At 41.3% G+C, this 72,089-nt stretch overlaps 1 long non-coding RNA gene and 1 pseudogene across 1 annotated transcript; both read left to right on the top strand.

The window, feature by feature from the left end:
• The first annotated feature begins 24,919 nt into the window (after positions 1-24,919).
• On the top strand, positions 24,920-25,968 carry LOC133780533 (uncharacterized). The gene is made up of 3 exons (XR_009869395.1): positions 24,920-25,405; positions 25,549-25,687; positions 25,882-25,968. It is a non-coding gene; the product is annotated as an uncharacterized LOC133780533 (long non-coding RNA).
• Positions 25,969-27,148: 1,180 nt separating this feature from the next.
• On the top strand, positions 27,149-48,987 carry LOC133779353 (protein LONG AFTER FAR-RED 3-like; annotated as a pseudogene).
• The last annotated feature ends 23,102 nt before the right edge of the window (positions 48,988-72,089 follow it).

Genomic DNA, 72,089 nt, shown 5'->3' with positions numbered 1-72,089 from the left:
TTTGCCCTTACTTGCACCATAGAGCACCCGTGATCCAAAGCCCAGAAAGAAAACTCAACAAAAAATAAATAACATATGCATATATATATCAATAGCATAAAAAAAAAAAAACAGGCTAAAAACATAGTGGCCATGCCGTCCCAGGTGCTTTACCAGGCCCCAGGTTCGCGGTCTTCACCGAGAGGGTGACTCTAGCATCCTAGGAGGGTCTCGGCCTAACGGTCTACACTCCGCGTGCTCAACATCATTCCTGGCCCCTTGTTGTACTCGGCTTTGCACTCCGCGTGCTAAATACCGTTCCCGTCCCCTTGCCGTACTTGGCTTCCTGCCGTTATTAGCCTTCACCATTTCCGGCCTTCACCGTTCTCGCCCCTTCACCATTCATTCACAAATATGCACTACATAGCATATTATAAACAAATATTCACACATATACTAAACATAAACAATAGGGCTACGTCCTGCAATTCAATCACATAGGGCCATGCCTTACAATACAAACAATAGGGCCATGTCCTGCTCTATGGGTACAATAATTTTCTTACTTGTGTCCCAAGCTATTTGAGCACTGCGATCACAAGCACAGTCCTCTAACACGAGCCTTGATGAAATCCTAGTCACAACGCATGAATAATAATCAACCATCATGTTCTAATCAGTTAACTAACCTCGGAATATAAATCTAGCCTCTGGGACCATGGATTCTACGAAACTGGGTAGAGGAAACCTTCCCGAGCTTTAGCATTTGAGTTCCTGAGCAAAATCCCTCAAAAAGCCAAAATTCAGCATTTGCGCCCCAAGTCAGAGGCAAAGTACCTCTCACATGACAGACACGGGCCGCGATGCCTAAACTTGCACCGCGACGCCTGGGTAATTTTCCCGAAGTCCCCCGGCCTATGAACAAGGCCGCGGTGCGAGCCCAAAACCTAGAAATCCTATGCAATTCTACGAGCCAAATACTTTGAAGATCACCAATTTTGAGCCCAAATCCTAGAATTCTGCCTAGGATTGACATCCAAACTACATAACCAACTTAAACATCCAGAAATCAAGCAGAATGTCTCATAGACATCTAGATTCCAACTCCCAAAAATTCTAACAAAAGAGAGAAAGTTTAAACAACAACAGACAAATATGCTTAATCCCTTACCTCTGATTTAGCTTCGACCTAAGCTAAATTCCAATTGCCACAACCTTCAATTCTTCCCAAGCTCAGCAAAACTCTAGCCTTGAGTTCCTAGGCTTGATTTCCTCTAAAATCTTCCAAAACCATGAGAGAGAGAGAGAATCGGTGGAGAGAGAGGGAACTGAAACTGATTATTCCTTCTGTTTGTTTTTCCCTTCTAACCCCTTCTAACCTTTTCTAGTGCCTTAGTAGTCAAATAAATCAAAGCATATCCCTTTCCAAAAGTCTAAAATACCCTTCTTAAGCCTATCTACATCCTTAAGTGACTCAAGGGCAATTCTGTCATTTGCCTTATCCCGCTAATTCCTCTCGTGTACCTAAAAATCTATGTTTAATCCCGACATATCCAAATCATAACTAAACTAGCATCCGTTACTCAATAATTCCTGAACACATATTACGTTCCTAAAATACCCCTAGGCTCCTCCCGAGCCGGGTATTTGACCCTGTTGTGACTTTCTAGCTAAACTGCTTCCTAGGACCAACTCGGATCGTTCATCACAAATATATCACCACTCACACATGGTATCAATCACAATATACACAAATATTGCATTTATTCCCTCAACTGGCAAAAATTACAAATATTCCCCTAATAGCCAAATGGGGCCCACATGCATATTTAATTCACCTAAACATGCATTTCTAATAACATAGTCATCAAATTCACATAGTTACATACTTAATTCAATTATTTCCCTCATGGCACTCTAATCAAGGCCCTAAGCCATATTAGCAAATTTGGGACGCTACAAGAGTGGCTGCACATCTTCCCATGTCAAGCGGTGCATTGGGACATGCTATTTGTCTCGAGTACGGAAATAAAACCACTACACACGAGGCATGTCACGTGTCAAGAAGTTGTTGGTGGTTCCAAGATGTTGTGCTTGATAGCTGGTATCGTTCTCCGAGGGAGGAGAACCATCATATTATAACTCTTTGGCTAAGAGGCTAACTTGCAAGGTTGGGGCATGCTAAATAACCTCCAGAGGGCCATGAACACTCAACGAGTGCCACGTGTCGACTTGATGAAAACACAGACAACATTTGCCCCCAAGTCTCTACTCATCCTCGGACGGTGGAGACTTAATCAGATGAGTGTCTCGAGGGAGTGCTCGAGGGGAAATGCTTGGGCTGGACCTTTCTCTCTTTACCAATAAGAGAACGTACGCCATAAATTCCCCATTTCTTGGCACATATATCAAAACAAATTAACGAAGGGTCTTGTCCATGCGCAAAATGTCTATTCCATACCTAGCATGTCCATCCACACTATACCCGAAGCTTCCTTTCCCTCTGTACCCGAAGCGTCCTTTCACACTGTACCCGAAGTGCCTTTTCTCCTACCTTTTTGATCGTTATCCATGCCTCAATAAACTACAATTGTAGGGTTACTCTCGACTACCTACTTCGTAGGTAATCATTGGCTAGGGATTGACTACTTCCCTTGCACGTTTTGTGAGTATAAAATTTGAATTTTGGGCTCCTCAAAATCATTTGCATTCATTTGGAACACAATGAGCCCAAGCTTCCTTGTGCCTAAATGCTTTTCTTCCAAGAATTCCTCTCTGTAACTTTTCTCTTCAAGGGTTCATGGTCATAGATGGTTGGATAGAAGAACTGTACTTTTGGGCATACGATACAAAGCATCTCCACATTCGCACAAGATACAACCCTTACTGAAGCTACATTTCGGTTAAGTCTCTTCTTATTTTTCTCGTTTCGTTTATGTGAGTGTTTGAGTTTGGGCATGACACTTGAAATGGGCATGATTTATTCATATAGGAACATTTAGGCTATTCTGGCCACTCTGGGCCTGTTACTGCCAAAAAGTCACTTTCAAACATCCCATTGGATTCTGGGAATTTCCAGAATCTGATGAGTTTCACGAACTCCGGCGACGCTTTGCACGAACCAACGTCAGCCCCCGAGAACCCCCCTCCCCCCCCCCCCCCCCATTTTCCGTAGAGATTCTCTTCATTTCTTCTCCCAAAGTAGTTGTCTTAGGGTTTTTCATGTTTTGGCCTTCTTTTCTTTGGTCAAAATACTAACTACTTGCTTTTTGTATCTCAGATGTGCAAGAAACTACATGAACTTCACGAGCAAGGGTTTTACAACTTTGATCAAGAAATACTCGAGATGCCCAAGAATAGAGAAGGCAGCAAGGAGGCGCGAGAGCGGGGGACTGAGAACCAACTAGGAAATTGATAGTTTGCATGGATGGCTGGGTAGCAGAAAGGCCAGCGCTTCTAGCCAAAAGGCAGATGACCGTGGAGGACGTAAACAGGGCCCCCATTCCCCACCCCAGTTAGTAGTACGAGGCTGACATATTTGAGGCAGAGGAGTATCGCACTTTACTCCGACACCCCGAGGCCTTGGAGGATGTCATGAGGCACTATGAGATTGGAGAACAGTGCTTGGTGTGCCTATGTCGAGATTTCGAGAGGGCACACAATAGTGTCAATGGTCTTGGCGCCTGGAGAGTGCAACCTCGCCCCTACACCAATTATTCGTAGACTTTTTAAATTTTGTGGGGATATCCCCCTTCCAACTCTCCCCCAATGGGTATCGGGTGCTAGTGGGGGTGTGTATCCTGTACTGGTGGAGGAATTGACCTACACCTTCTCTGGTAGAAATATTGTACTTTTATGGTTTTCGCAACACCGCGAGAAAGAAAAGCAACCTCGACCAGTACTATGCGTTGATAAAGTACACCAGCCCATCACTCAACTACAAGGTCTGCCACCACAACGAGAATCATTCTCGAGATTTTAAGGACCACTTCTTCTTTACAGGCAGATTCTCAACTCGTGATAACTCGACCCTCATCCTCGACTTCTCCAGGGTTGGTGAGTATCCTTCCGACAACAGTTTTCTTTCCCTTTTTATCCTGCTTTATATACTTAGTCTTTTTATTGAATAGGTCCATTTTGTCGGACTCCATATGTCCAACTTTTTGAGGACCATCTTCAAGAGTTAATGACTCTTCCTGAGCAAGACTTGGATCTCAGCTTCCTGGTGACGGAGGAGAACCTTGTTGGGGCTGGACTCCTCCATCAAGGACAAAGGATCAGCAACCTCGAACTGACAAGGTATCGCCCCTCCATAAAATCTTGGGAGCTAGACTCTCAACACAAGAACTACATTGGCAATCGCATCATCTAGTTACTTAATCAAAGGTTGCAAGAAGAGCGACTGGAGACTCCACGAATGGTCGAGATGGCACAAGAGGTCAAAGAAGATCGGGAGCTTAAGGCTGAACTCTAAGTAGGCCTAGAGAGTTCTCAACTAGTTCCAGGTAAATCCCCCTTAACCTTACATCATGCTAACAACGTAGGGGATAGGGCAAGTCCAAGCACGTCTGGGCTTCTTCCTCACTTCTTCGGTGTGGCCTAACCATGAATCAACACTGGACTAGGGAAGAGTTCAAGGATTACCAGGAACTCATAGATGTCTGTCTCCATCATTCGAGGAGGAAATCACCTCCTTGGGGCTTTGTATCCCTTTACCGTGTGACATACTTTACCTCTAGCTGGTTTAGTCAATATGGTACCAACCTAAACAAGGAGATGGGGATACAAAGTAGACACCTCAACTGCTTGCACCAAGAGATAATTGATGGTGGGGTTTCCAAGAAGCCTTTATTGCTATTTTATTTGGCTGCTCAAGAATTGTGCTAACTGTTTCCTTGTCCTAGCAGAACACATGGGGCATGCTGATATCTCCTGTTCAGCTCTTCGCCTAGGAACTCCTTCAAGTTCCTTCATCATTGGAGAGCAGCCCTGACCTTAGGAGGATCTCGACATGTCCCCACTAGTGAAGAGGAAAAGAGCCTCCACACCTCCCACGGGAGTTTCAAGGGAAGAGTTGGTTCCAACCCTGAAGGTCTCATCTTCCCCCATAGTTGGGGAGGAGATCCTGGACTCGGACCTACAGGAGTTTGCGTCTCGCCCCCAACTCTTGGTGTACCCCGAGAAGAACGAAGGGGACCTATTGGATTGCTATCAGGCCATGCTCCAACATTTCGATGTCTGCATGAAGGAGGGCAACAGAATCCTCCATGACACTACATATGCCTTGTGTAAGTTGAAGCCTCCGAGAGAGCAACCTATCATGCCCCCAATAGGTTGGGCTGAGCTGGAGACCCTTTTTTATGCCAAGCTTTGGGAAGTCATAGCCCCGCTTGTAGCTGAACTTCTCCAAGGGGTCAGGTCCACCATATGTGAGCTGACTTCTCATAGCTTTATCCAGCTGGGTGATAGTAACCACGGTTATCTCATCGCCTCTTGTCGTTATGTTACTGTCTGGGTACATCATCACCTTCTCTAGTCTTTACTCGAATTTAAATATAATGGGTATTTTCTAACTTTCTTCTTTGTACATGTTGTCTTAGCCAGCCAGTGCTTCGAAGATATGATGACAGAGAAGTCCTTCGAACTCAAGTGGGCCCAGGACTGGATCGTGGTCCTTAAGGAAAGGGTACACGTTTGTTTGGAAGAGCTTACTCGCCTGGAGGCTGCCTTGGAGACTGCGCAAAAACGTACTCGTGAGCTCGAGGAAACATCCTAAAAGACTACTGAGGAGCTCAGAGTAGTTAATAAGATGGATTGTAAGGCCAAGGAGGATGCTACCAAGGCTTCATCGGAGGTTGCTCGAGTAGACTAGAAGATCATCTAGGTGTAGGAGAAGCTGAAGGGGGTGTAGGAGCAGCTAAAGGAAGCCAATGACCGAGCTGAATATGCTAAGTCCAGGCTATGGAGATGAACAGGTCCTTTCAGTACCAGGTGACAAGCTATAGAATGAAGTCCAGACCATTGTTGATGATGCCTTTTTTGTGGCCTAGTTCCATAACCAGGAAATGATTTTGGACTTCACGGGGGAAGCCGCCAAGTGCAAGCTTCTTTTTAAAGAGCGCTTGCTAGCGATGCAAGTTGCGGAGGCTGCAAATATCGCGGCTTGTGATGCAGGGAAAGTTTCAGAGATGGACCCTATCATTGATCTTGTGGAGTAGGTCCTGAGAGGCGGCCAAGAGTAATACGTTAATTGTTTATTTCCTGGCTTGCGTGCCCTATCTTTGGTTCTTGTTTTGGGGGAAAAAATAGATTTAAGCTCGAGCCCCCAGCACCTTTATGTGTAGATTTCCACATCGTACTACTTTTATGAATGTGTTTTTCTCTTTCTAAACTTGTTTATCCTATTGCTGCATATTGTTATTTTGAAAATTTCCCTTACTGTAATTGAACGTGATCAGAGACCACAAAATTTTGTGGGCCCTTGCTCTTTCAACGAGATCGCCCTAAAACAAACAATTCAACACTTTAGTATTGGGTGTAGGACACCATGTCCCTGACAATAGCTTAAGCATGGTGCCAAGTTAGTGATCATAGCATTTCCATGAGTTCTCTCTTTTGGAACTCGTGAGGTCGATCAGCCTTAGGGTCCTTTACCCTTAGAATTACCCACTGGGTCCACTAGGTTGTTCTCCTTTGTCACGGACACCCTTGCCCCTGAGTAACCACTACTCGGGGCTTGCGTCACAGACTTGGGGAAGCACTACTTTTCCTTGGGCTCTAAGTCCTCAAGATGCAATTTGGAAGTTTGAGTGCAAACTCAGAAATCCCTAGCCCATTCATTATTTAAACTATGCTATGCTCATCAAGAATGAGCCTTTACTCCTTGAGCTCTTGTCCTCGGGAGATATTAGGGTTTTTCAATCTTAAGAGTTTTATTCTCTAAGATTTTTATTTAGTACCTCTAACACTAGTCTTGCTTTGTTTTCGATAAGCCTATCTTCCTAGGTTATGTTCCCAATTTACAATGCTATGTGAGGTTGCCCTACGATGCTCCCCAAGTCATCGAAGACACAGTCTGCATTCACTTGTCCAAGCTATCAGGAACATACTCTTCGAGCATTGGTATAAAAATAATAAATAAATAATTAAATACGAGAAATTTTTTTCTAAAATTCCTCTACAGTGTTTTGAATACACGGTTTTCATTAGTTATGCTCAAAGGCAATAGAATGATTACCAAATTTAGACTACTACATTTCTTATATTATTAGAAGTACCATCAAAGATGCTCGGCATTCAAAGCATGGGGCACTAACTCCCCACATAGTCTGGCTAACTTGTATATTCCTAGACATATGACGCTCTCGACTTGATATGGACCTTCCAAGCCCAATACCGCAGGACCAGGATCTCGCATTTCTAAGAAGACCTTCACAACACCAAGTCTCCGACACCAAACTTCCTATCTTTTACTTTGGAATTAAAGTATCTAGCCACATTTTGTTGGAAGGATGCTACACGAAGCTACGAAGGTTCCTGAAGCTCCTCTACAAGGTATAGGGACTCTCGTAGTAGTTCATGATTGGTGGTTGGGTCGTAGGTATCTCGTCAATGCATGGAGATAGAAGCTTCCACTGACAGCATGGCCTCATAACCATAGGCCATGGAGAAAGGAGAATGGCCGGTAGAAGTTCTGGTAGTGGTGCGATAACTCCACAATGCCTTAGGGAGTTCTTCAGGACAAGTGCCCTTCGCCTGTTCTAACCTCTTCTTTAAAGTGGACTTAAGCGTCTTGTTGACCGCTTCCACTTGTCTGTTTGTATGTGGATAGGCCATGGACGAGAAGCTCTTTATTACCCCCATTCCTTTGATAGAAATCGATAAACGGATCGGTGTCCAACTAAAGGTCGTTGTCGGACTCTATCTTTCTCGGGAGTCCGTAACGGCAAACTATGGTTTTATGACAAAGTCAAGCGCCTTCTTGGAAGTTATGGTAGCAAGTGGCTTGGCCTCGACCCACTTCATAAAGTAGTCGACCGCGATGATAGCATACTTTAGTCCTCCCTTTCTGGTGGGCTAGGACTCGATAAGGTCATTCCCGTTTGCCTCAGTCGAAATCCACTCATCCCCAGCATCACTCCCTGCCTCCAACCCACGACCCAGTCTGTCCAACTCACCCAGCAGCCTACCTCTTCCTCCACGCAGGCCCAGCCGAAACAACAGAGCTGTCCCAGCCACCCTAAGCTGCCATTTTCCCTTCTTGAGCCCAACATAGCTCATTTGTCCCTTTGTCCCCTTTGTCTAAAAATGCCACATTTTTACCCCACTTTCTACACATTTTACCCAAAAATTATCATTACACCCTACAATTTACCCCTATTAGCCATATTATAATTAATTTAATCAATTTAATAAATTTAATTAATTTAAATTGATTATTTTAATACCTTTTTTTTTTGCTATAAATAAGGGAGTTTAATGCTTAATTTTTGGTTACCATCTTCTTTTCTCCCATTTTCTCTCTACCATTCTCTCTTCCATTTTGGGGTTTTTCAAGAGCATTTTCAAGTAAGTATTTTATTTATTTTTTAATTTATACTCTAGTTATGTGCTTCTAATCTTTTTCATAAGATTATTAAGATCATGATGAAGCAACTTGTAACTAGATAATATCTATGTTGTATGTTGATTTCCCTTGTATTGCAACAAAGTTTATGGATTTTTCTTCTTCATATATGTCTTTCATCTTTAATGTCTCATATTTTGGATTGTTAGATAATGTCTCAAAAATATTATGTTTTGCCTTATAAATAATGTTATTTTATTTTTTGTTGTTTCATTAGGTTGATTCACATTAAATACTTTGAAATTATACTTTTTGAAAAGTGAAGAAAAATCCTATCTTTTTAGAAGTAATTTGTGCTTAAAATTATAATTCTATTTGGAAAAATGATAGTTTAATTTATTTTAACTATCACTAAAACTTGGGAATCATTATACTAATAAGTATTATTAAACTTACATTTTGTGGATTCTAGTATCTTAATAATCTTTCTTTTAACACTTATTTTCAAATCATTATTGGTTTATTTTTATTCTCTTAAATAGCTTTATTTTCAATCTTTTATTTTATGTTCATAACATTAACACTCATCAATCTTTGGGGCTAGGTTATAATTTATTAATTTTGGTTTAAAATAGTTTTCGATTTTATTTTAGACAACTCCTTTGGGTTCGATCTCGTGCTTACACGAACACTATATTCCATATATGATTCGTGCGCTTTCGAGTAAATTTTTTTAAAACATACCCGTTTTGGGTCCATCAAGCATTTTCGCATTCCTCCATCCATTCAAAACTTTGACCTCCCTGTAGGGTATTAATGAAAGGAATGCACTTATCGGTCACCTTGGAAACGAATTGACTCAGAGCGGCTATTTGACCAATCAAGCGTTGTACATCATTGTGTTTACTTGGAGAAGGCATTTCCCCAAGCGCCTTTATCTTCTTGGGATTGGCCTCAATTCCTCGAACGCTAACGATAAATGCCACGAACTTACCCGAGGCCACACCAAATGTACACTTCTGGGGATTCAACTTCATCCCAAATTGGCGAAGGACCGAAAAAACCACCGCTAAATCTTTCACATGGTCGAGAGCGGTTCTTGACTTTACTAACATTTCGCGTACACAGACCTCCATGTTTCGCCTGAGCTGATTCTTAAAAATGTGGTTCACCAATTGTTGGTAGGTGGCACCAGCATTTTTTAACCTAAAGAGCATAACCTTGTAATAATACACCGCTTTATCGGTGCAAAAACTGGTATGTTCTTGGTCCGCAACATGCATGAAGATCTTATTATACCCAGAGTAAGCATCCATAAAGGACAAGAGCTCATATCTAGATGTAGCATCAACCATTTCGTTAATACTTGGTAAAGGGAAAAAATCTTTCAAACATGCTTTGTTCAAGTCTGAGAAGTCTATGTAGGTTCTCCAGGTTTCGTTAGGTTTGGGCATTAAGATTGGATTCAAAAACCACTTTGAATATTGGGCTTCCTTAATGAAACCATTGGAAAGAAGTTTGTCTACTTCTACTTTCAGTGCCTCTGCTCGGGTCGTTCCTATCATTCTCCGCTTTTATTGAACTGGAGCGACACTCACGTTAAAATCATGACACATACTGTTTTGATCAATGCCAGTCATGTCGGAATTTTTCCAAGCAAAGACGTCCAAATTTTCTCAAAGAAATATTACCAGGGCTTCTCAGACTTCAGTTGCAAAATTATTTCCCACCTTTGTCTTTTAGTCGGGGTTTGAGTTTTCAAGAATAACCTCTTCAACTCCTTCCAAAGGCTCAATGACTGTATCCTCCTGAACCCGTGGATCCAACTCCTTAGACCTTGACTGCTCTAGGACCGCTTAGATTTTGATGTCCCCAGATGTCGCCTCTTCTACCACCATGACGGGGTGTTTGAGTGACACGTTGTGCTACTGGTGAGCTTCTTTCTGGTCTCCTCGAACGGTCCTTATCTCTGCCTCAATGGGAAACTTCATGCATAAATGGTTTATTGGGGTGACGGCTCCAAACTCCACTAATTTTGGGCACCCAAGGATGGCGTTGTAGATGGAAGAGCAATCTACCACCACAAAAGTGCAGTATTTGAAAGCTTGGTGAGGGACTTCCCCGACGGTCACATGTAACTTAATCTGCCCCAATTGGAATGAGTCCTTCCCTTGAGAACCCATATAATGTGGAGGTACACAAGGATAGTTCTCCAATAGCCAACCAAATCTACTTGAAGGCTGACTTGAATAAGATATTCACTAAACTTTCGTTGTCCACCAAGAACCGACCAACCATCTTCTTAAAAATCTAGCTCTCTATGTCGAAGGGATCGTGGTTGGGGAAGTGCACTCTCCGAGCATCATCCTCTGAGAAGGAGATGACTTGGTCTATCATTCGCGGCATTTGCCAGGCAATTAGGACCTTGGTAATACTTCTTCATCATTGGAGGAGGGGCGCCCTGATTCACTTGGACTCCGGCTTGATTCATTGGAGTTTCAGGAGCTGACGGAGGATTTTGTCCAGCAGGCTGACTAGGGACCACTCGGTTTCGGGCGTATTGGGCCAAAGGTCCTGCCCTGATTAGGGTCTCGATCTCATCCTTCAGCTGTCTACAATCATCAGTGTTGTGGCCGATATCATTTTGAAACCGGTAGAACTTCAAAGGATCTCTCTTCGCTCTTTGGTTTTACAATCGTTTTGGCTTCTTCCATGGAAGGCGAGTAGAATTGGCTAGGAAGATGTGCTCCCTAGTATCCGTGAGGTCGGTATAGGTTGCATAAATAGACTTAACTTTCTCCTTGGACTTATTTTGCTTTGTCCCGTTCTGGTCGCCCTCACCATTTCCCTTCCTCTTACTATTTCCCCCTTGGTTATTCTAGGTAACAATTTGAGCCGTAGCTGCAACATGCGTTACCGCTCCAACGGGCTGGGCAGGGGTCTAGCTGATTCCCTCAACAAAAGCTCGGGCTTCTTCTAGGTTAACAAATCTTTGAGCTCGTGACAAGAACTCATCCACACTATTAACTCATTTTCTCTGTAATTCTTGCCATAAGCTGCCTCCAATAAGAATTCTTGTCCTCATCGCCATGAGCTTGGAGCTATCGTCAGCATCTTTAGCTCGAGCAGCGACATTGGCAAACCTACTTAGATATGCCTTCAACAGTTCAACAGGTTATTGCTTTATATCATCCAATGAATCAGCCTTAATCCGAGCTGTCTGGGAAGCCTTGAATGCTCTCTTGAAATTAGCAAAAAACTTCTTCCACGAGCTAATTGAATGCCCCTTGTATTGTTTAAACCACTGCCTGGCTGGCCCAATTAGAGTTGAGGGGAATAAAATACATCTTAAATTGGGTCCGACGTTGTGGGCCATCATCATGGTGTTAAACATCCTGAGGTGATCTGATGGATCCCCATCTCCATCAAACTTTGACAAGCGAAGCATTCTGAAACCCACCGGATATGTGGCTACCGCAATATTTGGAGCGAAAAGCTAGAGCTAATCCTCTGAGTCACAATTATCTTTGTATTTTTTAGATAGAAGCTTCTTCATTTGTTCCTCCATCTGAGCTAGCCTCTCAAGGGTTGGGTCCCTAGTCCCTAGGTTATTTTGGGGTTGTTCAACAGCTCCCATCCTATTGTACACGTTTGATGGGTTGTTGTCTCTCCAAGCTTGAGCTTGGTTTTGTGGGTCATTCTCTTTATCACGTACTTCAGAAGGACCTCCCTCATGACGAATGTGACTATTACCTTCATCTCAGGCTGAATTTCTTCTCTGTGAATTCAGGCGATCTCGCAGATCAGGTTGTGGATCGTATCGAGGACTTTGTGCCGAACTTAGATGATTTCTTAGATCACCCTCAGACCTACCACTTTGATGACTTTCAGTCCAATAACTTCCATTTGCGAAGCTTACAGCTTGTGATTGAGGCCGAGGATCTGGATTTTCAACGCGTGTCCGCGGGACATAGGTATGGGCAGATGGAGGAGGGTTTCTCCAACTATCTCCATAAGCAGGAATGTCCCGCGTAGGCCGAGGTGGTGTTGGGTGCCTAATAGGTGATGGGGGATGCCTTACTGGCAATGCAATCCTTGTCTTGTCAGGGTGAACTAAATTAGCCTGCCTATGTTCTGTCCCATTTCTAGCTCTCTACACCTGGCAATCTGATCATGACGCAGGAGGGTTAGATGGAAAATTCTGTCTCTGTGAGCCTATCCCAGTCCCTCCTCGTGGGTTTCCATGGGTATTCCCAGGCGCAGGTGATGGAGGCACCAAACTTGGGGTCGCAGTTCTAACCGATCGACTGATGTGCTGATTACCCCTAGGAGGGCCACCAGGTTGAGCATTTTGGCAATCTCGCACTGTAGGCACAGAACTTGGAGTAGCCGTTCTGACTGACTGACTTGGTTTGGATCTGTTATTCCTGTGGGACTTATGAGACCCATTTTTCCTCTTTCCCACATTAATTTCGGTTGCAAGAGGGGGTAATCGAGCCAAAACTTCCTCAATCTACCTATTTGCCTTAGAAATATGGCTTCTTAACTGCATGTTTTCCAACTCTATTGCAGTCAAGTAGTCTGGGTTTGGATTCGGTGGTAATGATGTCGAACTTCTAGTATCGTCATGGTCCGCCAGTTGCTTTCCCGGACGTTGCTGAACTTCAGGGCCATGCTCGTTTAAAACAACGGTATGATGGGCCTCCTGCCTACCAGGCTGTTCTATCTCATTGTCGTGCATTGAGCGAGTGACCACCATGATAAGATTTGACTGGTATTTTAATGAAAGCACTAATATCAACTCTCAATGAAAGCACCAAACTGTTGATACTGTTTTTTGCCAAAAGTGTATTGAAGATATAATAAGGTTGTAACGCCCTACCTCCTTAGAGTCGTTACTAAGTAAATGTAAAATGTGCAATTAACTCGCTAATTGAGGTTTTAGGTTAAAAGTGTAGCTAAACTGAAATAAAAATCCCATAATTTGAAAATGTAATCATTCACTGAAATTTTAAGGCGTTATACATTTGTAATCCCAAAATATTGTTTAGAAATATTTACAACTCAAAATATGATTAACGTCAACTAAACAACAAAATTGGGTTTAATACAAAACATCTCCCAAAAATACCCCTGGTCGTGGTAGCCAGGCAGGTCGAACATGTACACTTTGCTTCACGCTCTCCGTACTCATGGTTGATCGACCTTTCCCTTGCTCTTACCTGCACCATAGAGCACCCGTGAGCCGAAGCCTAGCAAGAAAACTCCACACAAGCAATCAACATATGCACAGATATCAATCAACATATAACAAAGCCGCCAACAGGCTAAACATATAACGGCCATGCCATCCTAGGCGCTTTACCAGTCCCTGGGTTCGCGGTCTACGCCATGAGGATATCCCAGGTATCCAATAGGGGTCTCACCGTGGCAACTTGCACTCCGCATGCTTAACGTTGCTCCCGGCCCCTTGCCATACTCGTCCTTGCCATTCTTGGCCTTCGCTGTTCCCGGCCCTTGCCATACATTTACGGATATGCAACGCATAACATAAACTTAACAAATAATTAAGCAAATACAAACATAATTAATAGGGCTACGCCCTGCAACACAATCACATAGGGTCGTGCCCTGCAATACAAACTATAGGGCCACGCCCTGCTCTACGGGTACAACAGTTTTCTTACCTGTGTTCCAAGCTTCCTGAGCACCGATATCCCGAGCACAGTCCTAGTCACAACGTATCAACAACATATATCCATGAAGTTCTAATCCATTAAATAAATTTGGGTTACAATCTCCGAGATCTTAAATTCTATCAATCTGGGTGATAAAATCCATCCCGAGCCTTAACTTTTGGATTCCCGAGCCCACAACCTTCTCGGGGTCCAAAACCCACTAAGCGTCGTGGCCCCAAGGCCTTGTGTCACGACCCGCTTCAACCAGAAACCCAACCTCCCTTTTTAGCCTAACCGCGCCGCGGCCCAACCTATAGGGCACCGCGTCCCGCCCCTCTTCCTGGCCTCCCAAATGTTCTAGAGAGCCGCTGCTCACCAAGAACAATGTTGCGGCCCTACCCTTCGAACCCAGAAAATCCCCCATTTTTACAACTAAAACCAATCCATTTCACCCCGAAATCAATCCAACAATTCTACAAATCATTACAATAATTCTTGAATGGTCCCAGCTGCAAAACCTAACAAAACTAATCCCAAAACACACCCAAACATCAAAGAGTAATTCACAACTTAGCTCACATGCATAAACTTATATTTCTAACCAAAACTCAGCAGAATTATATTAATCACCAAGTTTTAGAGCTTACCTTTTATCCCAATTAAGTCTCCGAGTTAATCCCCTGAATTCCAAGCAACAAGCCTCCCAAGCTCCAGCCTTGAATTCTGAGTTCCTAGCTTAATTTCCTCAAAGTTTCCTTCGGCCTTCAAGAACTCAAAGGGAGAGAAACCAAGTGATAGGGAGAGGGTCGGTTTATGCCAAGCTTCTGAATGTTTCTTATGTTTTGTCTTACTTATCTTAGGTCACTTAAGTGACCTCCAAGGCTCGGAGTACCAAAAATGTCCCCAAGGGCAAAATGGTAAATCTTCCTGATATTCCCTCCTAAACGTCCTAACTTCAAATATATCTCCAATTATTTATTTTCATAACTCAATAACCTAGTAAAATGTCTAATGCTTGAAATACCCCTTGACTCACCCAGAGTCAGGTATTCGACCCCGTGTGACTTTCTAGCTAAACTGCTCCCTAGGATTGTCTCGGATCGTGAATAAAAATATATCACCACTTACACGTGGTAAAGATCACAAGTATTGCATTTATGCCCTCAACGGGCTATAATTACAAACATGGCCCAAATAACCAAATGGGGCCCACATGCATATTTAATTCACCTTGTCGACGCAGTTCTTCGCCAACAGATAATTATACGAATAAACGGGATGGATTAGTGCTAAATAATGAACCGTAATATGAAAATATTTATATTCCACGCTGGCGAAATTAGTATTGTGGGAAGGTTATCACTCCTTTCCTTTTGGGTGGTTCGAAGGTTAAAATCCCTCTAGTCCACCAGTCAATAGTATTGATATCTCTTGAGTATTCCTTACAGAGTGTTTCTTTACAATCAAAACACCCACCCCTTGCAACGCCCAGAGTATCGGTATTTACGGGGGAGAGGATATCTGGGTGTTGGTAAAGGGGGTCATCCCATGACCTTCTTACCCATCATGTCATATCTGTGACACTTATGATTAATTCCTAAAACCTGGCAATGAGGTGTTGTCTAATCAATAGGTAAGGGGAGATAATGGGTCGCATGGCCCAAACCAGTCGTGGGGTGCCTGAACACGCACATTTATGCTGCGTTTCTGAGAATTCAGGAATGGAATAGACACGTGATGTCTGATATGCGCACATTTACATTGCGTGGTTGACTTCACAAATAGTCAGGTATGCCAGATCTACGTCGCACCTCGAGCTTATTGTAGCGCCAGCTCGTGATATCCATACTGCTGACCCGTTGCCTTCGAGTATACTGTCAACTCTTTGATTAGCTCGGGCTAAAGAGGTGGAGACTCGTAATAGCAGCTCCGGATGGACGGTTTACACGTGGCGGACTGAATTAGGCCCTTTTCCAGCTCGCTAATAACTCGTGGATATTTAGGGCGTACACACCTAAACATGCATCTCTAATCACATACTCATCAAATTTACATATTATAATGAATCACTTATTGCCCTCCAGGCACGCTTATCAAGGCCCTAAGCCTTATTAGAAAATTTAGGATGCTACAGAGGTTGAATTAGTGCCTAGTAATAAACCGATAATATGAACTGAATTCACGAGAACACAAATCTTTTTACATGGTTCAGTGGTTAAAAATCCACCTAGTCCACGAGTCTATATTATCATTGTTTCTCTCTCTCTTTTGGCAGAGTTTCAGTATTACAGAATAATCATCCCTTTCCCTGTCCATTATTCTCAGTATTTATAGAGAAAATTCCATGGATAGGTTTGGGTAACCGCGTGAGTCAATCACGGATTTACATATTTATTACATTTAATACAAAAAATTCCCATTTATATTGGGATATGATTTTATCATAAAATAAATGGTCTCCTAATATCTAGGACATTAAATATGACATACTGGTCATAAATAATCGTATAAAAGTACCCCGAGTCTTTGGGGATCCGCAAGTACGCAGTATATTTGAATTATTCCAAGTTGGATATCTCTTCAAGCTCGTACTTCGGCAACCGTTTGAATATCATGAGCTCATGCTTCATAACCTTCATTTCTATTGGTCAGGTTAAACCCATGACGCTTAACACCGAAGTTGCTTACGTCGATAATAAACATATCATTTTCTAGGTTATTTCTCCATGTATTTATTTGACAGCTGTACCCGAGCTGAATGAAGGACTCGTGCTGAAATCAGGGTACAACAGATGGTATATTTCTTATTCAACTTGATGTAATCAACACATGAGATCAAGAGAATAGGCCTAAGATTGGTTCTGTATCCTTTTAGGGAGAGATGGAAAGTATCGTTCTTTTCTTAAAACGAATAATTGAGTATTGAGTATATTTGTTATTTTCTGATAAGTCTAACTTATATAGAAAATATTTAAATTTAAAAAAAAAAATATGTAACCAATTACGATTTATCTTTTAATTAATTAATTATCTTACTAATGAAAATATCAAAACCATCCTTTGAATTTTTTGTTAATTAATTAATTAAATAAATAAAAGTGAAAAATTCATTCCCTGATTTCTATAGCTGCATGCCACACACAGTCCAAGGACTGTGTGTGTCGTGCAGTACCCTATAAAATAGGGGAATGTGATTTTTCCACAATTATTTAATTATTTATTCACACTACCTTATCAGATAAAATCCAACAACTTGATAATTAATTCAAATTTGAATCTATTATTTTTTAACTAATTATCACATATAATTAATTATTTGAATAAAAATTAATCTTTTTAAATTCAAATCCAATTTGAACTTGTGAGATTATTATCTCCCACTCAAATAAAGATATTTAATTAATTCTACTAAATAATTAAAACCAATTTTAATTAAATATTAATTTCAAAAATTTAACATTCATTTTAATATAATTTTGAAAATTATAATAAATTAATTATTTATATAATTTCAAAAATTATAAAATAATTAATTTGATAATTACAACTAATTTGTAATTAATTAATTAATCACTATTATCACGTAATTTCATATTTGGCTCGAAGAACAAAATTATTCTTAAATATGTCTTTTTACCATTTTACCCTTTATATCAACTCTTGCCTTGAATAGTGTTGATAGAGCCATTGTGGGGACCTGTGGACCTATAATTCCAAGCTCCAATAAATTTGTGATTATTAAACTCTTTAATGAAATAATCTTAACTTATTAATCTCATGATTACTCCACTATAAATATGAGACTCTACTCTTGTAAATGTAAACATTTCATTTACTGAGTACTTTATAACAATAAAGCATCCATTGATATAATCATTACATACAAATTAATCCTCTAATAATGGTTCATAATTAACCGGGAATAAAATTATCTTTTTACCCTTTTAATTATATCTTGTTTCCTTAAGTTCCATCGACTTTACTAGTGAAGGTTAATTAATAACCAAATTATGAATTTCAGCTCAATAATCTTTCAGTCCCAAAAGTCAACCCTTAAGAAAACCATTATTCAATCTCTTACGAGAAGGTATAGATTCCTTATCTATATACTATGTCCCCAACCATTTACATTAATGAGTTCCCAAAACAAAATTTTCTAGCCTGATCATTCTGACAAACCCTAACAAGTGAATCAAAGAACTCGTATAACATAAACATGAGATCATAGTAACTTCAAGATTAAGATCTATTTGTATATGATCATCAGTTGATATATTTAATTAATACTTCAAAACGGTATTTAACTAAGTATTAATAAACATATCTGGTCGAGTTCTATATATTTTCTAATATATAATGCACCTCCACTAAAGTGACCTATTACACTAGTAATTCGGATCTAGATCAAATTTATTCATAATACTAGTAGATTGTACATGCAGTAATTAATCTAAAGATTCCATAACTTTCTTTTATTGGGAACTCTTCAAGTTCATTTATCTCAATCACAATCCTCTTGTACCAATATGTGGTTGAGATCACATATATGAACTTCGGAATTTTTCTGATATTTACTCAATATTATCACAGAATAATATAGTCCATAAAATATATTCATACCAAATTCAATTTATTTATTTATTTCTTAAAAACAATGTCTACTACATATGATTTCAGGGCTCAATTCCCAACACCAATTGGAATGAACATGGAGGTTTACATCGATGGTATACTATTAAAGTCCACAAATGTCAGGGGGCACGTAGCTGATCTAGAAGAGGCTTTTTCCATTCGACGTGCAACATGAAGTTGAACCCGTAGAATATTCACTTGGGGTCGATTTTGGGAATAACTTTGGGTACATCGTAAATTCTAGAGGAATTGAAGAAACCACTAACAAGATTAAGGCCCTCATAAATATGGAGTCTCTGAAGCGAATGAAGGACGTACAAAGCCTGACCGACAGGGTCGCTGCCCTCAGTCACTTCATTTCAAAGTCCACCGATAAGTCCATTCTTTTTTTCAACCTCCTTAGGGGAATTAAGAAATTCGAATGGATAGACGAGTGTGAGCATGCATTTCCGTCCTGTCCAAACACATCAATGGTGAGGACTTATATTTGTATCTAGTCGTCTTTGACCACACATTCATTGTAGTGTTAGTCCAAGAGGAGGGAAATGTACAACAACCCATCTATTATGTTAGCAAGCGACTGATGGACGCTGAGACACGATACCCCCAAATAGAGAAGCTTGCTTACTATTTGGTGTTGGCGTCTAGAAATCTGCGACCATATTTCCAAGCTCATCCGATTAAGGTGTTGATAAACCAACCCCTCTCACACGTCTTGTAGCGACCTGACACCTCAGGTCACCTGTTGAAAAGAACCATTGAGTTGGGATAATTGGAGATCGCTTACTAGCCAAGAACGGAGATAAAGGGACAGGCCCTCGTTGACTTCATTGTTGAATGCAATCAATGACCAAAGGCGATGGATGACAACCAGCGGCCGAGGGAAAACTATTGGCAAGTCTATGTGGAAGGCGCCTCAAACGAAGACAACGATGGGGCAGGCCTATTCTTAGTAACCCCGGAAGACCACCGTATCCATTCCGATCTAAGGTTTGGTTTTTCCACAATAAACAATGAAGCTGAGATTGTGCGTGGCAAAGTAATTGAAAGCTAAGTGCCTAACAATCAAAAGTGACTCACAACTGGTGGTCAACCAAATCTTTAGCGAGTACTAGGCCTGCAAACTATGCATGACCACCTACCTCACCAAAGCCAAGGACATGCTTTTCCAGTTCAATCGCTACACAATTGAACAAGTGTTTGGAGAGCAAAATTCCAATGTCGATGTGTTAGCAAAGTTAGCTAAGTGAAGGTATCCTCCCGTGGCAAATGTGGATGACCTCATCGTCAAGTAACTTAGTGAAGGTATCCTTTCGTCGGATCACAACTTGGCAAGAAAGATATTTTACCAAGTACCTGGTTACGTCATATAGGATGGCCGCCTATACTGAAGAGGACATTCGATGTTGCGATTGAGATGTGTCACCAAGGAGGAGGCCCGAACCTTGTTGCAAGAAGTCCACAAAGGATTTTGTGGTGATCACACTAAGAGTCGAAGCCTAACTAAGAAGATACTTCGACAAGGTTATTTTTGGCCACCCATGAATGAGGACTCTAAGGAGTACGTGAGGAAGTGTGACAAATGCCAAAGTTTTGCCAAAATCCTGAGAGCACCTTCGAACGAATTGAAGCAGAAGCAGAACCCGTGGAATTTCGCAGTTTGGGGGATTGACCAAATAGGCCAACTTCCTACAGGACAGGGCATAGTCAAGTATTTAGTGGCCGTCGTTGAATATTTTACTAAGTGTTGTGAAGCAGAGCCATTGGCGACCATCACTTCCAAGAAAGTGCTGGAGTTTATAGTGAAGAATATCACTTGCCGCTATGGCTTTCCATACAAGATTTTGTCCAGTAATGGAACTCAATTCGACAGCGAACACTTCACAAGCTTTTGTGTTCGCCATGGAATTATGGAGAGCTTTTCAAGGGTGACACACCCACTGGAAAATGGACTAGTAGAGGTCTTAAACAAGACCATCAAAGACACTTTGAAATAGCACCTAGAAGAAGTTAAATGAGTGTGCCCCAATGAACTCCCATAGGTACTACGGTCTTACAAGACCACAGCCAGAACTTCCACCGGCCACATACCCTTTGTACTCACCTATGGCTGCGAGGATATGTTACCCATCAAGGTAGATGTCCTTTCACACAGAAGAATGAACTATGATCAAGAGCAGAATGAGGCAATACTTGCCGAGTCCCTAGATCTTGTTGAAGAAAGGGAAGATCAAGCTAACTTTCGGGTGGCAGCCTACTAGCAGAAGGTGGCTCGCTACTTCGATGCTCGGGTCAAGGATAGAAAGTTCTCCATTGGTGACCTCGTTCTTCACTGTGTGTTCCAAAATACACGAGACCCGTATGCTGGGATCCTAGGTCTGAACTATGAGGGGCCCTACTTTGTAGAAGGAGTCATGCAACTAGGAACGTACAAGCTAGCGAGTTTCAATACTTGGAAGAACTATTGACATGCTAGACCTGTGGATAGGGCTTGGCTAAGTTTAGAGACCGATGTGCACCCAAAAAGTTTCATGTAATGTGCAGTCTTGTACTTAGGCTCAACTCATTTCTGTAGGAATTCCAGGCACGCATGGCAGTGTGGCATTGCCAAACTCCTTATGATCAGAGAGGAGGTAATGTGCGGTCTTGTACTTAGGCTCGACTCAGTTTTGTAGAAACTCCAAGCACTCCTGATAGATAGGCCACATCATCGGACGAGTAAGGGCACTTGTCAAAAACAACACACACCTCAGAAAAAACCAAGCAGGAACTAGTCAGGTGATCCTCACCTCCCACGTGGAGGAGCTTGCCAGTAAGTAGTGGTGAGGGCTCCCGTGCCAGTTGGCAAGAATAGTGCACTAATGCTCAAAAACAACATCTCATAAAGGAAGGGAGTGAGTAACTTACCAACTTTCTTGAAGGTCCTATGAGTAGAGTTGATGCTCTTCGTGAAGAAGTACTTATAGGAATATTCTCCAGTGTTGGATTTCCCACTAACTAACAGGTCGGATTTCCGAGTCTTTGCATGAAGTTGATAATATTCATATGTCCTTCCCTCTGGGTTGAACTGGAGGTGATACAGATAGTGAATTTTGTGAGGTCAAGGAGGTTCCCAGCCTATGATATGCAACAATATGTGGAGCCCGACAATGACACGATATGTGTTGGGCGTCAATTGGAGTGGCACCAATTGGAGATATTTGGTGACACTAGTCAAGTAATCATGCAGCAGAAGGATAAACTCGGGATCGTAATGCCAAGGGCTCCATGCCTACCTGCCCTCGGGAGGATGATCTGCATGCTCGGCAGGCCTGGGAAGCCTGCACTCTATTGTGGCTAGTTTGCCATGGTGAGAAATCATCTTTTCCAATTTAGCCTCATTCATATCTAAAGGAGTGACATAAAAGATACCCTCAACTTACGAAGGTGGCATGTCACGAACCCACCTCGCCTTGGACGAGCTTGGTCCCGAGGAGGCTATCGGGGAACAATGATAATGTGGCTAAGACGACTACCCGAAGAATCACTATCTCAAAAGTGTACCAGAAACAAGGGCGGAACCACCTCTTTAAATAAGGGGCAAATGTCAGGAGATGGCTATGGCGTGCACACCGTCACGTGGGAAAGCAGTGAGTTAAGTGACCGAATCAAGCAGCTAAGTTTTGAGAAATTGTCCATGAAGGAAGCCATGATGGCAGGACCTTCAAGAAAGCCTATCGTTAAACACCTGAACCAGCTGCAAGGCATGAGCACCTCGCAGTCGCCCTATCATGGCGCCCATGCCTGGTGACAGCGTCCGTCGCCCACGCCTCACGGCCACGGCCCATGCCCTCACTGTGCCTGGCGATGGTGCCCCACGCCCTCCACGGGCTACTCACCCCACATGCCCTTATCCATTCACACCCTGAGTGGGATCCTTGCCATTCGCGTCGTGAGTAGGACTATCACCATTCGCACCATCCATGAGCCGCTCACCCCACGGGTTGTTCACCATTTGCACCCCCCACCAGATGCTCGCCACTCGTCCCACGCAGCCACCACGCTAGTCGCCCAGCATGTCTCGCTTGCCATCCACCCATCACCGTCTGTCGCTGCTTGCCGAGGGGCGAGCTTAATCGGCACCCATGTACAATCATAAGTTACCCAATCAGCCCAATTAGCTTCCCGATGAATCTAAGTGACCCAAAGTACAATTTTGCCATGATTTATCCTAATGTTATCAAGCTCAAGAAATTTCTACCACTAATATCATTGATCAAGTAAGAAATAGAGAAATCATCCAAGAAAGACCAAGAGCTTAAGCATTCAGCAAGGTTCAAGAAAAGTTCTACCAATTTGAAAAATTAATGGGCAAGAAAGCTTAGCTAGACAAAGAAGAAGCTTGCAGGAGTGGATCCAAGGGTGAGATTTGCAGATTGCAAACTTTATAGGCTCCTTTGGCTTGCGCTTGGAGATTAATCCCAACACTCTAATGACCAAGATGCTTCATGCAAAAGAGGAAGAGGAGGAGAGAGTGATCTTACTTCCCTTGAGTCAAAAAGTAAAATAAGTGAGGACCCAAGACCCCTATCTCCTAAGGCGGGACCCACTCCCACACGAAGGAAAAGGAAATGCTCAATGTTCATGGTGACTCCTAAAAATGGGAAAACTGAGAATGGCACCAAAAAGATGCAATGGCCAAGCTTCCATAGTAGGCATGTGAACCTCGGTGGTAGCGCCCGTGACTTGCTACAGTGTTAAGACATGGGAAATCAGATTCCTTGACTCCGGGTCAGACCACGTGGGTACGGGCTAAGCAGCCATCCAATCACCATGCGCAGGCATTAAAACACGGATCGACCTCTATACTTCACACGTAACAACTGTATAGACCTACAGTAATCGGGAATTCGCTGCCTATAAAACTTGGGGTACCCATGCACCACGAGGTGAAACCATTTGCTCAAGAAATCAAGCATATCCACTCTACGTCCAACACTACACTACCCATGCAATCTCTTTAAAAGAAAATGATCAGAATCTGGGTATGAGTAAGAAAGCAAAGGTGGAGGAGAATCCAACTCCCTCCATGAAGAGAAATCAATGTTGAGCGAATTCTAGGCCACAACTTGTCTGTTGTTGTGAAGACCAATCAGGTCTGAGCATGCAAAGCCAGAAGTTGGTGCCTTGAGAGACCAAGGAATGGGGTAGGTGGCCCAAAGAGGTCGAGAGCACTGGTGGGGGACTATTGGGTGTAAAGGTCCTTTTGGGGTGACCGTTGAACAAATGGCCAGTGAGTCGGGCAATAGACAAGCCCATCGCCGCTCATTGACTCCCAACCGAAGGAGTACCTTGGGAAACCACGGACGGGTTGCCCATCAAGGGAATCAAAGAGGGAGGAGATCATCCAACTCCAACGATCTGTTGGAGAATTTGATCACGCTTGAAGTGCACGCCCGCCATCCCGGAAATTCCCCACCATAGACGAAAAAGGATAAGGTCCCGATGATGAGGGCAATCTTTCTCATTAGTCTTTTGGAAGAGCTTCAACTTCATCTCTTCCACTCGGTGACAAAGTGACAGACTACATCAAGGGAACTGCCCCTCGCCTACGTAAGTCAACCCCACGCTTACATGGAGCCTAACTTTAGCGACAAATGTTATACCCAAAATTCAACACTTCTACATGTAGTGATGACGTTTCAAGATAAAGTGGAAAAGCACAACAGTCAACACCAATCGCCATGAGGAGTGGCCCTCGCCACTCTTCCAACACTTAAGAAGATGAGAGTCTCCCAAGAACCGGCCTACTTCTCCCATCACATGAAGCCAAATGATCGGTACATGGTTGCACTGTCAATGATCGTAAGGAGAAAAGGGCTCTAGCCAATCGCCCTAGTCAAACACCCTCACTACACCGAATATCCCTTTTCATAACATAAGAATATAATACTACTGAAAAAGTATTATGATATACTTATATATATATGTGGTAAAAGTAAAAAATGGCGGTAATTTATTTTGGGAGCCCGCCTTTAACTTGTAAAAGTTCTATTTTTTTCCTAGCTAATTCCTTTTTAATTACATTGTTCGAACTCCCCCGTTTTCTTCTTCGGCTACGGTGTCTCCGAAGTCAAACTCGCCTCAACTCACTCCCACATGTGCCTACATCAGTCTATTAAATCTCTCTTTCTCTCTCTACTACCAAAGTTTGCTTCTGCTACAGCTCTGCTATTTCCATGTCACCACTCGTTGCAGCAAACAAAGCTAAGTAACCCCTTTTTCTCTCTCTTTGTCACTCTTTTTTGAGCTTTGATAGAGTTATCTGAAGCTTGAATTCTCTTTCTAGAAAAAGATAAAGAAAACCCACATGGGTAAGGCTAAAAGGGAAGCTGTGACTGAGACTTTGGGGGTTCCAATGCCCTCAGCTCTGCCCTATCCTTGCTTCTTCTTGTTCTACTTGATTCTCCTTCTGGGTTCGTTAAGTTTTGGTTTGGCTGGTGATCCCTATGTCTACTATGATTGGTCTGTTTCGTACATTAATGCCTCCCCACTTGGACCCAAACAAAAGGTTCTTTCTTTCCCATTCAATTTCTGCCATTTTTTTATAATGCAATTCCTTAATTCTTTTTCTCTTTTGGTTAATTTTTTTTACCCAATTGAGATATGCCTCGCTCGTAGAAATCCAGCTTAATTTTTTGTTTTGTATGCCAGAGTATGATGCCTTTTAAGTTGCTTTTCTCGGTTATATTTTGACATTTCATCCTCGACTCTGGCTTCGAATTGATCGCTCTCTTAAAGAATCTAAAGCTGGCGTTTTCCCCAACATTGACTCAGTCGTTGCTGCTGCAAGGTTGGTTTTTTAATTTACCAAAAACAACCTCATTGATTTTGATTTTGATTTTGAGTGTAATTGAGGGATTGTGATGATCTTTTATGGACGCTTAGTGTAATTCCATTAATTTATTATGGAAATGCTGCACAGACCCATATATATGTTATAGGAACAGAAAGAGAATCACTTTTATTTGAAATTTTTTTTTGCAGATATAACTTTTTCATCGAAGTCATTTTTGCAAATGACTCAAATTGGGTGATTTCATGGTCATGAATGATTGCTGATGATGGTGGTGCTTGGATTTATTGATTCCCATGTGCACTTAATTTAAGGTGGAATACAGGTTAGCTTTGCTCAACCTCTATTTTAATTGAATTTTGTTCCAAACACTGTGCATATATACACGCACATTATTCCTTCTATTTTGAGTTATTTTACTGTAATTTATGTACCTTTCTACAATTACTGTATTTTCCCTGTAAAATTACACTTGATATTGTTTGTCATAAACTAATTCTTATTCAGATGGAGAGAAATCTAACTTGATTATTTTTTAGCTAAGAATCTTTTACAACTACTAATTTTTATTTATAATTATTTTCAGAAAAATTTGGTGAGAGTTTACGAATTCGTTCCATTCTGTGTTAGTTTGGGTGTTAGATTCATTGGTTGTTTACTTAGTTAAGAGATAGTTTTGGAAGCAATAAAATAAGTGTATTTGAGATTCTAGACTGCCTGAATAATGGTTGGTTGTCTGGATTGTTGTTATAAAGCTACAATTTTACACATTATTACAATTTTAATATGTGATTTTGATAAATTGCTTAATGTTGTAATGTGAAAATTAATATTTGGTTTTACCACATACACTGTTATTGATACAGTTGATGCGATTGCAATTCTGAGGCATAAATAAAAAGGATGAGTTTGTGAGAATAATTGCAGAAGCAGCAGAAAGTAAGTTCAATTCAATTTTATTGGTTACTTGTTGCTTTTTGGATTGAAAGTTTGTACAATAGAATGGCGTTTGTATTTGAAAATTCAATTTCTTATGCAGTATGTGAAGTATGCAAAGTGTGTCTATATTTTTTCTTGATGTTAATATTTTATTTGCTTAAAAAGATCTAAAGTAATAGAATAGGTTAGAAATCTAACTGCTTTCTATTCATTGGAAGTAGTGGAAAAAGAATGTAGTGCTTTTAGCATCAATGATTCATAACGTTTACTGTTTAGTACTAAAAACTGAAAAATAAATTCTTTTATTCTATTTAATTATAATTTATGTTATTTTAGATAGTAGTCAACTCGTCTTCAAGCTTTTTGTTGATCAATCTAGTCTTAAAATTTTAATGATTTGGAGGATTATTGAGGATTCATTCTAACGACTGAATTTTTAACTAGTGAAGTACTTATGATTTCAGGAATAACATTTCAGATAGAAAACCAGGTACCTGGATTTTGGGTGACTTATGATCTCATGATGATATTACTCCAAATAATCCTGTATGCCATCATATTATAGATTTCTTTTTTTAGATAAGAGATATTCTGGGCTCTAATATTATTTAAACTAGCATACTATTTTCTAATAATATATCTGAATGTGCAGGTTTGGTTACCAAGAACTGATGGTTATATGGGCTTGGCAAATTTAGTAGCACTAAAGTTTGTTGGGATTGATAATTCATCAAAAGATCCAGATGGCGAAACCATTATGAGAACTGCGTCTGGAGGTAACATTTAACTTCATACATATCTTAAAAATTCTCTCTTTTCTTCTCCTAAGAAACTACATACAAAATCCTCTTTGTAACAATGTCCTACTGAAAATCCCCCACAAAATGATCTATGCAACTTTTTTGTACAACCAAACTAAATTTTGCTCCTTAATCCAATTGCTCTGAAGCTAGAAAGTCACTTTGCAATTCCTTGTTTAGTATGTAGTACGTCGTTTTGGCATCCTGGGTTGTAAATCTAGATGAGAACCCGTCATCTCTATCAATGTGCCTTTTTGTTTCCTATATAAAAAAGCCAATTTGCAATTCGACAAACAAATTACTCGAACTATTTTTATTTGGTTATAAAGAAAAGTGTAAGATTTTATCATTGTTGAAGGTCAAAGGTAGTATTGCTATTAGTTGTTTGCAACCATGCAAACCCTTACCTTAGATAAAACAAGGAGAAGAGAGCAGGGTTATGTAAAGAGATGAGATATATAGATAGAGGAAAACAATCCCCATTATATACAAGGAAAGAGGAAATGGACATAAACAAACGCTAGGTACAGTAGATACAATGATCTTCTTAATTACCATTGTATGTATAAAGCTACCATTGTATTGGTACAAAGCTAAAAAGTTATTATGGAGTGTGTACGCCCTAGTTTTCCCACGGGCTGATTAGCAGGTCGAACCTCGAACTGATCGTGGTTAGTCCGTAGATTTCCCCAGGTCGGAGATCCTGTTTTCCAGGTCGTACCTTATTAGCTCAAGGGATCCTCAAGGACTCGTCAAGGTTGCCCAAGACTGAGGCAAAGAGCCTGAAGGCCGAAGGTCGGTTCAGGAGAGCAGCTCGTGCCTATATCTACCATGGACCTCTGACCCTTTGTAAAGTCAACACACGCAAGATAAACGTGCCTATATCTGACATCACGTGTCCGATATCTCCCTGACTTCTCGGACACGCAGCAGGAACGTGCGTATTCAGATACCCACGGCTGGGTTGTGCCGTGCGGCCCATTATCTCCTTACCTATCGATTTGACCATACTTATGTGTGAGGTTTAGGAATTAATCATGAATGTCACAGAGTTGATATGACATCTAAGAAGGTCACGGGATGACCTCCTTACCAACTTCCAGGTGCCTTCTCCTCTAAATATGGGGACCCTGGGAGTTGATAAGGGTTGGAAAAAATAGTCTCAAAAGAGATATATACCTTGTAATCAAATACCCAGAATAGATCAATAATATTGACTAGTGGAGTAGAAGGATTTTAACCTTTGAACCACTTAAAAACGTGTCTTGAGTCACATAGTTCATCCTCTAAGATTTCATATCTGTGACGGTTCTACTTTCAGCACTAATCCCTTTCTCTCCTTATCTTAATTACCTGTTGGCGAAGAACCGCGTCAACAGTTTGGTGCTTTCATTGAGAGCAAGTTCAATTAGTGCTGCCACAAACATCCAACTATGGTGACCATCCGATCCAGGCATGGAAATGAAATAGAGCAGTCGGATGGGCAGGAGGCCCACCATATTGCCATCCCTGATGAATAGATTCCTGAAGTCCAACAGAGGCCAGGAAAGCAGCCGGCGGCCCAGGACGATACTGGTAGCTCAGCGCCCCGGCCGCCTAATCCGAACCCGTGTTATTATACTGCGGTGGAAATGGAGAATGCTCAACTGAGGAGCCAGTTAGCAGCAGCTGGTCGACAAATCCAGGATATTCTGGCCCGACTACCCCCTCTCACAACCAACGTTAACGTTGGAGAGAGGCAAGGTGAGGTTTCTAAGTCTCACTAGGGTAATCGGCCCAGGCATAGCCGTTTGGATAGACTTCCTGCAGCCAAATCCACCCCTTCATCGCACCATCAAGAGGCAAACTTCAGGGAAATGCCTGGAACCGGACAACAGCAATACAGCCGTTCGGTCAGGACGTCAACTCCTAGTTCTCAACCTTCCTCGAGAATGCCCAGGAGAGCTTAAGGAAATTCCCGAAGGAGATCCGGGGAGGGCCAGCGACGTCAGCCCGTCCCAGGAGACCGTCCTGCGCCTCGTCCTGCTCGCCCAGAGCGGGACCAGCAAGCTGGCAGGGCCGAAAGGCCCCCACCAAATTTGATCCGTCCAGACGCAACTAGGATTGCCTCCCCAGTCAGGCATCCTCCTTCTCCAATCAGATATCCGTCTCCACAGCCCGTCCGAGACATCCCAGCTTACGGGAGTAGTAGGAGAAACCCACCATCAGCGGGACCTTCCCGGCGTAGCAGGGCACCTGAAGAAAGCTCAGGTCCTCACCACCAAAGACGCACTCCAAGCCTGTCCAGCAGGAGTCATTGGACCGGCAGCCGCCAGAGTGATCTCTCCGGAGGAGACTTGCGTCAGCGACTGAGTTCAGTGCAAAGTCACCAGACCACCCAGGGAGGCGACCTTCGAGATCGTCTCAACTCTCATAGAGGGGATCGAGCTAGAGGTGGTAGCCCGGCCCGCTTGGCAGGAGTCCGATCTGAAGTACGTAACGGAGGGAATGTCCCATATAACCTATCTCAAGATAGGAGGGGCAACAACCCACCTAATATGTACAATGGGTCCGGAGCTGTTGAACAGCCCCGGAATAACCCAGGATCTTAGAACCAAACCCTCGAGTGCCTAACTCAGATGGAGGAACTGATGAGAAAGCTCCTATCAGAAAAAGAAAAAGACGAGTATGATTCGGGTGACGAAATGGAACTCTTCGCCCCCAACATAGCAGCGACGGCATAACCATCTGGCTTCCGTATGCCTCACTTGTCAAAGTTCAATGGGGACGGAGACCCGTCAGACCATTTAGGGATGTTCAACACCCTAATGATGGCCCATAACATTGGCCCGGAGCTGCGTTGCTTGATCTTTCCTTCAACACTAACTGGACCTGCCAGGCAGTGGTTCAAGCAGGTAAAAGGCAGTCAATCAGCTCCTGGAATACCTTTTCAGCTGATTTCAAAAGGGCGTTCCGCGCCTCCCAGGCCGCCCGAGTCCAAGCCGACTCCCTAGCTAACGTGAGACAGAAGCCCGGTGTGACGCTGAAGGCCTACTTGAGCAGATTCGCGAATGTCGCTGCTCGAGCCAGGGGCGCTGACGATAGCTCCAAGCTCATGGCCATGAGAACCGGAATCCTGGTCGGGGGAGACCTGTGGAAAGATATCCAAAGGAAAGGTGTCAGCTCGGTTAACGAATTCCTTAACAGAGCCCAAGAATGGATAAACTTAGAAGATGCTGAAGCTTCAGCCGCGGGGACCAGCCAGGTTTCCGAGAAGCCCGCTGGAGCGGGGACAGAGATCGTGGTGGTGATCCCCGAGGTCGCACAGAACAACCAGCCCGGGGGTGGCAAAAGAAAGGGAAATGGTGAAAACAGCCAGCACGGTCAGAAGAAGAATAAGTCTACGGATAAATTCAAGCCCGTGTTCACAACATATATCGAGCTTACCCAGTCCAGGGAGAGTATCTTCCTGGCCAACTCTGCTCGGGTCCCCTAGAAGAGGCCGGAGCCATTGAAACACCACATGGGAAAGAGAGATACTTCCAAATTCTGCCGTTTCCATAACGACGTCGGCCACAATACCGACGATTGCAGGCATCTAAAAGATGAAATCGAGACTCTCATCCGAGCAGGACCCTTGGCGCAGTACTCACGAAACAGGGTCCCAGCGAGTCGACCTGCTCCAGAAGTCCCAGCCAGTCAGCCCGGGCCTCGAGTAGATCAGGACGTCCCTCCTCCCGTGGTCGAAGGAGAGATATCCACCATCTCTGGAGGATCGCACATGGCTGGCACGAGCAGAGGCGTCCAGAAGAGGTATGTGAATGAATTAAAGGCCCACAACGGAGCGGAGTTCGTCCCGGAGCAGCGTCAGTCGAAACAGCAGCGGCTAGAGAAGCAACCGATTACTTTTACGGAGGAAGATGCAGGCCATGTCCAATTCCCCCATAATGATCCCTTGGTCGTAGCAGTCCAGCTCGCCAACCGGAGAGTGAGGAGAGTGTTGGTGGACAACAGAAGCTCGGTGAACCTCCTGTTCCGATCCACCTTAGAAAAGATGGGTCTGACCATCGCCGAGCTAAAGGCGACCTCCATGATGCTGTATGGTTTTTCGGGAGAAGGATCGGCAGCGATAGGGACGATCGAGCTGGTGATCACCCTAGGAGAAGAGTCTCGGACAGTCTCCAAGCCACTTGAGTTCGTAGTCATTGACTGCTCCGCTGCCTACAACGCCATTTTGGGCCGACCTATGCTCATAGCTTTCGAAGCCATCACTTCCATTCGACACCTCGCCATGAAGTTCCCTACTTCAACAGGAATCTGCACCATCAAGGGCGATCAGCTCACTGCCAGGGAATGCTACAGCATTTCCATGAAAGGAAAGTCTAAACCCGAGCAGCTGGCAATGGCCATTCAGGGCGAGGAGGAATCTCAGGGACCCCTGGCGGCTCCTGAGATTGAAAAACCTCAGAATCCCGAAGAGGAAAAGATCGCCTTGAATGAGGACATTGACCCCCGAGTAGGCGAGGACAGATTCGAGCTCCAGGCTATTGAGGAGCTCAAGGAGGTGAGCATTGATAAAGAAAATCCATCACGGACGGTTAAGCTCGGGAAGAACCTCTGTGACAAGAGAAAGGCGGAGCTGATTACGTTTCTGAAGAATAGCTTGGACGTGTTCGCATGGTCTCACGAGGACATGGTGGGGATCAGACCGAGCGTCATCATACACACGCTCCATCTGGATAAAAGCGTTCCTGCCAAGTCTCAAAAGCAAAGGCGTTTAGGATCAACCCAAGCTAAAGCCCTAGAAGAGGAAGTGGCTCGGCTCAAAAAGTTCGGTTTTATCCGCGAAGCCAAATTTCTAATTTGGGTCGCCAAACCCGTGCTAGTTCCAAAGCCCAACGGGAAATGGCGGATCTGCATTGACTTCTCCGACCTGAATAAAGCCTGCCCCAAGGATTGCTTTCCATTGCCTAGGATCGATCAGCTGGTGGATGCTACAGCGGGGCACGAGCTCATGTCCTTCATGGACATGTACTCAGGCTACAACCAGATCGCGATGAATCCGGCAGACCAGGAGCATACCAGCTTCATGACCCCAACGAATGTCTATTGCTACAAGGTCATGCCGTTTGGCCTGAAGAATGCCGGGGCTACTTACCAGAGGCTAGTAAACAGAATGTTTGCGGACCAGATCGGAAAGAACATGGAAGTGTATGTTGATGACATGGTCGTCAAGTCAAAGACTGCCGACAACCATGTTTCCTACCTGGAAGAATGTTTTAAGATACTACGGGAATACGGCATGAGGCTCAATCCTCATAAATGCACGTTCGGTGTCGCATCGGGGAAATTCCTGGGGTTCATAGTCAATACCCGACAAAATCAGGTCACTACTTGAGCTTCCTTCCCCCAGGTCGCGGAAAGATGTCCAAGGCCTCACAGGAAGAGTGGCTGCACTTAACCGGTTCATTTCCAAGTCAACCGACAAGTGTTTGCCCTTCTACAACCTGCTCCGGGGAAACAAGAAGTTTAACTGGACAGTAGAGTGCGAAAGCGCATTCCTCGATCTGATGGCGCATCTGGCTGAACCGCCTGTGCTGTCCAAGCCCAGGGCAGGAGAGCCTCTTTTCCTCTACATGGCCGTCACTGAGGATGCAGCTAGCGCCGTGCTGGTACGAGAAGAGGACCAAGTTCAAAAGCCAGTCTACTACATCAGCAAGAGACTCCTCAGAGCAGAATCACGGTACCCACTGATGGAAAAATTGGCGTTTTGCCTAATCACGGCCTCGCGGAAGCTCAGGTCGTACTTCCAATCCCATTCAGTTCACGTCATGATCGATCAGCCTCTAAGGCAGGTCCTGCAAAAACCTGAAACATCGGGACGTCTGTTAATGTGGGCAGTCGAACTCAGTCAGTTCGAGATTTTCTATACTCCACGAACTACCATAAAAAGTCAGGCGTTGGCTGACTTCGTGGCGGAGTGCACCGGATTCCAGGAGGATCCATCAGAAGGTCTTCTTCAAGTCACCTCACCGTGTTCGTCGTGGAAGATCTTCGTTGATGGTTCATCTAACGAGAACGGCTCGGAGGCCGGAATCATTCTAATATCTCCCGAGGGACATAGGTTCCACTCAGCGCTAAGGTTCGGGTTCAAGGCGTCCAACAACGAGGCAGAGTACGAAGCTTTGTTAGCTGGGCTGAGGGTAGCTCAGGAGTTAAAGGAGAGCTCCGTCCAGTGCTTCAGCGACTCCCAGCTCGTGGTAAACCAGATTCTGGGCGAATACCAGGCGCGGGGACCCAAGATGGCCGCCTATTTGGCAAAGGTAAAAACTGAGCTGTCCGAGTTCGAGAGAGGATCGATCGAACAGATACCTCAGGAGCAGAACACCAACGCAGATGCTCTCGCCAAACTAGCCACCTCGGGAGAGACAGAAACCCTAGGGTTGGTGCCAATAGAATTCTTGAAAAAACCAAGCATAGAAGGAGATCGGGCAGAGGTCGAAATGATTGATGCCAGGCCGACCTGGATGACCCCCATTCTTGAGTATCTCGTCGAGGGCAGGCTGCCTGAAGAGCGTAACGATGCACGGCGAGTCTTGTATCAAGCTCCGAGGTATACACTGGTCGATGGTGTGTTGTACCGACGTGGACATTCTTTACCTCTCCTCCGGTGCGTTCATCCAAGTGACGCACAGGCCATCCTGCAGGAAATTCACGAAGGATTCTGTGGAGACCATGCTGGGGGGCAAAGCCTGGCCTTAAAGGTTCTCAGGCAAGGTTATTACTGGCCGACTCTGTCAAGAGACTCGATCTCGTCTGTGAAAAAGTGCGACAAGTGCCAGCGTTTCGCTGCGGTTGCCCGAGCTCCTCCAGTCAAACTGAAAATGATCTCGGCCCCTTGGCCATTTGCCGTTTGGGGGATAGATTTAGTGGGCGCCCTGCCTACCGGAAAGGGCGGGGTCCGTTACGCCGTGGTAGCCATCGACTATTTTACTAAGTGGGCTGAGGCAGAGCCGTTGGCAACAATAACATCGAAAAAGGTACTTGACTTTGTGGTTAAAAGCATCATCTGTCGGTTCGGCCTGCCGAAGAAAATTGTCTCCGACAACGGCACTCAGTTCGACAGCGACCTGTTCACCGAGTTTTGCGAAAGACACGGAATTGTGAAAAGCTTCTCCTCTGTGGCCTATCCTCAAGCAAACGGACAGGTCGAGGCTATCAATAAGACTCTAAAGGCCAGCCTCAAGAAGAGGCTAGACGAGGCAAAGGGGGTCTGGCCAAAACAGCTCCCCCAGGTCCTTTAGGCATACCGGACCTCGCATCGGACTCCTACGGGTCACACTCCTTTCTCCCTAACCTTTGGGAGTGAAGCAGTCCTCCCCGTGGAAGTTAAAGTTCTGTCGCATAGAACCCAGTCTTATGACCAAGATAGGAACCACGAGCTCCTATGCCATTCCCTAGACCTTATCGATGAAAGGCGAGAGGATTCACAGCTCCAGCTCGCCCATTATCAGCAGAAGATCACTCGCTACTTCAACACTAAAGTCAAAAAACGTACCTTTAGCGTTGGCGACTTGGTCCTAAGGAGAGTTTTCCTAGCCGAGAAAGATCCCAAAGATGGAGTCTTGGGACCGAGCTGGGAAGGACCGTACAAGGTCATTGAAGTCATCAAGGAAGGAACTTATAAGTTAGCTCGACTGGATGGAGGGGTAGTCCCACGTACTTGGAACGCCATCCACTTGAAGAAATATTATCAATGATCCACTTGTAAGGCCTAGAAGGCCACTTTTTATGTATTAATAAAAATCAAGTTTTTCTTTATATTTGCAAGTGTAATCTTAAAGTAACCACGAAAGACCCTTTCCCAGTTACTTGGGGGGCATATGGTACCTGGATATAACCAGGTCTCCTTAACGACTTAGGTGTTGATTCTTATTGATGTATAAGGGTTAACGCGAACTAAGTCCTATCCTGGTTTTAACCGGGTCATAAAACTTAGAAGTTAACTTAAATTTATTGATCGTGTTTCTTCTTAAAGAGCACAAGATATGGATAAAAAGTTGACGCGAACTAAGTTTTCAAAATAAGCTCCTGGTTTTAACCGGGTCATAAAACTTAGAAGTTAACTTAAATTTATTGATCGTGGTTCTTCTTAAAGGGCTCGAGATATAAATAACGGTTAACATGAACTAAGTTTATCAAACAACAAAATATGTGTATTATAGCCGAAAGCATGAAGAAATACACAAGTTAAAATTGCAAGGAAAAATTGCAAGGCAAATTGTCTCGAGGAAAAAATACCTCGTGTTAAAAATTACATAAAATACTTCAAAATAAAGAGAAGAAAAAACGCCCTAAGCCCCGTCAGTCGGCCCCTTGGAGGTCGCGGTCTCGTCCTGATCCGCCGCACCAGAGGCTTCCTCAGTCTCCGAGGGCGGTACCTCTTTGTCAAAGCGGGCTTGGAACTTCACCAGCAAGCTCGCCCAGAGACTCGGCGGCATGAAAGAGAAGTCAGCTTCCGGGTTGTGGGCCCAGCAACGATAGAACAGTTCCTGCATGGACTGTTCCGAGGTGGCCTATTCGGCTTCAAGAGTGGCCTGGGCCTCAGTCTTCGCTGCCTCGAGGTCTTTTCGCGAGGTGGCAAGGGACGCCTCAAGCTCCCGGATCTTCGAGCGGGTCTTTTCTAACTCGGCCTTTGAGGTTGCCAGCGCACCATTAGAGGTCGCCAGCACATCTTTCGCCGCCTGAGCCTCCTGAAGGGCGGCCTGGCGCTCAGCCCTCATCTCCTCGAGCTGAGCCCTGGCCCTGGTGATGCCTCGGTGTACGGCTGCGATGCCCTGCGAGAAATGAAAGACAAATTGGCTAAGTGGAAAAATAAGGCAATGTGTGAGGAGTAAAGCCTTAAAAGAATGGGGCAGCTTACCGTTAGGGTCATGTCCATCGATGATTCTATTACGTGGACCGGGCTCAGTGTCTCAATAGCCCGGAGTTCCTTCTCTTTGAACTTATAGAAATGGTTGACGGCGTAGCTCGCTGACACATACACCGTCCCCCTGAAGGCTTCTGGGATCTTCTCCAGAGCCTGGGGGTCGACCGTGATGCGTACGCCGGGGGCCACTGCAGCCGGAGTCCTGACCTCTATTCCCACGTCCTGGGTGGCTGGTGGAGATCGCTGGGGCGGCGGGGGCATGTGTCCTGCTCCTGCAGCAGGAAGAATTGCCCCCTCGACCTGGGATGATGGGGTTTTTTCCTTCTCCTTTGCCAGAGATTTGGTGGAGCCCCCATCCGTGCTCTTGGACCCTCGGAGCCTTTTCAATCTTGGCCCTGCTGGGGGATTCCCCCCGAAGTCTATGCCCCGCAGACTATCCTCGGGCTGAGACATCTCTTCTGCAAAAACAAAAAACATGGTTATTACAAGTTAGCAACCAGGGAGAAATAAAAGCAGAAGGTTAAAGGCAAAAAGTATACGAATACTAAGGGAGCCCTACCCCCCGAGCTGGAAGAACCTAAGATGATTATTTCCCGAACAGGCGCAAGTTCTGGGTCCGGTTCTGACTCGGGGCTAGACTCTTCTACATACTGCCTAAGCCCCGGAGCATAGATGCCCCTCTGGAGTGATGGCCACGTGCGTAAGTTGGTTCCATACTCCTAAAAAATGATCGACCTAAAAGCTAGGGTGTTATCTACAACTACGGTACCCCTAGGCTGGCTCTCTTGGTGATCCAGCACGAGCCGATCAACACAATGGAGCAGGAGTGTGTTCAGGTCCGGGTCCCTTCGATGACGATGGACGATCTGCCTAGGATTGAACCTAACCAGCCGGGGGTCCGCAATGGCCCTATCTACATTTCTAAGCAAATAAGGGTTACCTTGGCCGGAAGGACCCGCGGCTGCTCCGGATTGGGTCCTCTCCTCGTCTATCCCCTGGGCGACCTCCAAGGTCCTCTTTCTATTCCGCACGAGCGGGACTTCAGCCGCCTCGTCCTCCTCTACCGCGACCTCTTCCACGATGATAGGTCTGTTGTCGCGGGCTGGGGGCGGCCCCCGAGGCCTCTTCAAGTTCAAAGTCTGATTTGGGAAAATCAGTTTGCAGAACACCATCGTCTCGTCCGTCACGAGCATGCGGTAGTCCTTTTTGCTGGGGGGCAGGCCCGCCAGTGTGTCATATTAACCCCCGAGGGTCACAGACTTTTCGGTCCTCGCGTAGATGGCTGCAAGATTGGCTGGAGTTAGAATGGAATACGGGAGGAGATAAAATAAAATAACACTTAAAAGGCGAGCTAAGGTCAGGGTTCACTTATGAGGACGGTTGAAGTAATGGTGCTCACAGTTCCGGAACCCAGTTGACATAAAGAACTGGTCCTTGAAGTCATTTGGATGGCTTGGCAGCTCGATGACCGCCGCCGTATTAGGAAAACAGGTTAAGTAGTAGAACCCGTGGCCTCGCCCCCGCTGGTCCGGGCTGGCTTTTAGGCAAAAGAAGTATAAAATATCCGCAGGGGTGGGGACCTCCCACTCCTGCTTCTTGAATAAGTACCTCAACCCTGCCAGCAGATGGTAGGAGTTGGGGGGGATCTGAAAAGGGGCCAACCCCACATAGTTCAGGAAGTCAACAAAGTACTGATCTAGGGGAAGGAAGGCCCCTGCCTTGAAGTGCTCACCGCTCCAAGCCGCGAACGATTCGTCGAGCGGCGTGCAGCTCCGCTCGCCCTCCGCAGCAGGTCGGGCAATGACAGAGGCTTTCCCAGTGGAATGTTGTGGGTGAGGAAGAGTTTGTTAATCTTCGCCTGGTCGGTTATTTTCGAGACGATTCTCTCCGCCTCAAAGAATGCGCCGGGGGCCACCTCGACCTGTTTCTCCACGGCCGGCCCGAAGTGGGGGATCGGCGAGCTTGACATCACCGCCTTTCCTTTTTCCTGCTGGGAGGTTCTTTTTTGGAGCCATCTGGTCGCCTAGTGAACACAAGAAAACATTTTAGAAAAGGCGACCCAAGCAGGAGGAAGAATAATTATTATTTGCACGAGCTGAGGTAAGCCCAGCTCGTGGGAGGTGGAACCACGCAGTTCAGTGAACACGCGCGTACTCCCAACAGATCCCAGATTACTCAGAATTCGCGTGTCAGGAGGTTCAGAGTAAAAGTTGCCTTGGGGGGAAAGTTTCAGTAGGCAGAAATTGCAAAACCGCCCATGAGGCGTGTTCCCTAAGCTACCCGCTTTTGCACCCAAAATTCCCCAAATAATCTACCCAGAAATCGTTCCAGAAAAAGCATCCTGAAACCCATACTCTAAGGCGATTTCCTACAACAAGTATGTCCTAACCTAAAAAGGGCTGTCACCCTCCATATCCACGCAGCCCAGAAAACCCTTGCATGCGGCTACAGTAAATTTTTTTACCTAAGCTACAGTAGCATGTTTTCAAAGTAAACAGGGTCAGGAAACTTACAGTGTATGGCTGGAAGGTGGACAAGAGTGTCGCGTCAGTAGGAGCTTGGTCGGTGTAGTAGCTTCCAAAGCTTCGGAGAAACTCATGCGCCTAAGCTTCGTGAACAATGAAAATGGCAGCGACAGAGTAGAGGGTTTCGTTCTTCTGAAAGTTAGAGAGGAAAGAAGGAAAGAGATTTGGGAAATTTGGAATGAAGGGGTGGTCCGTGCGTAGGGTGGCCACCCCCTTTTTATATACGTGAAGGATCACGTGTAGAAGGCTCTTGGAGGACCCTAGTGAGGGATCCGAGGCCTTCCACTCGAAATACGAAACGACGGCTGGGCTTAGACTAGGCCATTAAATGCGGTTCTCGTAAAACGTACCGTCACCACCCACGGCGTTCCACGTATCAGGCGCCTGCACAAAAAGTGGAATATGAAGAGTTGTGAGGAAGTCTAAAAGCCCCTACTGTGGTCTCCTATATATGACGTCATATACCATGAGCAGGAGCTTGGGGGGCAGATGTACGCCCTGGTTTTCCCACGGGCTGATTAGTAGGTCGAACCTCGAACTGATCGTGGTTAGTCCGTAGATTTCCCCAGGTCGGAGATCCTGTTTTCTAGGTCGTACCTTATTAGCTCAAGGGATCCTCAAGGACTCGTCAAGGTTGCCCAAGACTGAGGCAAAGAGCCTGAAGGCCGAAGGTCGGTTTAGGAGAGCAGCTCGTGCCTATATCTGCCATGGACCTCTGACCCTTTGTAAAGTCAACACACGCAAGATAAACGTGCCTATATCTGACATCACGTGTCCGATATCTCCCTGACTTCTCGGACACGCAGCAGGAGCGTGCGTATTCAGATACCCACGGCTGGGTGGGCCGTGCGGCCCATTATCTCCTTACCTATCGATTTGACTATACTTATGTGTCAGGTTTAGGAATTAATCATGAATGTCACAGAGTTGATATGACATCTAAGAAGGTCACGGGATGACCTCCTTACCAACTTCCAGGTGCCTTCTCCTATAAATATGGGGACCCTGGGAGTTGATAAGGGTTGGAAAAAATAGTCTCAAAAGAGATATATACCTTGTAATCAAATACCCAGAATAGATCAATAATATTGACTAGTGGAGTAGAAGGATTTTAACCTTTGAACCACTTAAAAACGTGTCTTGAGTCACATAGTTCATCCTCTAAGATTTCATATCTGTGACGGTTCTACTTTCAACACTAATCCCTTTCTCTCCTTATCTTAATTACCTGTTGGCGAAGAACCGCGTCAACAGAGTGCGGGGGTGATGGCTACTTGGTGGGTCATTTGGTTAGAAAGAAATAAGGGAATCTCCGAAGGAGTCGAAGCTGATGAAGATCAGATTTGGAATAGAGTCATATATTGGGTGGCAATTTGGCTGGATCTAAGACTTATTTTCTTAGTGATAGAAATATCCCTTTCTTTGATCTTTCAACCTCAATACCTATATCTTAACTAAGAATATTAAAATATTGGGTGGTTGTTTAAATCTAAAGAGTTTTCAGGGTTCTTGTTTTCTGATTTACATAGAGATTGGTAATGCTTGGTGTAGTTTAAGTTGTTTTTGTTTCTTTTTTACTTGTAGTAGATGATAAGATAAGATATCATATGTTGTAACCTTTTCATTTTCTCCATTCTAATATATTCTCAGTTTCTTAATAAAAAAAAAACTCTGCAAATGAGGAAACAACTAAACTAGAATATCAAGGATACATAAACCTAGGAAACTACTTAATAAATATTTGAAAATATCCTTAATCACGTGAATTCTATTCACATGAAAGAATTCATATAACAATATTTAGACACAATTATGTTGTGTTTAGTAGTATCACTCAATTATGTTATGTTTGATATTTCTTTACGTGGATTGTGACTTTTTTTACACTGTAATTACAAATAATATATGATGTGTGTATATATATAATTTATATTTTAAATGTTTGGTAGCACAGAGAATTATTTAACGTATAAGTTCTAATTTAAAACATTGCAGCTATAATTTCTGTTAAATTCATTGTTAACGTTATGCAGTACCTACTGGATTGCTGAATGATCTGCAATGAAACTTATTGTCTCGTATATTCCGGAGCTTTCTATCGATCAAAGAAGGGAGGCTTTGCAAAGAGCCAGCAGTCTTGCCTTGATGAAGGGTGTTACAACTATTGTTGACGTTCGGAGATATTTTCCTGGGACCTCTGTGGATCATTCATGGGAAGATTTCTTAGGTTTCCTTTCTCTCTCTTTTTTTTTTAATGGAAAAGAAAAAACTTCTGGAGAGTTGTGCTTTTTCAGTCTTTTACTTTAATTAGTTTTTTTTTCAATTTGCACTTCTATGCCAAATATTTCTTGATTGTGTCAACGCTCAAAACACATGTACACAAACACATATGAACATTACATCATTAGAGACTAAATTGTATGGAAACTGAGATCACTTGCGATTCTCAAATATCTTTTATTCACTGAATTAGTTTCTAATTTATAGACTTAAAAGAAAGAAAAAAAAAAAGAATCGGATCCACGGATTTGGGAAAGTTTGAGATATCCTAAATAGCTAATGTCCTAACTGGATAAGATTTATTAAACCACACTCGGTTGAAATTTTAAAGACTTTTCAAAAATTTGTTTTACCGCTTAATTGTTTCATGCATCTTTTTCAAGAGTATTTAATCTGCCAAATTCATTTAGGCCTCGATTTTTATATAAATATATTTATATTCTTAATAGTAAGATAGTATATTATTTGATAAGTAAGATAGATATTTATCAATTTTCTTATTGAATCAAGAAAAATAAGAGAAAAAGAAATAGCTTTAATAAAAAATTCTATTGGGACTAAATCATGCTATGATGAGGGATTAATTAGGTGTTTCGTGTTTGGAATAATGTTTTCAATATATTCTCTAATACTTATATTGATCACGTTATTAAATTTAAACTTTTCAAAGCTGACCTTAGAGTTCAGGTTTTCTATTGTCTTTGCTTTCAGTTCAGCACAATGATTGTGCCTCTTGAACTATCAGTCAGTAAATATTTTTTTTTCATTGATTTACACAGATGTTTATCAATGGGCGGATTCTTCCAGGAAGATGAGGATCAGAGTTTGCTTATTTTTTCCATTAGAGACGTGGTCACGTTTACATGTATGTTGTGCAATGCTGCTATAGCTGATGTGGTTTTTGTTTACTTGTTTGTGCTTTAGTTTGACTTCATTAAATAATAAATGTTTGGATCCCCTGCTTACCATATTTGTTATTTTATCTTTTTTCCTGAACTCCCTTTCATCAAATCAGCTACTAAATAATATCTATGTGATGCAAGGCTATTTCTTGGATAACAAATGTTCGAATACTGGAAACAACATGGATATCATGTAAATGTTTTTTCCTGTCATGTATAAACCTCAATGACTGTAATGGTTTTGACAGTAAAAAACCTGAGGTTGTCATTTTCACTCTCAGGATGTTGTTAACAGAGTTGGCAAGACCATAAGCAAATGGATATACTTGGGTGGTGTCAAAGCTTTTGCTGATGGATCTTTAGGTTCTAATATTGCCTTGTTTCATGAGGTATGAACAATTATAGTTTGGCATTCATTAACCTTAAAAAATATATTTCAACATATATGGCCTATTATTTCCTTTAGTTATCATCACTCTTGCGGTTTGGGGCTGGAGCGCCAGTTCTATCTTGTTGAGCCCACTGGCAAGAAAACAAGATTTGTGCACGCTGCACATATAGACATTTATATTACGTTTGGTACTTAGGAAAGAAAATAGGGGAGAGAGAAAATGTAGCATAGATAGAAAAGTAGACTGATAGAAATGAAAGTATATCTTTTATTCGTTTGTGTAAAACTTATCTCTTCATTTTTCTTTCCAATTTGGAATGGAAAAAATCTGTGGGTCCTACTCAATATTTTTCACCTCACTTTTATTTTCCCTACACTTTTCCTTCATACCAAACAACTCATTTTTCTCTTTTCTTTTCACTTTTCTCTTCAATATTTTTGTGAGCTCAGGCAGTCTTACTCCCAAGTCCAAACTGCTGAGTCATATAATGCATTTCCTTTTTAATTATCTCATGCTGTCAAATAACATCATTGAAGATTGCATTTTAACTTTTGTAGCCATATGTTGATGAGTCTCAAAATTATGGTTTACAAGTGGCGGATTATGAAAAGTTGTTCAACATGACTTTAGTTGCTGATAACCATAGGCTACAGGTGTGTTCTTTTGTAGTTTTATTTAAATTTCCTTAGTAAAAATTATTACAATAGTGGAAGTTCTTTCAGGTTTCCATTCATGTTGTAGGTGATAGAGCAAATGACAGGATCCTCGATATGTATGAATCCATAAATTCTAAAAATGGAATAAGGGATTGAAGATTTCGGGTAAGATTTTTTGCTCTAGAATAGGGTAGAAAATTGATAGGCCACCCTTGACCTATGTGTACGCTAGGAGGCAAAAGGAATGACAGGTCAGCAGGTAGTTAGAGGGGATTGGGGTACCGTGTATGGGGGAACATTATAGAATAGTTGAGCCTTAGTATAAAGGGAGAGGAATATGTGTATTGTGTGTGTCTGAAAAGTAGTAAGAACTTTCTTGTATTGGAGAGAATCCCAGCTCTCGAATTCTGGGTATTTCAATGAAAGGCAGCAGAGGAATTCAACTTTCTGAATTCCAATTTTAATTCCAAAACTAATAACTACAATTAACATACCAAGTGGTATCAGAGCATCAGATCGATAATGGGGCCTAAACCGAATTTGCAAATTGAAATGGTGGAGGAGAAGATCGAAGAGGTGCAGTCCGAACTGAGGCAGGAAGTTTCAGCAATCCGAACACAAATCAAACACTTCCCGCAGGAACTGGAAGCATTACGTGCAGACACACAAAGGATCCCAGAGTTGGAAAAGAAGGTGGAATACTTAATTACCCATATTACGCAGTTGCTACAGTCGTCTCATCGAACGGGTATGGCGGGAACCAGTGCGCCGGACGATCGACAGAAGCAGGCGGTCGACGGCGACAGCTCCTCCTCTCATCGTCCAACGGGGACTCCCTCGGCGATGCACCCACCCCCAGCGACTTCGACGGGGCATCCTTCTGCACCACCCGACTCACAGCTGCCTCGCGATTTCAGACCGCCACGACTAGAGCTACCCTTGTTCGCTGGTGAGAACCCCGACGGCTGGGTTTTTCGTGTGGAGCGATTCTTTCTCTTGAATCGATTGACCGAGGCGGAGATGTTGGAAGCAGCCATCATAGGATTGGACGGGGACGCACTTACATGGTTCCAGTGGGAGAACTTCAGGCGTCAGATCACGTCTTGGGCTTTGTTGAAGCACCTGCTCATGGTGCAGTTTCGATCAGTTCCCGTGGGGTCGTCGACGGAGGAATGGCTTTCGGTCAAACAAGATACCACGGTCAGGGCATATCGGCTTCAATGGGAGGCGTTGGCATCCAGAGTAGTCGGAGTACCAGAGCATGTGTTAGAAGGGAGCTTCATCAAAGGACTGAAGGAGGGGATCCGAGGCCCATTACACGTTTTACAACCTTCGGGCCTAGCCCAAATAATGGAGACAGCCCAAAGGATTGAAGAGGGCCATTTTCTGTCTGGGTTGGGCCTCCACCACCGAACGGGACCAGCTAGGGCACAAACCGGCCCAATCTCAGTGCCCAGATTTTTATCTCAGCCGCCCAACACGAGATCTTCCCCGCCGTTCCTCCCGAGTAACCCGAACCAGTCGCCGGCCACCACAGGGCCGCCGTCGACGACGCAGACGACTCCCCCACCTCTGCGACGGATGACGGAGCAGGAGTATCAGGACAAGAAACGTCGCGGGGTCTGTTTTCGCTGCGATAAGAAGTTCCATAGGGGGCACGTCTGTGAACAAAAATCATTGCACGTGATGTTGATTGCAGATGATATTGAAGGGTCGGAGAGCCAAGAGTCAGCACGATCTAGCCCAGAATCGGGTGAGGAAACACTGCAGGAGGAGCAACTCGCGATGCTCTCCCTTAACTCATTAGTGGGAACATCTTCAGCTCATACAATGAAGATACTGGGCTCCATAGCCGAACACCCAGTTACTGTGCTCATCGACAGTGGAGCAACGCACAATTTTGTGTCTAAGGACCTGGTTCGAGCAGTTAAATTACCAGTCACGGAGACAACAGCCTATGGGGTATTGCTGGGTACAGGAGGCCGAGTGAGAACATAAGGACTTTGCAAGAACGTGGAGCTGGACTTGGGGTCACTAAGGGTGGTTACGGATTTTTTGCCCTTAGAACTAGGCGGGGCTGATGCAATTTTGGGCATACAATGGCTGAGTACATTGGGGAATATGCAGGTGAATTGGCGCACAATGGTCATGAAATTCGAAATAGGAGGAGCTTGGGTTACATTGCAAGGGGACCCAAGTTTATGCAAGTCACAGATCTCTTTGAAGGCTTTGATTCACTCAGTTCAACATGAGGGACAAGGTTACTGGATTCAGTGTGGTGCGCTTACAACAAATACCAGAGTATTGTGACGGAAAATGAGGCTGAAATACAAGAACTGCTGCAGAAACATGAAGCTGTTTTCGACATGCCGAAAGGGCTGCCACCACACCGTTCCCACGAGCATCACATCACCATGAGGGAGGGGTCGGGTCCCATTTCAGTTCGGCCATACCACTACGCGCAGATACAAAAAGATGAGATAGAGAAGTTGTTGACTGAGATGCTACAGGCGGGGATAGTTCAACCAAGCACAAGCCCTTTTTCGAGCCCCGTACTACTAGTGAAAAAGAAGGATGGGAGTTGGAGATTTTGTGTAGATTACAGAGCTTTAAACCGCGAGACAGTCACTGATAAATTCCCCATTCCAGTCATTGATGAGCTTTTGGATGAACTCCATGGGGCGAGGGTATTTTCTAAGTTGGACCTCAAATCTGGTTATCACCAAATACGTGTGGCAGCAAAAGACGTCGAGAAAACAGCTTTTTGTACCCATGAAGGACACTATGAATTTTTGGTTATGCCATTCGGCCTAACCAACGCTCGAGCCACTTTTCAAGCCTTGATGAACGATGTTTTTCGTGAGTTTTTGAGAAAATTTGTCCTAGTTTTCTTTGATGATATACTTGTGTACAGCGCATCTTTGGAGCTTCATTTGCAGCACTTAGAATTGGTTTTAACTCGCCTCAGCCAGCATCAGCTTTACGCGAATAAAAAGAAGTGTTTATTTGGGCAGTCACAACTTGAATACTTGGGTCACATTGTTTCAGCAGAAGGAGTTTCAGCAGACCCACTAAAACTAGCAACAATGGAGCAATGGCCAGTACCTAAAAGTCTAAAGGAGTTAAGAGGGTTCTTGGGGCTCACAGGATACTATAGAAATTTTGAAAGAGGCTATGGGCATTTGGCAAGACCGTTAACGGACCAACTAAAGAAGGATTCGTTTGGCTGGAATGAAGAGGCTCAAGAAGCATTTTTAGCACTTAAGAAATCAATGTGCGCAGTACCTGTTTTGGCCTTACCGAATTTTGCAGCACCATTTGTAGTGGAGACGAACGCTTCAGGAACGGGTCTTGGGATGGTGTTGATGCAGGAACAACGGCCAGTGGCTTATTTCAGCATGGCACTATCGCCTAGAGCTCGCTGCAAATCGGTGTATGAACGAGAGCTTATGGCCATGGTTTTAGCTATACAAAAGTGGCGTCCTTATCTATTGGGCCGCCAGTTTATTGTTCGAACGGACCAGCGGAGTTTAAGATACTTACTTGAGCAGCGAATGGTGGCAACGGAGCATCAAAAGTGGCTTACAAAATTGCTGGGGTATGATTTTCAAGTTCAATACAGACCGGGCCTTCAAAATAAGGCAGCGGATGCTCTCTCGCGGGTACCACAGGTTGGGGACTGCAATGCCTTGTCCATTCCCAATATGATTTCCATTTCAGATTTAAAAAATCATGTAGCTACAGACCCGCATCTCTCCAAAGTTATCCAGCAACTTCAGCAAGGAAATGGGGGGCTGGGATACTCTTATTCGAAGGGTTGTTTGAAGTTCAAAGGGCGGCTGGTTGTCCCATCTTCGTCACCATTTATACCATTCATTTTACAAGAATATCACTGCAGCAATATGGGGGGTCACACGGGGGCATTCCGCACATTTCAGCGGGTAGCCGCTGATTTTTATTGGCAGGGAATGAGGCGTGACATACAAAAGTTCGTTGCTGAATGCCATACTTGTCAGCAAAGCAAGTATTTAGCGCAATCTCCAACTGGATTGTTACAGCCACTTCCAATTCCGGACCAAGTTTGGGATGATATATCAATGGATTTCATAGAAGGCTTACCGTACTCCAATGGGTTTGATTCTATCCTAGTGGTGGTGGATCGTTTGTCTAAATATGCCCACTTTGTTCCACTTCGGCATCCTTATACAGCCGCTTCAGTCGCTGCCATTTTTGTTAAAGAGATTGTTAAATTACATGGTATTCCGAAGTCAATTGTTTCAGATAGGGACAAAGTCTTTCTCAACCTTTTCTGGAAAGAGCTCTTTAAATTGCAAGGGACAACGCTGAAATACAGTTCAAATACAGTTCAGCTTATCATCCACAGACGGATGGCCAAACCGAGGTACTTAATAGATGTTTGGAGACATACTTAAGATGTTTTGTGAGCTCTCAGCCATCACAATGGGTCAAATGGTTGGCTTGGGCGGAGTATTGGTACAATACATCATACCATTCAGCAGCGGGAATGACATCTTTTAAGGCTCTATACCACCGAGACCCTCCACCAGTGATACGGATTGTAGGCAACCAAACTATTGTCTCCGCTGTGGAGAAGAACTTACAGGACCGTGATGACATTTTAGAGCTGTTAAAGATGAATTTACAGCGTGCCCAACAGAAGATGAAATTTCAAGCTGATAAAAAGAGTAGGGATGTTCAATTTGCAGTGGGAGACAATGTCTATGTGAAGCTTAAACCATATAGACAGCAGACTTTGGCAAAAAGAAAGAATCAGAAGCTGGGACCACTCTTTTTTGGACCCTTTCCGATACTGGCCAGAGTGGGTTCGACAGCCTATAAATTGTTACTGCCAACTCAAGCGAAGATTCACCCAGTTTTCCATGTTTCCATGCTGAGACCGGCTTTAGGTCCGCACCAAACAGCCATCCCTTTACCCTCCAATTCGACTGAAGAGCTGGAGTGGCTTCTTGAACCTGAATCGATGCTAGATTTGCGACCGGGAACTCAGTTTCAGCAGCCCCAAGTGTTGATAAAGTGGCTACATCTACCGGAGTTTGAGGCCACTTGGGAGGATTTGGGAACAATTCAGCAGCAATTTCCAGATTTCCACCTTGAGGACAAGGTGCGTCTTTGGGCCGGCGGTAATGATAGGCCACCCTTGACCTATGTGTACGCTAGGAGGGGCAAAAGGAATGACAGGTCAGCAGGTAGTTAGAGGGGATTGGGGTACCGTGTATGGGGGAACATGATAGAATAGTTGAGCCTTAGTATAAAGGGAGAGGAATATGTGTATTGTGTGTGTCTGAAAAGTAGTAAGAACTTTCTTGTATTGGAGAGAATCCCAGCTCTCGAAATCTGGGTATTTCAATGAAAGGCAGCAGAGGAATTCAACTTTCTGAATTCCAATTTTAATTCCAAAACTAATAACTACAATTAACATACCAAAAATGTGATATGATTCGTTGATTAAGGAAGAAAAAATTCTCTTTCTTATTTAGGCATATTACAATCTAGAAAAATAGGAGCAAATCAAATTATATCTATAGTTGTACATCCAAATTTCTTGGAACAAAAGAAAATCTCTAAATTTACAAAATACAAAAGAATCAGGCAACAATCAGACCAGACTCTCTGATTTGATCAAGATTCTTAAAGTTACCATAATTTGAAGCTCCAAATAGCAATTAAGTATTGCAAAGTCTTAATATTGATATTTCTTTCCATGCTTATTTTTTCATGACTAGAGCTAATTTTCCGATTGAGCATGCCCAGCATCTTGCACCAGGGACTGCAGACCGGTTTGGTGAACTAGGGATTATTGCTTTAGTACATGTTCATCACAACTCTCTGTTGCACTCTAGTAACATACTGTAACATTTAAGGTTATAAGAAATGAAATATCAACACCCATTGCCAATATTGTTATCTACTGTTTGAGTTGGGGTTTATTTTATTCAATTTTTAATTTATAAAATTTATTTATTTTGGTTTAGTTTTTTCAAGGTGGTTTTCCTTTTGGTTATTTGTTTTTATTTGGTGGTGGTAAGTTGCTGAAGTATAGTAAGTGTTAGTCCAATCTTTAGTAAGAATTGGCTAGAGTTGTGAGTGTCTTTTATATCATGTTTGGAAAGAATGATAGGATTGGAGTGTATAATGTTTATTAAGTGTTTAGGTTATGTAATTAGAGAGCATATAATGTGTTTAGGTTATGTAATTGGAGAGCATATTAGAATTCACCTAATGAGATAAATTAGTATAATTGATAAATGTGGGATAATTTTATTCTAACCAATTCCCTATTCATCCTTTTTTTTCTTTTTCATAACTTATGATCTGTAAATGATCAACTCACTCATTTTTTTTGCTATTTTTTTCTTAATCCATACCTAGCGAGCCCTTAGAGTGTAAATTTGGGTCCCATCATTACTACTTCAGTAATATTGAGTCTTGATCTACAACATTTGAGTCCTTGTTATTACTTTTACTACTGTAATGTACTCCCTGATTGAGACTACTCATATACTTTTTTTGTCTTTTCCAATCTTTAATATGCAACATTGAGCCATTGATCTTATAAACAAGAAGAGAGAGAGAGAGAGAGAAATGTTTATAAAGCTATATTGTAAGAGAAAGTAGTTAAGTTAGATATTTCTGTTATGACAAGCAATGTTAACTTTGTTAAGTCTTTTGTTATATAATTCTAACTGTGATAAATGTTTGGCTTGGAAAAGTGCCATTTTGATAAAATGTTTGGTTTGGAAAAGTTCCTAAACTCTGGCCACTAAGCAGCTTTTATTTTTATAAGCCATATATGAACAATGCAGAATATGACCATGGATTATATTCTTACAAAATATATATTGAGAGAAAAATTAATAATATGATAACCATATATACCCAAAAATTAATATATAAAAGAATTTTTTTACTTATTGTATCATTTAATTTTAATTTTGTATTAATCTTTTAGGTATTGATTATATTATTTAGGTTGTGGATCGAATTGGCAAGGAGCATTGCAAAGTTAATTAACTTGATTATTAATTGCAAGAGGTATGGAAGTATGTTCTCTTAACTCTTTTATGAATATCATACAAATGTTAGAGGAGTTTGAATATCTTAAATATTCATTCGTAGAGAAGTAGGTTCTGAGATTAAAATTGTGTGCTGTGGTGATAACGGAAGGTTGAAAACTTGTGTCTTAGAGAAGTAGGTTCTGGAAAATTTGTTTGTGTGTTGCGGTCATATAAGGAAGAAAACTTATTGTGTGTTGTTTGAATTTTTTTACTTGGTATTGATAGATGGTTAGGAAACCTTTATATGGGAAATGATGTCAGATTTTATCTAGAATTATGTATTATCTTCTTACAAATAAATTGTGTTTGCTTGAATTGGTTTGATTATATTGATAGATATCTCGCCTAGGGTGTGGTAGATAATTTGTCCTAACTATGCGATGCTTACTATACGAGAAGCTGTTGGTTCAATAGTTGCATGGCCTTCTCAAAATGTTATTCCAAGAGATATTTGTTTGGTTATTTGTATATATAAATGCTTGTTCAACATTAACCAATATGCAATCCAAGATTATGATAGTATTATTTGATTGATTTGATAGGGAAGATGAGAAAGACAAAATGATAACTGGGCCAATTTGAATTAATATTATGCACCATTTAATTAAAGTTCTAAGGTCACTTGAGTATAGGTAGTTGTAGTAATGTGTGTAACATAATAACTTGTTTATTATTCAAACTCAATTATTGTAAATTTGGTTATGCATCATGATATTATTGACTATTTTAGATAAATGATATGATATTTCATGACCTCATTAGTTTTTCTTCTATGTTTTATTTACTAGATTCAACAAGTGAAGTGCAAAAGAAAATCTGATTTGGAAGGCTTTGGTGTGCTGACATTTGGAAGATCATGAATTCCTACCTTTACTTTTGAATATGTAACTGTTTAAGACTATTTTTTTGGTTATTGTGAGAATGTTTTGTTTATGTTAATTAGGCAGTGTTGAATATCTTAAGAGTTTTGGATTGTTTTTTAGATAATCTTGAATGTATTTTGACACAATCATTTAGTTATATGTGTTATGAACCATATAATTGGTACTCAAAAATATATTTGTACAATGTTAAGGATGTCTTAAGTATATTACATGAAGTGGGTTTGAATTAAAGCAATAAAAAATAATTATAATGTATAGGTTCATATAATAATAATTCAAGCTTATCCAAATATTAGAATAATACAAAAAAATGTGTTATTGTATCTTTTACAATAACATTGGTTTATAAGCATAAAATTATGTTATGCAAACTATTTTCTATAATGCAGAAAATGTGTTATTATAAAGTGTATCATAACACTACTTTATAAGTACAAAAAAGTGTTATATAATCTATTTATAAATACCATAATGAAATACTTATCTAACAATTTAAATAACACAACAAAAGTGTTATCGTAGGCTATACCATAACACATGTCTAATAACTATGGAAAAGTGTTATGCAAAGTACGCTGACCTACAATAACACCGCCTTCCTTAACACATCAAAAAGTGTTATGGTATATATTTGATAATACTTTTTCGGTCTTGTTGAAAATATTTTTTCTTGTAGTGCCTAGTCGGTTGCACTAGCTGAACTAATACACACCACAAGCCCGGTAAGTTGCCAGGAGCCACAGCCGCCAGAGACCCTCATCGGTCGCCATGAGTTCTCACCGCTCGGTTGTGGCCCTCGCCACCCGAGCCTTCTCCCGCACCATAGTGGATATTTGACCTTTAATTGAACAGGACATGTCAGATTACCATTTTTGTGAGACAGAAACATGCCTTCATCCAAGTGTATTGAAAATTAGCCTGATCAAGAAACAAGGTGCCACCGTCAATTCTTCCCATCTCTGAGACTATAAATAGTGCAAATCAAAATGTAACAAGGTTCGAAAAACAAGTTATTAACTGTTCATTTTCAAAGACAGCTCTTACTCTCCATTACTGTAAATGCCACAAGAACTCAATGCAAATAGTGTAAATCAAAATGTAACAAGGATCAAACTCAGTGTATTTGTTCTTGAGGGTTCAAAGTTCATCACAAATGATAGTGACTAAAGTGGACGTAGGTAATCTTTTTTGGGCCGAACCACTATAAATCTTTTTCTCTTTCATTTCTTACTGCATTTTTTTTTGTTTTTTTTTGGCTCACAGTTCATCGTTAAGTTCCATTTTGTGATTTTACACACAAATAACTCTTCATTTATTGTTCTGTGCAAGTTGACGAAAAAAATGAATCAACAGTAGCAAAAGCTTGTTATAGATTATTAATATCAACATTAGTGGGTCTTATTCTTCCTATATCTTCAACTGTGCTCCTAGTAAATCTGTATCTAAAACAATTTTTGCTCTGTGGACTAGCAGAAATCCATGATTGAATCATATTTGAGGATTTATGATCCTAATCATCGTTGAGTCTCAAATTTCCAGATTTCTAGTATTTGATATCGTTGAAGGAGTTTCTAATCAATCTCTTGAAAAGTGGGCATCATCTAATGAACTTTTTGTTCATTTGTCTTTTTCAAGAGATTATGTTTTGCAACAAGGGATACTCTTGTGGTTGATGAGCCTACTATTCCCATTATTGATGAGGATGTTGGGGTTTTATGCTCTTGTAAAACCATATTTCTTATGTAACACTTTTGATTATCAATAAAAGAAGAAGAAATCATGTTTTTTTATCAACTGTATTTCTTGTGTGTTTTATTACATGATTATTGCTTAATACAAACATCCATAAAATCTCGAACATATGTACAATTATTCTTAGAGTTACTAGGTCACAGTGGATTATAATTGTAATTATAAGTTCAAAAGAATTAGTCATAAGATTAAACCTGTAACGACCCGGATTATAAAGACTCGATAATGCAGAAATAAAAACGTTTTCATGTAACAAAATGTCTCAAAAACCCGTATAAAAAAAACTTTTACAAACATAGTTTATGAAGAGTAAACTAAGCCTAGTTTATGAAAATAAAACCACATTTCCAAAAAAAAAAACTTCCCAAAAGGTCGGTCCACATGTACATTCACAAGGTAGACTCCAACGCTCATTGCTCTGCCTCGCCCTTGTTCTTACCTACAACAGGAAACAACTACATAAGCGAAAACGCTTAGTAAGTTCAACTTTAAAACAAAAGCATGCAGAGAAGACAGGTGGTCACTGACCAAGTTACTGTCCATAAATAACAATAGCTCACAAAAATTAGGGTTCCGGATCCATCCGGACCCTACACAATCAATTTCAAGAATGCAAAAGCATCCTGACAAACTTATGGTTATGCCTGATAACCAATGACAAACTATTTCATATAAACAAATAAATCCATGAACTCAGAACACCCCAGAGCAAGCAGATATAATATATCACAATATAATTCGAGACCAACGCTCGACAATTTCCAACAATTCAGGCGTATCACGCCCTCCAGCATAAATGCTAATCTGTAAGAGAGAACCGAGTCTCAACACTAATATCTAGCCAATAAATATCCCCATCAACTATAACTATCGAGTTACCTAGGGCATCGCTACTTATCCAAGAGTAAATCCCTCATAAGGGTAATCATCAAGTTACCTAGGGCATCACTACTTATCCAAGAGTAAATCCCTCACAAGGGTAACCATCAAGTTACCTAGGGCATTGCTACTAGTCAAGAGTGTAATCGAAGTTACATGGGTTCACAGATACTTCTATGTTAATCAGTGGTGTTGGTGAGCAGTTGCCCCTATGGTGTTCAGGCTCACTCAAACTTGGCAACCCCTAGTATCTCTAGGCACTCTCACTGAATGGCCAATATTCACGGCTACTCTCTGGGAATAACTTATCAGAGTACTTGCTCAGGTTCTAACCGTTCACTGATTAAGTAAGCAAGAGGGCCCCTAGGTCCCATTCATTTTGGCGCCCCTAGGTTTAAACCAGCAATCCTCACCTCTTGGCCACTCGTTGATGTAATGAACCGGACATAATAAAATCAAGCAGTGTGATGGGGATCAGCTGTCTAGAATATGACAGATATCTACCGGTCATATTTTCTAAATCAGCACCCACTAAACTAACATCTCTATGAAAACTTTCTACAATAGTGTATATATGTGCATGTGTCTCTACACTAACATACAATACAATAGTCGTTTCATGTTGTAGCCACACAATAGAAGTTGACTTACTTGGAGTCCTTAGCTCTCAGCAGGATTTCACCCTCCAATGTATAGTTTAGATATGCTTAGCCAATACTGTAATTATCCATATAGTATACTCGGATTAATTATGGCACTTCATAATTCATTATTATTATTATTTTGGGCAGCTTGGTCATTTTAAAAAAGCACTTGTAAGGATTAAAGATCCTTATTTGGTTTTAAACCCATTCGAGAAATTCGTACTCAAAAATTTGAGACTAAACCCTAAGTCTTAGGGAGACCTATCCTATGGTCTCGATACTTAGGCTTGGGTATCGCAATAGTATTTTCCCACAATCCACTCAAAATCTAATTCTTTAAAAGTTCTGATATTAACCCGTACTTTCAACAGGCGGTTAAATATATAAAAGATTTTAGCCGATATTATATCCAGAAAATATTAATTAAATTCCTTAATTATTTTTCAAGAAAATAATCTCTTAATATTCCTTTTAGTTTTCTTAAGGTTTTAATCTCTAAAAATCATTTTAAGAAAATAGTCTAATTTTAGCTTGATTAGGAAAAATGTTAATAATTTCTTATCTTGACTAGTTAATTTTCCGAAGTCAATTAATCAATTTTCCTTACTAGAAAAATAATTTACTTAATTATTTTATCAAAATATAGAGTTTTTAAACCCTCTTTTAATTTATCAACTTATAAATAAGTTAAATCTTTTATTTTTAGAAAGAATAAAAATTCTTTAATAAAATAATTCTCACTTAAACTCAAAGTGGTATTTTAGGTCAAAATGTTTTTAAGACTTACCAAGTTTTTATCTTGCAATAAGCACAAAGTACTTTTTATCTTAAGTTCCAAAATCTCATTTTTACACCAAGTGTGAAAATCCCATTTTTCACATTTTTAACTGCATACTTTGTTAGGTCATAACTTGAAATTTACTTACCCAATTGTTACCAAAATTTCCCAATGCCATTTTTGGTATGCCATTTATGTCTTTGTAAAATCTTAGGTCAAAAGGAGCATTTTTTATTGGTGAAAATATTTTCCAAACAATGAGGTAAAAATGACCTTATTTTCAAGTTCTTATTTTTTCCAAACTTTGGCACTTAATAACTTTCAAACCATTCAGTATTTTATTAGCAAATTTTACAGTGGAATACTAGGTTTTTCCAAGAATATGTCGACCAATGTTTAGAAAAAAACTGGGTTCAGTTTCCCTATACAGTGGCTGTCCAAACTTGGTCCCGAAATTAAGAATAGTGGAAAAAACAGTTTTTTACCTAAACTTTGAAATAGCATAACTCACTCATTTCTAAACATTTTTGAGTGTTTCAAAAGCTCAATTTTATGTACTCAATCTCAACAACATCACAGTATAATTTAATTTTGCAATACCAATATACAGTTGATGCTTGACACCTTGGAAGTCAAAGCTCAAAACTTGTATTTTTGTTTTAGGGTTTTCAACAAAACACTTTGGGATTTTGGTCCCTATTTTCAAAAATCAACACACAAGCATCATAAAAATTATAAAGCAACTACCATAGCCTTATTACATCACCAATAACAAACTTTAAGCATTAAATATACAAAATAATGCTTAAAAAAATAAAAACCATACAATAACAACCATAAAAGTAATCTTTTTACCTCTTGTTGTTCTTGCTTTAGGTTTTGATGTTTCTACAAGCTTTGGATCCTTCAAAACTCTTTCAAAACCTTAACCAACTTCCCCAACAACATATATAATTAGCTATTGAAAGACATATGGTTAAATTTTTTATAAAAGTCAAGTTTTTTGAAACTTTACCTTAGGGAAACCCTTCCTAGACCCAAGCTTAAGCTTCCAAGCTTTCTTAGTGTTCTTGATGGTTGAAAATGGAGAGAAAACTTGAGAGAGAATTTCTTAAACAAGATGAGAGTGATTGTGAGAGAGGGGGTTGGTTTTGGGGAGGGTTAGAAGAGTTTAGACAAATCTTAAATGCCTTAAACACTTGAGTGTTTTTACTATGGCCACTTGATGCCATTAACCCTAATATTTAAAATGGGGATTAAACTAAAACAATTTGGTCCACCCAAATAAACTACTTCACATGGCTGGCCACCACTTATTTTATTTATGTTATATATTTATATATATATATTTAATGGTAAATAATTAATTCCTAAGAAAAATCCAAAATCACTTTCTATAACATTTTTCACTCATAATAAGTTTTTTTTTTTAAATAAAAATAAAACTTAACACATAATAATTAAATTAAATGTCTCTCACATTTAATTTAATTCATCACACAATAAAATTTAACCTAAGGTCCATTCATGGAATAAATTTCCCTAATTCGGTAAAATTAAGCATTTAACACAAAATGCCCTAAAATTTCCATTTTCTCTTAAGTTTATTATTTTTGATCAAACTTTAATTTTTATGAATGTATTTTATGTCAAAAATATATTTTCCATAGTTTTTAATTTTATTTTCTGAGATTTTTACCCGATTAGGGTTTTTGTGTCGGTCCAAGACCGAAAGTCTTATCTTGACTTTTAATCACAAAATTTATAACTTGGCAAGAAATAACTCATGGAAATAAATTCCAAACAAGTATAATATTATTTAAAATAAATTTCTTAACTCGGGGAAAAATCTTGACCCGAGTCATTTAAAGGTACCCGAAACACATGACGTTACAATCAGTATCATTATAGATATATCTTGTTACATTAGACTAGGACCGATACTGATTATAGATAGATGATTAAGTATCATTATTATTGAATATAATCAGTATCACAACGTTGATCATAGGTCAAGTCAATCTAAATTCTGAGTGATAATATTTCTATTAATTATATTATCTGAGTTTTTGTACTTGTTCATAAAAGCTTTTTCCTACGACATAGCCTATACTTACATCTTGGAGATTCAATAGTATAATTGAATGAGAGTATCTATCATAGATTCGAAATTTATAAACTTTTGTATGAGAATTGAAATGGTGATTTCCTTAATAGCTTAGTCTAAATGGTTAAATGATTGAGTGCTCAAATATGTGATTAAGTTCACATATTTATCATTTATAAGGGACTTAGTTGAAGTTAAGGATCAAATACAAATGAGGGGTAAAACAGTAAATTTCACTCGGGTCATTAGTAAGTCAATGATAGAGGATTGACAGATGGTAATGATTATAATAGTGGATAGCGTATTTACAATGTGGGAAATACGTTCTACGAATCAAGAGTTTAATTTCGAGTCTAGAGTCATTCAGAATTAATAAGTTGTGAGATGGTTAAATAATAAATAGACTCACAGGAACTTATTGTGGCTTGTATTCATAGATCCATTACCCATGTGTCATCTTTGATTAAATCAAGTGAAATAGTCACAAACAATAGACTTAATTATCAACTATGAATATCAAGTTGACTAGGTCAATTTATTGATATTTACATGAATTAAGAATTTGGGGTTAAAGATATATTTTCTAATCTTTACCGCAAATTTATTAATATTAAAAAAATATAAATAATATTAATATTAAATCAAAGTTAAAATTATAAATAGTTATGTTGAAAAATGATTTAACTATTTAATTAAATAATTTATCATAAATATAAGTAAATAAAATATTTGAAATGCGGGGCTGCTAGTAGTGTTGTTTTATCTAATTATTATTTTAATTATATTTACAGATAGTTAAGTGTGTCAGTTAGGGCCCTAGGTGCTGCCTATATATAGAGTATTATAGTTAGGGTTAGAAATAAGAAATTGATTTTCTTTGGTAAGTGAATCAAAGGAAAATCCTAGACACTCTAACTCTTTTTGGCCGCCCATCACTTTCTCTCTCCCTTGTATTCTATCTCATGTGTTGAGAGCAAGCCAACACTAGTTTAGGCTTGATCAAAGATAGGCAAGGAAGATCGCGGTTGAAGAAAGTAGTTTTTGTTCTTTACAGTACCTAGCGTTTATAGGATAAAAGGTTAAAGAGCAAAAGGGGTGGAATTTCATTATTCCGCTGCATATCTCGAGTACTTTACGTGTAATGCTCTAGATAGCCAAGACCGCTACACTGTGTACTTATAAAGGTGCAAGACTTGCTAATCAAGTCATTTAGTTAAAAACGTGTTTGCTAAACTCATTAACACGCTAGGGTTAAAAGGTTTTGGCCTCAAAAGATACTTTTTATACAATTAAACATTTTAAACATGGGATCCCAAAAGAAACAGTATTTAAAAGTCTGTTTACAAAATTTCTAGAGTATAAACAACCACCAGCCAGTCTAAGGGAAAAACAGACGTTTCCGGTCCTCTTGTTCCTGTCTCCCCCTCAACCGTGGCGGCTGAGTAGCTGATCATGTACATTCTACTCTCAGAGCTCTCCGAGTCAGGGCTGATCAATCTTGCCCTTTCCTTTACCTGTACCATGAAGCACCCGTGAGTCAAGGCCCAGCAAGAAAACATAACATTATATAACAAGCAATGATAACAGTTGAATAACCCTTTAAGCATGTTCATATACTCAGCACACCACAATGGTCACAAAGCACGAAGATTCAATCATAGATTCAGCTAATCAACACCCAGCTATACAACATAACAATCTACCAATTAATAATAACTATCAAGTCACACAGTAATCAGGGTCGACGCCTTAGGTCGCCCTCTGTTTAACCCACTGACTCCGGCCCGCTTAAACCGAGCTCAGTACATAATAAGTTGTCCTCAGCTACCAGTGGCCGAGCCGCGCCCTGTGCGCTAGTGTAAATTTCAGCACTCTTAGGCCGTTTGTTTACTATTTACATGGCATAATACCATCCTTCACAAAGCATAAAAAATAGGGAACCCTTAGTCCCATTATAAATCCACAACTAGGTGCAGTTTTCTTACCTTTAGTTTCCAAGTGTACTGTTTGTGCAAGATGCCTCTTGAGCACAATTTGTTTCTCGAGCCCCTAGCTTATACCTAGTCACAACCAAGATAAAGGATTCCATTAATGATCGTATAGGGCTTCTAGATAAAGTTCTAGTCTCCGGAACATTGAATTCCACCAAACACGGTAGTAGATTCAATCCCGAGCACCCTAGGTAAAATTCCCATGCTTAAAATCCCAAAATCCCTTAAGGGCCACGGCTCAAGCCACCCATGTCGTGGCATAGCCCCCAAACAGAGCCCATCTAGGCTCAGAACTAGACACGGGTCGCGGCCCTACAAACCCCATGTCGCGGCCCGCCCTCCTTCCTCAACACATTTCAGCTTCAGAGGGCCGCGACTCACCAAGAACTATGCTGCGGCCCGACCCCTTCAACCCCAGAAAAACCACCATTTTTTACTCTCAAACCTCACTCAAAACCATCCAAAACCATCCCAATTCCATAGCTCAATTATCCCAAAACTTTTCACATGATTCCAGCAACACAACCCAACTGAAACTTAGCCTAGAAACTTACCAAAATCCCACTTCAATCTTTGAAACTCACTTACTCAAGAACGCTAAAACCAGCCTTAAAAACTCAGAATTCAAACACTAAATCACGAATTAGAGCTTACCTTCTTTGATGAATCAACTCCCTTAACGATTTCTGAGCTAAAACCCAAGCTTTCTAACTTCAATTCATTCCTTAAATTTCAAAACCATAAACACTTTAAAACCCATCCAAAACACAGAATTAACCACCATGCACAAAGCTTAAATCTTACCTTAGTTCTTGATTAAACTCCTTAGCTTAACATTGGGCTAACCCTTCAAGATTCCAACCCAAACCACTGAATTCCCAGCTGAATTCCTTAAGTTTCCTGTGGTTTTTCCTTGAGAGAGAAAGGGAGAACGAGGGAGGGTCGGTTCCTTGTGTTCTACTATGTTCTGGGATTTTACTTAGTCTATCCTTAGGTGAGTAAGTTAACCCCAAGGCTCGGGGTGCCGGAAACGTCCCCGAGGGCAAAATGGTAAAATTCCCCAGTATTCCCGCCTAAGCTTCCTAACCTCAAATATATCTCCAATTATTTATTTCTGTAACCCGCTAATCTAAATAACCTTCTAGTACTTAAAATACCCCTTGACTTGCCCAAAGTCAAGTATTAAGCCTCATTGTGACTTTCCTGCTAACTAGCTCCCTAGAATCGCCTCAAGTCGCATGCTGTAGATTTACCCACATAATAATGTGGTTCTCACAATTAAAGCATATAATCACATTTATATTCATATAACCATACTTAGCATGCTTATCATATAATCATGCATTAAGTCAATAAATTCACTCATAAACCAATCATGCCCTCCCGGCACACTAATCAAGGCCCTTAAGCCTTATTAGTGATTTTGGGTCGTTACATTACGTGTATTTAATTTATATGGTAAGTAGTGGCTAAAGTCCCTGTTCTTTTACAAGTGTAGCAATTAAGTCTCTTATCTTGTTTTATTTTCTGGAATAAACCCCTAACATTACATAATTGGTGTGCATTTTCCCCAAACTGCTATATGTCCGCTAAAATGGAGACTAAACATGAATGTTAGGGACTATTGCCGCTAAAATAGAAAATATCGAGGACTTAAATGCTTCAATTTTGAAAGAACGAGGACTTTAACCTCCAATTTCAATATAATTATATTTTTAATAAAAGAAAAAGAATATCAAATACTCTATATTTAACATATATATATATATAAAAAAAAACTTCTTAGATTTTTTAAAGGCTATTGACGACCTTAGACAAGTTGCGGTTGTACCACTGTATAATCCAACATTATTTTTTTATAATTACAAATTAAGAAAAAATAATTGTTTTTACAATATATTAGTTTCTCTATTTTTTTTCTTTACATTATTTAAATATTATATCTTTAAATATTTTTTATTAATTAAAAATAATAGAAAAGAATATATTTGGAGAGAGAAAGAACGAAAATTGAATAATTTTTTTTTTTAAAATGTCTAAATGAGTTCTAAAAAATCTATAATAAAAATCTTCCCACGAAGGGTCACGGCGCCAAGGTGGTCCTCCCAGCTTCGAACGGGTAGAGACGATCCTACCAAGTGTCGCGGTGCTACTTCGAAAACCCAGAAACTTGTGATTTCAGAAATTGCAAACCAACTTTAAAACCCAATTTAACTACTACCTAACATAGTTTTGACCACCAGAATATTTCTAACAACCTAGATACCCAACAAACAACAACCAGAAACCAATAAAACATACCCAAACTCAAAAGCTAAAATTCCCAAGAACACCAAAAAAAAGGAAAACTAAAAATTTCAAGAACTAAATTTACCTCTTACAATCCAAATCCCCAGCTGGATTCCTAGCCCTTCACAGTTTCCAATTCCCTTCTTGAAGCCTAAGAAATCTTCAAAATGATTGGTTGTGGTTCCTGGTCTCTAGACACCTTGAGAGAAGCTAGAGAAGGGATAGAGTGAGTGAGAATGAACGTGAAACTCTATTCTTCCAAAGTTGAGATCTTAGCTGCTTTGGATGGCAAAAGACCATTTTTTTCCCCTGACCTACAACTCCCCCATCAAAGCCCCTAAAGGGTAAAAAGGTCATTAGACACCAATTCCCACTAAACCTCAAATTGTACTTAAAATTTTCCAATTAAATCCACTATTTCTACAAATAGAAATATTTTTCCCCAAATATAACTCATACTCAAATAATTATTGGTAATCTACCCAATTACCAAAATATCCCTAGGATCATCCCTAGCCAAGTATTCATCCTCATTGTGAATTTTTCGTTACTTTCCTCAAAAGGGCCAACTCATCCCGGAATCTCAAATATATCGCATATAATTACACATATTGTTACAATTATACCCTCAAAGGATCAAAATTACAAAAATACCCCTTTCTAGCATAAGTAGGCCTGTAAGCACATTTAATACCCATAAACATGCATAATCAATCATATTATAATATAACTCATGTAATTCACATAATCGCATAAATATTCAATAATATCATATATAATCCCAATTAAGCCCTCCTGGCACACTAATTAAGGCACTAAGCTTTATCAGGAATTTTGGGACGTTAGAGTAAAAAGACTCCATACGCGAATTGAGTGAGTAAGCCTATATGACTTAGGATGAAGTATTCAAGGAAAGTAGAAAGGAGATTTGTTTTGAAAATAGAAGCAATCTATTTATGGTCTCAAACAAACATCGTTTGGTTTAAAGCTTGATAAGGTTGTGACATCGTTTGGTTTCATAGAGAACAAGTTTGGTTAGAGTATTTAAATGAAGTTCAGTGGTAGTCGTTATATCTTTCTAGTTCCTTATGTGGATGACTTTTTACTTACAAGTACTGATTTGAAATTACTAAATGAGACCAAACTTTTCTTGTCAATGACTTGGTCAAGAAAGGAGACATTGTTATAGAAAATTGCAAGACAAAGTTGATGTTAGTAGATCCTCTGACCAAAAGATTAAGTGTGTCATTATTTAATAAACATGTTTATATGGGCATTTTAGATTCTTTTGATCTTTTGGGTTAGTGGGAGTTTTCTTTTCTATTTCTTTTATCTCGTAGAAATTATGATTATTTGTAATTTCCTTATCGATGTTATAATCTACATAGATTTTTTTGTGTTTCAATATTTTTTTATTATTGAATATTTATGTAATCGTTTATGTTTTTTTTTTATATTCAAGAGAATGTTGAATTGAAAGCATGTGGTTCATAATGTTGTTGTTATCGTCATTTGAGCTTATTAGCTTAATGGGAATGATTTCATATTGTCTTATTTCTTAAACAGAGTTAATGATATCACATTGACTTATTTATTAAGCAGTGATATGGTTTATCATCACTGGCTTACTTGTTAAGCATCACAAAATCAGCGGTATATAATTTCACTAGCTTTTTTTATTAGGCATCACGGTATTAGTGAAATGGAAGATTGATAAGGAGATTATGTTATATTATTGATAATATGTTGAACATAATTTCTTACCACAATACTAGACTTATTAGCCATGTCGATTTAATATTTTGGTATTTAAAATTATGAATGTATTTTATTGATTAGAAAGAAAAGTGATTGTCATAGTTCAGTATCAAATATTAAATTGGATTGGTTATTTTAGATGATATCAAAGAACTTTTTTTTATGGCCACAAAGTTCTCTTTGGTATCCAACCCATGAGTCATTTTCCATAAACAAAATTATTTTGATAAATATATATGTATTAAAAAATATAATGTAGCCTAAGTGGGAGAATGTAAGAATATTTATGGGCTTACATTAATGTTATAAATTGCTTTATTATATATGGGTTGATAAAAAATTCTTCGCCGATTTGCCCATGTAATTTTTAGTGATTTCTAATTTGTAGGTTAGCATCAATGGTAGTCTAGTTGAAGCAAAAGCGTGAGCTTTATAAGTAAAATTTTTGATGAGGATTCCCAATCCAACTAAGGTTTTGTAGCTTGCTCATTTCCCTAACTCTATAAATATGTATTATCTCATCACAATTGTATGGTTTGATAATCTGCTTAAAAAAAATAAAGATATAGGGAGGATATTGATAATAGTATTGTACTACAAATCTATATTATCTTAATGTATCAATCAGGCATGTCCTCTATATCATTCAATTACTCATAGTGTTCTAAATTATATGCAATATAATGTTGTGATGTTATATGGATTTCTAACACTTTGCATTTGAGAAGGCTCTTCTTTGTGCCGTCAAATTTCCATAGGAAGCTTCAATTCTCTACCACTCCTTAAATTGACCACCTCATATTGTTCTTTGGCATTTTGTTTTGTATTTTTCAATTCACTTGGCAAAACACCTTAAGTTTTACTACACAACACACTAGCTAGTTGCCCACTTTGATTCTCTAGATTATTCAAAGATCCAGAATGACTTTGAATCAAGGCATCGTTCTTTGCAATATACACATCCAACTTTGCAATATAATCTCTCAACAAATCCTCCAATAATCTTGGTTGTACTTTCTCACTTGAAAATATTTATTGATAATTCTTCAAGTTCTCCTCACATGGTTCTTGAGGGTAAGTGTCAAAAGTTGGCTCCATATGGCTAATATTGTTCTCTCAAACAAGGTTTGTTATTGGATAACTACAACAACATAGCTTGTGTATTATGCCATGTCTTTAACCATCTAATAGGCCTTATTCACAGATATTTGTTAGAAATTGGTGGTACCATCTCCTATTTCTACCCATTATCTCGTTATGGCGTTTAACCCATTGAGGAAGAATTCAAGTTGACATTCCTTTGAAAGACCATGATATGGGAACATCATTAGCATATCCTTGTACCTCCACCATGATCTATGTAAAGGTTCAAAGTTGTAAATCCCTACTTCCTTAGAGCCATTACTAAGTGAATTTAAAATGTGCAATTAACTCCTTAATCGAGGTTTTAAGACAAAAGTGTAGCTAATCACAACAGAAGTCACATAGTTTAAGAAAATAAATCCATTCATGGAATATTATAAAGCATTAAACATTTGGGATCCCAAAATACTTTTTTAGAAATATTTACAACTCAAAAATATAACTAAAGTCGACTAAATGACAAAATTAAGTTTAATAAAAACGTCTCCCAAAAATACCCCTGGCTGTGGCAGCCAGGTAGGACAAACATGTACGTGTCGCTTCACGCTCTCCATACTCATGGTTGGTTGATTTTCCCCTTGCCCTTACCTACACCATAGAGGACCCGTGAGCCAAATCCCAGCAAGAAAACTCCACACAAGCAAACAACATATGCATAACCATCAATTAACACATAACAAAACCGCCAACAGGCTAAACACATACGGCCCTACCGTCCCAGGCGCTTTACCAGGCCCTGGGTTCGTGGTCTACACCGTGAGGATATCCCAGGTATCCTGTAGGGTCTAACCCTGGCAACTCACACTCTGCGTGCTTAACGCTGCTCCCGGCCCCATGCTGTACTTGTCCTTGCCGTTCCCGACCCTCGCTGTTCTCGGCCTTTGCCGTTCTCGACTCTTGCCGTTCATTCATGTATATGCACACATAGCATGATTAAAAAAATACTTAAACACGTATAAACATAATCTATGGGGCTACGCCCTGCAACATAGTCATATAGTGTCGTGCCCTGCAACACAAACTATAGGGCCTCGCCCTGCTCTATGGGTACAACAATTTTCTTGTTAGTGTCCCGAGCTTTCCGAGCACCGATATCCCGAGCACAGTCCCCTAGTCCGAGCAAACCTAGTCACAACGCATCAACAACATCCATCCAATAAGTTCTAGTCCATTAAATTACTTTGGGTCATAATTCTAGTCTCCAGGACCTTGAATTCTATCAATCTGAGTGATAAAATCCATCCCGAGCCTTCACTTTTGGATTCCCGAGCCTAAAACCTCCTTGGAGTCCAAAAACACACTAAGTGTCGCGGCCCCATGAACCCATGCCGCGACCCGCCTCAACCAGAAACCAATCCCCCAAAAATACCCCATGCACACCGCGGACCAAGCTAGGGTGTGTCGCGGCCCACCCTTCTTCCTGGGTTCCCAAATGTTCTAGAGGGTCGTGGCTCAGCAAGAACAATGTCGCGGCCCGACCCTTCAAACCCAGAAAAATCCTCCATTTTTACCACCAAAACCAAGCCAATTTACCCCAAAATCAAACTAACAATCCAATTCATTTATCACAGAAGTCCTAGAACAGTCTCAACGACAAAACCTAACAAAATCTAGCTTTAAAACTCATCATATCCCAATTCCAATATCCCACTTCAAAGCTTCAAGAAAACTAGAAACCCAGCTAGTAACCACATAATTAAATAGCTAAAATCACAGTTTAAAACTTACCTTAGCCTTTGCTTGAATCCACAAATTATAGCTGAGTTAATCCCCAAGTCTAGAGCCAAAACCCTTGCTTAATCTTCAATACTTCTCCTTGGTATGGCTTAGAGCAAAAGAGAGAGAAAAGGTTTGGGTCGGTTCCTTAGTTTCCAAAAGCTTCCTTGGTTTTGTTTCTTCTTAACTTAAGTCTCTAAGGTTACCTCAAAGGCTCGGGGTACCAAAAATGTCCCCGAGGGCAAATTGGTAAATTTCCCCGATATTCCCTCCTAAACACTCTAACTTCAAATATATCTCCAAATATTTATTTTCATAACCCGATAACCCCATAAAACGTCTAATGCCCGAAATACCCCTCGACTCGCCCCGAGTCGGGTATTCGACCCCGTTGTAACTTTCTTTCTAAACAGCTCCCTAGGACTGTCTTGGATTGTGCAACACGAATATATCACAATATATCATAATATTCATAATTATTACATTTATGCCCTCAACGGGATAAAATTACAAACATGCCCCTAATAACCAAACGGGGCCCTCATGCACATTTAATTCACCTAAACATGCATCTCTAATCACATACTCATCAAATTCACATATTATAATAATAAATCACTTATTTCCCTCCAGGCACACTAATCAAGGCTCTAAACCTTATTAGCGAATTGGGACGCTACAACTATCCCCTCCTTACAGAAATTTCATCCTCAAAATTACCTTAATAACTCGGGATATCGCTCCCGCATATCTGATTCAAGTTTCCACATCGCCTCCTCAACCTTATTGTTCCTCCATAACACTTTCACCAAGGAGATGGTCTTGCTCCGCAAGACTTTATCCTTCCGGTCAAGAATTTGAACTGGCTTCTCCTCATAAGACAAATCCTGGTCTAGCTCCAAGTTCTCATAACTCAGTACATGCGTCGAATCTGATACATACTTCCGGAGCACGGACACGTGAAAAATATCATGAACCCCTGATAAAGCTGGAGGCATCGCCAATCTGTAAGCTACCTCTCCATCCCGTTCCAGAACCTCAAAGGGGCCAACAAACCTAGGGCTCAGCTTGCCCCGAACACCAAATCGTTCCACTCCTCTCAAAGGTGAAACTCTAAGGAACACTTGGTCACCGACTTGAAACTCTATGCTTTTGCGTTTCAAGTCTGAGTAACTCTTCTAGCGACTCTGGGAGGAGAGCATTCGAGCTCTAATCTTTTCAATCGCCTCATTGGTCCTCAGAACCATCTTAGGACCCAAATATCTCCTCTCACCAATCTCATCCCAATGGATAGGTGATCTGCACTTTCTCCCATATAGCATCTCGTACGGAGCCACTCCGATAGTCGCCTGATAACTGTTATTGTACGAGAACTCAATCAAAGGGAGATACTTACTCCAAGATCCCCCAAAATCCACCACACAGGCTCGTAGCATATCTTACAGTATCTGAATTGTCCTCTCAGACTGTCTATCTGTCTGAGGATGATAAGTGGTACTAAACCGCAACTGTGTGCCCATAGCCTTTTGTAGACTCTCCCAAAACTTGGAGGTGAAGGTGGGGTCCCTATCGGATACTATTGACCTCGGAGCCCCATGACGTCGAACAATTTCCTTCACATATAACTCAGCATACTGCTCCACAGTATAAGTCGTCTGGATAGGTAGAAAGTGGGCGGACTTGGTATACCTATCCATAATCACCCACACTGAATCATGCTGCCCCACGATCTTCGGCAAAAAAACCACGAAGTCCATGGCAATATCTTCCCACTTCCACTCTGGAATCTCTAGAGGCTGCAATAACCCTGGTGGCCTCTAATGTTCAGCCTTTACCTGCTGACAGGTTAAGCACTTGGCCACATAGTCCACCACGTCCCTCTTCATTCCCGACCACCAACACAAAACTCTCATATCTTGCTACATCTTCGTCGTACCTGGATGTAAGGAATAGGGAGTGGTATGTGATTCATCAGAGATCTCTTGTCGGATATCAAATTCCATCGGAACACTGATCTGACCCTTGTACTTCAGTAACCCCATCTCCGAGATAGAAAAGTCCTTAGCCGCTCCAACTAAGTCATTCTCTCTATGCTCTCCTAACTGGGAATCCTTCCCTTACACCTCCTTGATCCTCTCAAGGAGTGAAGATTGAAGAGTGATGTTGACTAGCTGACCAACCACCAACTTTATACCTGCTCTAGTCATCTTCTCAGCTAATATATCAGATATCTACCTCGAACTGAACAACTATCCTGGGCCCTTCCGACTCAATGCATCGGCCACTACATTAGCCTTCCCAGGATGGTATAGGATATATCAATCATAATCCTTTACCAACTCCAACCACCGTCTCTGGTGCATATTCAGATCCTTCTGAGTAAAGAAGTACTTCAAACTCTTATGGTTGGTGTATATCTCGCACTTATCACCATATAGATAATGTCTCCAAACCTTGAGTGCAAATACCACCGCTGCCAATTCCAGATCATGCGTGGGATATCTCTGCTCATATTCCTTTAACTGTCTCGATGCATAGGCTATCACATTTTTGGCTTGCATCAGCACACACCCTAAACCCTGTCTGGAAGCATCGCAGTAAACCATAAACTTCTCATTGTCTGTCGGCAGACTCAACACTGGAGCAGTGATCAGTCAGCGCTTCAATTCCTTGGAACTTTTCTCACACTTGTCTGTCCACACATACTTTTTCTTCGTCCTCATCAATTCAGTCAACGGTGTGGCTATTCTGGAAAACTCCTCAACAAACCGCCGATAATACCCTGCCAATCCCAGAAAACTCCTGACTTCAGGACGCTGCTCGGTGTAGACCAATCTCTCACTGCCTCAATCTTACTTAGATCAACCAGAATACCCTTCTTACTGAAAATATGGCCCAGAAACATGACTTGCGGTAGCCAAAACTCGCACTTGTTGAACTTAACATATAACATATGCTCTCTCAACCGCTGCAATACCAAACGTAGATGTTGTTCATGCTCTGTCTCTGACTGAGAGTACACCAGAATGTCGTTGATAAACACAATTACAAACTTGTCCAAATAGTCCTTGGAAACCCTATTCATCATGTCCATAAAAGTTCATGGGGCATTGTTTAATCCAAAGGACATAACCAGGAATTCATAGTGTCCATATCTCGTGCGGAAAGCGCTCTTTGTTATGTCCTCTTCTTTGATCCTTAACTGATGGTAACCTAGCTGGAGATCAATCTTGGAAAACACTGTCTTTCCCTGTAGCTGGTCAAATAAATCGTTGATCTTAGGCAGTGGGTACTTATTCTTATTGGTCAACTTGTTCAGCTCCTTGTAGTCAATACACATCCTAAGAGATCCATCCTTCTTCTTGACAAACAACACTGGAGCACCCCATGGCGAGAAACTTGGTCTGATGAACCCCAAATCCAGTAACTCTTGCAATTGAATCTTCAACTCTGCCGGAGCCATTCTGTAAGGTGTCCTCGATACTGGCTCCGTCCCTGGCACCAACTCTATAACAAACTCAATCTCACATTACGGCGACAACCCTGGCAGATCTACTGGAAACAATTCTGGAAACTCATACTCCAATCTGGTCTCACCCAGCCCAACCGACACAACCCTAGAGGTATCCACAATGTTCGCTAGGAAACCTATGCAACCTCCCTGCCTTAGGTCTCTAGCCTTCAATGCTGAAATCATAGGTACCCGCGGTCCACTAATTGTCCCCACAAATACAAAGGGTACTTCCCTTTCTAGTTCAAAAGTCACCATCCTGCGCTTGCAATCAATTGTCGCCCCATACTTCGATAACCAATCCATCCCTAGGATCATATCGAAGTCATCCATTTCTAATTCAATCAGATCAACAGACAACTCCCTACCATCTATCTCTACTGGCAATACTCTAATCCATCTCCTAGAGACTACCAATTCCCCAGTCGGCAACAAAGTCTTAAAACCCCTATCATTCAAATCACTAGGTCTACACAACTGATCTATCACTCTAGCAGACACAAATGAATGAGTAGCTCCCGAATCAATCAATGTAGTATAAGAAGAACCATCACTAAAAATCTGACCTGTCACAGTCGAGGGGCTAGCCTCCGCCTCAGTCTGAGTCAAAGTGAACACTCTGGCAAGAGCAAGACTATTGCTCTGCTTCGGCTCCTCTTTCCTGGCTTGTGGGCAGTCCTTCTTTAGATGATTGGCACTCCCACAAATAAAGCAGGCCCTAATCCTGCACTCTCCCTGATGCCATCGTCTGTATCGAGGACACAGTGGAAAACTCCTCCAGTTGTCTCCTCCGCCCTGACGGCCGCCAAAAGCACCTCGTACCCTCCTATATGAACTAGGGGGAACAAAAGAATCTAGGGCCTTTCTCTTCTGCTCACTAGAGCCACTACCCTGACTGGATCCAATAAAAGGAGGCACCGTCCTCCAGGAATCGCGCCTCACAGCGCTCTCTCTCCATATCTGATCCTTGGCCCCCTCAGCTGTAAGGGCCTTGTCCACTACCTGGGTATAAGTAGTTGTCTCCGGATCCAAAGTAATCTTCACATCACGGACGATCATAACATTCAACCCCCGTACAAATCTATCCCTTTTTCCTGCATCAGTCGGCACCAAATCCAACACAAACTTCACCAATCGGTCAAATCTCAAAGCATACTTAGTAACTGTCAACCGGTTTTGAGTCAGGTTGATGAACTCGTCAACCTTCGCAGCTCGGACTGCAACACTGTAATATTTCTCATTAAAGATGTTTCTGAAAGCTTCCTAAGTCATAGTCGCAACATTCCTCCTCTGAGTCACTACATCCCACCATATGCGGGCATCCTCTCTGAACATGTAGCTAGCACAAGCTACCCTCTCGTTTCTTACCACCCTCATAAAATTCAGGATGGAGGAAATCATATTGATCCACTGCTCTACCCGTAGTGGGTCTGGTCCACCCTCGAAGGTGGGAGGGTGCTGCTTCCTGAAGCTCTCATACAAAGGTTCCCACCTGTTCTCCATAACAGGCTGAACTGGCACTAGCGCCCTAACTTGCTGAACTGGCAACCCAATGGCCTAAGGAGGGGCCTGCTGCCTCAATTGTCGAAGTTCTTCCTCTGTTTGATGCAGCCTCACTTCCATTTCGACAAACATCTATTGCCAATTCGGTGGGGCAGGTGAAGGGTCCTGACCCTGGTTGTCATCCTCGGCCCTACTGTAGCGGAGTCTCGATGATTGTCGAGGCATCTTAATAATATGCTTGCAACCAACGACGCCACTTATAAGGCATGATAACAACATTCAAAACCACCTACTAATTCACATCAGCCAACCATAACAACAATCCATATAACATACAAATAGCATATAACACTCAACGGGCCATGCCCTGGCATCATGCATATGTTAACTCATTCATCATGCTCTATATAAAATAAGCAAGAAAACAGGGCAACTAAGCACATATTCAAACATATAAGTCAATCATTACCAACCAACCCTGAGTCGAGCTTGTCACTGACAGCGAGCGTACATGTTCGGTCAATCTCCAAGAACCATATACCTTGGCTCGCTCTGATACAGAGTTGTAACGCCCTACTTCCTTAGATTCGTTACTAAGTGAACTCAAAATGTGCAATTATTTCGCTAATCGAGGTTTTAAGACAAAAGTGTAGCTAATCAGAACAGAAGTCACATAGTTTGAGAAAATAAATCCATTCATTGAATATTATAAAGCGTTAAACATCCCAAAATATTGTTTTAGAAATATTTACAACTAAAAAATATAACTAAAGTCAACTAAATGACAAAATTAAGTTTAATACAAACGTCTCTAAAAAATACCCCTGGCCGTGGCCGCCAGGTAGGCAAAACATGTATGCGTCGCTTCACGCTCTCCGTACTCCTGGTTGGTCGACTTTCCCCTTGTCCTTACCTGCACCATAGAGCACCTGTGAGCCGAAGCCC

The sequence above is a fragment of the Humulus lupulus genome, chromosome 5 (genome assembly GCF_963169125.1).
Source record: "Humulus lupulus chromosome 5, drHumLupu1.1, whole genome shotgun sequence".
In the NCBI taxonomy this organism is placed as follows: domain Eukaryota; kingdom Viridiplantae; phylum Streptophyta; class Magnoliopsida; order Rosales; family Cannabaceae; genus Humulus; species Humulus lupulus.
Note: the sequence above shows the minus strand (reverse complement) of the source record. Positions and strands in the feature narration are given on the sequence as shown.